The sequence below is a fragment of the Zonotrichia leucophrys genome, unplaced genomic scaffold, assembly GCF_028769735.1.
Source record: "Zonotrichia leucophrys gambelii isolate GWCS_2022_RI unplaced genomic scaffold, RI_Zleu_2.0 Scaffold_221_82808, whole genome shotgun sequence".
Classification (NCBI taxonomy): Eukaryota; Metazoa; Chordata; class Aves; order Passeriformes; family Passerellidae; genus Zonotrichia; species Zonotrichia leucophrys.
In genome coordinates this window covers 18,000-82,808 of record NW_026992426.1, presented here as the reverse complement: position 1 = coordinate 82,808, position 64,809 = coordinate 18,000, and the positions used below count along the sequence as shown (strand labels likewise).

Sequence of the window (64,809 nt, the reverse complement as noted above, 5' to 3'; positions counted from 1 at the left end):
TGGAGTGTCACACAGGTTTATGGCATTTGTCCTTGCTGCCCCTCACATCCCAGTGCCCTACAAACAGCCCTGCGCCAGCCCTGAGGGACAGGCCCTGCTGTCCCAGGCTGGGCTCAGGCCTTGGCCTTTCTGCTTCCCCCAGCCAGCCCAGGCCTTGCTCAGCATTGCAGTTCCCTGCTCAGAGCCTTTGGCACTCTGCAATCCTTGCCTCAAGGATTTGCTCTCAGCAGTGTCTGGGGAGCCTTTGACACTCCCTGCCCTCAGTGGGGCCCAGTGATGCTCCAAGGGACTTGGAGCTTTGCTTCTGATTTCTTGGGAAGCTTCTTCAGCCTTCTCTCAGTGCCTGATGGTCCTCGACTCAGCCCTAAATCTACTATGTGGCTCAATAAAATACAGAAAGCCCTTGGGGTCTCTTTCTTCCTTCAGGACGCCAGGGCTTGTGCAGCTGATTGGAGTCAGTTTGGAGTTGCATTAATAATGAAGATTTCAAAGTGCACCTCATGACTTGCTTTCTTTAATCAAGTGAGTATTTTTAATTTTCAGTTTAAAGAAGAGCTGATAGAAGCATTCCTCAGGTGATCCTAATGCTGAATGTCTCCTTAGGAAGTCTGGCCACAGAGAAGAATGAGCCCCTTGAGGCTGACCCTGTTTGGACAAGCTGCTCCTCACCTCCAGCCTCACCATGTCTGACATGGCCCACCTGGCACTGACATCCCTGTGCCCTGCAGCAGAACCTTGTCCCTTAGCTCTGCAGCTCCATGTCCCAGCCCATTGCACCACATCCCACCTGCTCTCCTCAGGGCTGTACCTGCACACAGGCTCAGGAGAAGTTTTCCTGTTGGGAAGGAAAGAATGGAAAAGCCTGAGCAGGTTTCCTGAACAACTAACCCCACTCAGGAACCACCTGCTCAGTCCAGGCTGCCTGGAATGGTGTCACCTTTCTAAAAGGGACAGTGTGAGCAGAAATGATCTCTGTAAGCAGAATTCTCTGAGTCTTGCAGCTGAATTCTCTGTCCCTGTCCTTTCCCTGGATCTCTGTTGCAGATGGAAGCTGCTGGTGCCATCCTCACCTTTAACCTCTCTCTTGAATGCAAACAGATGTTCCCAGGTGTATTAAGCAGATTTGCTCAATGTTTCTATAAAAATTTTGTGTTCCTCATGGAGTAAAGGGGCCATTTTGGCACTGAGAGGGTGACGTAGAAGCAAGGAGTCAATTGTGGCCCTGGGGTGCCATGGAACCAAGGGGCCATGGTGACCCAGCAGGGCCACGTGGATCCAGTGGTCCATTGTGACACTGTGGATCCAAGGAGACCATGGAGATGCCCCCAGGACCTCATGGAACCAAGGAGTCCATGGTGGCCCAGTGGGGCTGCATGGAGCCAATGGTCCATGGTGACACTGCCCATTCAAGGAGGCCATTCTGACACTGTGGAACCTCATGGAGCGAGGGAGGCCATTGTGACACTGAAGAACTTCATGGCACCAAATATCCATGGTGACACAGCAGGGCATCATGGGAACCAAGGAACCCCTGTTGGCAGTATGGAAACTCATGGAACCAGGGGCCCTTGTGGCACTGCAGAACCAACAGAGCTGCTGGACCTTGTCCCCTGGCCCTGCACAGCTCCTTGGGAGGCACGGCAGGAGCAGTGCCCTGGGAGCCTCGGGAATGCCCCTCTGGGATCCACAGCACACACTCCCAGGGGCTGGAATTGCAGTTCCCAACCAGGAAAATATGTTCCTGCCTCTGAAGGCAAAGCTCTTAAGAAGGAGCCAAAAGCCAGGTGGAGCAAGATCTTACAGTGACATTTCACAGCCAGCCTTCATAACTTCACCCATGGTTGTTGTAGCTAATGGATTGGGAATTAAATCAGGGCAGGGTCTTTTGTGGGAGCTGCCCTGGATCAAGGGAGACACTCAGAGACAAACAGAGCAGGGAAAGAAAGGCAGAATAGAAAGGAGGGCACAAACACAATCAGCTGAGAAGGTGGCACTCTGAAAAACAAAACTGAACTGATAGAAAATAAATCGGACAGAAATCAATAATTCTTAAAAGGTTTATTTAATATTAAAACACATCCCACACACCCAGCCCCACACAATCCCAATCCCACTTCTCCAAATTTGGATGCCACTTCTCCCAATCTCTTTCCAACCCCATCTCACCCTGGAGGCTGTGAAATTGAAATATCTTGACGTGGGACTGAGTTTTTTTGAGGTTGGAACAAGCCATTTTGATGTGGGATTGAGGCTTTTTGGGGTAATATTGAGGTGTTTTCAGTGGGACTGAGTCATTCTGAGGTGACAGATCAATCCATTATGACTTCTGGACTGTAAAGGTACGGAGAACACTGTCTGAAATCCCCCAAGAACCCACCAATTCCCCAGAATATAGCTTTAAACTATAAATTCCACCTGAAATAGCTGTGAAATGGTGAGACCTTAGGCATCTTTAATCAATTACTTTCTTTTTAGTCCTATTTCAGGTGTTTTTATACGATAAATCCAGAGAAATTTAGAGCCAAACAAAAAGGATAACCAGCCCAATGTCTTCCCAACACAGATCACTGGGAATGTGGGTCACCAGGGCTCTGACCAACATGAGTTTTCCCATGGGGGCTGAAGCAGGAGCAGGGCACAAAGCTCTTCCTGCACTGGGGCACTCGCAGGGCTTCCCTTACCGGTGTCTCCGTTGGTGACTGGTCAAGGCAGAGCTCTAGGTAAAGCTCTTCCCACACTGGGGACACTCGTAGGGCCTCTCCCCAGTGTGGATCATCTGGTGCTGGATCAGGGTGCTGCTCAGCCTGAAGCTCTTCCCACATTTCAAGCACTTGTAGGGCTTCCACCGATCATGAAGCTGCCCATGGTCCACCAGCTCCAAGCTCTGGCTGAAGCTCTGTCCACTTTCCTGGCTCAGGGTGGGTCTTTCCTCCTCAGAGCACCCTGGGCTGGCTTTGCAGCTCCTCGTCCTGTGGGATCTCTGGGGATTTTCCTCCCCAGTGGAATTCTTCACTGTGGAGTCACTCAAAATGGCTTTTTCCATGAGGTTCTGCTGTGGGGATTTTTCCTCCATGGTCTCCATCCTCAGCTCCTTCTCTGGGGGAGGAAGGACAAGGAGAGGATGGGATTTGCCTCTGTGCCAGAGGGAAAGGGAAGGAGATCCCCCCAGTGCATCCCCGGAAGGATGGTGTTGGCAGCAGGGTTGTCCTGCAGCAAGGGGATTTTCTGGGCTGGGAGATGGAGCAGGAGAGAGGGGGAAAGGGACACTGGCTTCCTCCTCACCTGCCTGGGTATCCCAGGGCTCCTTCCTGTTCATCACAGCCTTCTCCTCCATCCAATCAATATTTGGGAATGGGAAATCCTGTTCTGAGAAGAAAACAAAGGGTGCTCACATTGTCTTTTGTTCCGGGGGCCATGCTGGGCTGGGAGATGGAGCAGGAGAGATGGGGAAAGGAGCACTGACTTCCTCCTCACCTGCCTAGGTATCCCAGGGTTCCTTCCTGTTCTTCGCAGCCTCCTCCTTTGTCCAATCAAGGTTTGGGAATAGGAAATACTGGTTTGGGAAGAAGACAAGCGGTGAGTACATTGTCTTTTGAACTGGTATGAAGGCAAACCTAGGGGAGAGTCTAAGCGAGAATTACAATTTAGTAAGAAAATGAAGATCAAGGCAATGATAGAGAAAAACTGCCTTAAACTGACAGAGTCAGGATATAGCCTGACACTCTGTTGGTCAGGGTGGTGGCAGCAGTCCCATTAAATGGTGGCTTCAGTCCTGTTGGAGTGATGAAGGTGATTCTGTCAAAGCAGTGATCCTGTAGAAGGGTCTGGTCTTCCTCTGAAGGTCCAGTGATGGTTATGGAGCTCTTGTCCTCTGGGAATCCAGTAGGCAAGCTGCTGCTGGTGTTGCAAGGCTCAGTTTATATCCAGGTAGAAATGCTTGGTTCTTCCCCCTGGGCAGAGCATCCCACAATGGGTGGTACACTGGAAAGGGACCAGTAGGAAATGGAATTTTATCATTCCTGCAGTGACACTCAATGGCCCATTCACAGAAGATATCTTCCCTGGAGGGCGTTATCAGGGGTGAGTCATGGAAGAGATAAAGAACACTGCCCCACATATTTATAGCAGTTTTTGAAGATGGTGATTGAAAACATGCATTTGGTTATATTTTACATTGCAACATGAAAGAGTGGGGTAATCCCTGCTCAGGGGATGATCACCACCCCCCTTACCCAAACTGGTTCAGGTGTAAAACCCCCACCCTGGGAAGGCCACACACACAGGGGACAATGTCACACTTGTCCTGCCCCGGGGGAGGTCTCTGTCCCTTGTCAGGAAATGCCTGGGGGATCCCCCTCCCTCTCACCCCTGTGCCAGGGGGTGCTCGGGGCAGTCTCTGTCCCTCTCAGCCCAGGGGATGCTCGGGGGTCTCTGTCCCCTCACCCTGGGGGATGCTCAGGGGGTCTCCATCCCTCTGGCCTCAGGCAATGCCTGTGCAGGGCTGGGGACCAGGGGCTCTGTGTCCCTCTCACCGCTGAGGCTGCTCGGGGCTGGGGGGGCTCTCCAACCTTCTCACACCTGGGGAGGCCGGGGGGGTCTCTGTCCCTCTCAGTCCTGCTGTGACCCCACCCAAACATCATCGGGGTCAGAGGGACAGAGACACTCCCTAACCCCCAGAAGGGCTGAACCTGAGATTTGGTTTGGGGCTGAGGGTTTAGGAAGTGGCAGGAATTGGGGCTGGGCTTGGAGTTTGGAATGAGATTTGGATTAGAGCTGGGATGGGGGTTATGGCTAGACATGGGATTGGCTTTAGGGCTGGGGTTGAGATTGGGTCTGGGGCTAGTCGAGTCTGGGACTGGGATGTGATTAAATACAGAGCTGGAGTGTGTCTATATGTGGAGTGAGACTGAGACCAGGATTAGGGTGAGGTTTGGGACTAAGCTTACCCAGAGCAGTACAGGGGGGATGTCACTGCGGGATGGTTTGGGGAAAATCCTGGTTTGGAGAAAAACAAGGTGTGAATGCCTTGTGCTGAGGATTCCTCTCACCCAAGTTCATCTCTACAATTCACCTAATGCCCATAAAAACCTCCAAAAATCAAGAGTGAATCAAAAAAGCCACCAGGAGTTCCCTCTTTCAAGTCTCATTCCTCTGTTGTTCTGGTGGTCCCCCATCTCAGGGCTGCTGGGGATCTCATGGGTCCTGGGCATCCCCCTTCTCCAGAGTCCTGCTTACAGATTCTGGGGGGTTTTGGGTTCCCCCTCTCCAGCCTCCCCCCAATCCAGCCACTTGGGGCTCCCCCCTCTCCCCACCATCCTACACTGGTTTAGGGCAAGTTTGGGAGAAAACCTCCAAAAGAGGTTTCCTCTAGAAAGCAGATTCAAGCAGCTCCTCCCCCAGCTGGTTCAGGAAAATATTTCCTTGGAGAAAAGTGGAAAAAACCTCTTTATTTAACAGGCAAAGCATTCACCAACACAACAAATGAACAATATTAAACAATAAAACATAAAGAGGTTACAAACTCACAAAGTCCCCCTGTGGGAAGTAGCTCAGCTCACTCAGTCTCTTATCAGTCTCTTATCAGTCGCCCCAGTGCTGGAAATTCCGTGGCCCAGGCCTAACCCAGTGGGCCACAGGTGCGAGCTGCTGGTGATGTTCTGGGTGTTCAGTCCAGAGCAGGTTTAAACAGCTCCAAAGAAAAAGAAAAAGAAAAAAAAAGAAAAAGAAAAAGAGCAGTCCAGGGAACTTCTCTTCTTCAGTGAGCTAAAAACTAACTAATAGCAAAAGAGAGCTCTGTCCCGCTGTCTGTCTGTCCATCCTGTCCATCCAGGAGCCGTAATGTGGAGGAGTGCAGTTTCTGAAAAAGGGCTGCCGCTTCTTCTTCCTACACTTCACGCTCAGAACCAGCATTAAAGGTGCAGAACTCATTTCTGGGCTAAACAGAACAATGGGGGTACGAGCATCATGAAGTCACCCCAGGACACACCCCTGTCAGGGTCAGAGGGTCCCGTCCCCGCCTCATCTCCGGGCTGCCAGGGGTCCCCCAGCTCCGGTATTGCCCCTTCCCCTCTCCCTGCCCCGGGGGTCCCCGTTCCACAGCCCCAGCTCTCACGGGGATCCCCAAAACCAATGTCCTGCCCCGTTGGTACCGGGCCATCCCCACGTGGACCACCTGGGACACTCCCGAGGGGCGATCGCAGCTCCTCTGCCCCCAAAAAAGCTCCTCTTAGGGAGCCTGGAGATATCCGGGGCTTCAGTCCAGGATTTGCCTGCTCTGAACACTCTCCAAAAAAATCTTTCTGGAGGCCCCAGGTTGGAGTTATTTGGGAATTTAGCTACTTGAGCTCGGCTTCCTGTAGGACTTTCAACAGACTTGTGTTCCTCACCTTGGAGTAAATGAACTTTATCAGTCTATCTGATATCATTTTTTTCCCTCTCCTCCAGTGATTTTAACCAACTTTTCAAGGAAGGACAACAAATTTTTTTTTTTTTCAGTGGCCACCCACAACAGCCATTTTCCTCATCATTTCTCCCATAAGTTCCAAAGGAGGAAGGAGGGACTGTTTAAAAGTTTCCAAGAGTTCCTTCAGAAAGAACCACAACCTCCTCACAGAAGGGAACCATGCTGTTGTCAAAGGCACTTGAGGTCAGACAACAGTGCCTAAACTCACTGTGCCAAAATAATGTCACAATCTGGTTAAGAAAATTGTTAGAGAGATGCCTCTGCCCCAATTAAGATGCTAATGAGACCAAATCCAAAATGAATTTTATTAAACAGTAAATGTGAGGTAGAGAGAGAGATGGAAGGAAAGAGAAAAGGGGGGAGAGAGCAATGGAGTGACAGGGACAGAGCCCTCCCCTGGAGGGGGCCAAGTGTGACACTGTCCCCTGTGTGTGTGGCCTTCCCAGGGTGGGGGTTTTACACCTGGGCCAGTTTGGGTAAGAGGGGAGGTGTTCACCCCCTGAGCAGGGATTACCCCACTGCTTCAGGCTGCAATGCAAGATGTAATAAAATGCATGTTTTCCATCACCATCTTGATAAACTGCTATGAACAAGTGGGGCAGTGTTCTTTATCTCTTCCATGACTCACCCCTGATAACGCCCTCCAGGGGAGATACCTTGTGCTAATGGGCGATTGAATGTCACCATAGGACTGATAAAATTCCATCATCCCATTGTGGGATGCTCCACCCAGGGGGAGGATCCAAGCATTCCTACCTTGATATAAGGTGAGTCTTGCTATACCAGGAGCACCTTGCCTGCTGGATTCCAATAGGACAAGAGCTCCATAACCACCACTGGACCTTCAGAGAAAGACCAAATCCTTCTACAGGATCACTGCTTTGACAGAATCACGTTCTTCACTCCAACAGGACTGCAGCCACCATTTAATGGGACGGCTTCCACGACCCTGACCAGCAGGTTATATCCTGACCCTGTCAGTTTAAGGCACTGTTTCTGTATCATTGCCTTGATCTTAATTTTCTTATTAAATTGTAATACTGGCTTAGATCCTCCCCAGAATTGCCTTCAAACCAGTATAAAAAACAATGTGCTCATCTGTTGTTTTCCTCCCAAAACAGGATTTCCCATCCCCAAACCTTGCCAGATGGAGGAGGTGGCTGCAAGGAAAAAGAACATGCCCCAGGAAGCCCAGGCAGGTGAGAAGGAAGCCAGTGCCCATTTTCCCCTCTCTCCTCCTCCATCTCCCAGGCCAGCATAGCCCCTGGCTGTAGGACAACCCCATCCTTATGGGGATGCACTGGGGGGAATCTCCTTCCCCTTCCCTCTGGCGTTGGGGCAAATCCCATCTTCTCCTTGTCCTTCCTCCCCCAGACAAGAAGCTGAGGATGGAGACCCGGGAGGGCAAATCCCCACAGCAGAACCTCGTTGAAGAGGCCATTTTGAATGACTCCCAGTGCAGAATTCCACTGGGGAGGAAAATCCCCAGAGATCTCACAGGAGGAGGGGGTCCAAAGCCAGCCCAGGGTGCTCTGAGGAGGAAAGACCCACCCTGAGCCAGGAAGGTGGACAGAGCTTCAGCCAGAGCTCAGAGCTGGTGGCTCATGGGCAGCTTCATGATGGGGAGAAACCCTACAAGTGCTTGGAGTGTGGGAAGAGCTTCAGGCTGAGCAGCACCCTGATCCAGCACCAGATGATCCACACTGGGGAATGGCCCTACAAGTGTGGGGAGTGTAGGAAGGGCTTCAGCTACAGGTCAGAACTCATCAGGCACCAACACGTTCACACTGGGGAGAGGCCCTATGAGTGTCCCCAGTGTGGGAAGAGCTTTACCCAGAGCTCGAAGTTAACAAAACACCAACAGAGTCACCAGTAAGGGAAGTCCTGCGAATGCCCCAACTGCAGAAGGAGCTTTGTGCACTGCTCCAGCTTCATCCCCCATGGAGGTCTAATGTTGGAAAGTACCTGGTGATCCATGTTCCCTGTGATCCATGCTGGGAAGACACCTGCCCCTATTCCTTCTCCTGTCAATGACATGGTGTGGAACTGAAACAGCCACCATGGATCCTCAAACTTGTGCAGGGCCCTTAGACTTCTAAAATTCCTTCTAAGAGAGGAGAATGGGAACAGCTGTATCCAATCCAAGCCCCAGACTTTGTCAAAGGTGTAAAAGATTGGACATTGGAATTGAACTTAAACGCTATTTGTCCCACAGGATTAATCATAGAATACCCGATAAATTTCTATAAATACAGCTCTGATTTTTTCTGATCATGATTAGACAGAATGGTTCATTTACACCACAGAGTAAATGAAAAAAATGAGTTATTGCTACAGTCTTAGGTGGTCTGGATACAATCTTCCCCGAGAGAGTCTTGTGCCAATGGGTAGGAACCATGAGAGCAACAGCACACAGACATACAGACACACAGATACATACAGACACACAAACACACACACACACACAGAGAGAGAGAGAAACGCTGAAAGTGTCCAGAGGCCAAAGAGAAAGGACTGTCCAGGTTATAAATGGAGGGAAAGAGGGTGCAATGGAGAGCACCAGAGATCCAATGCTCTGAGGGCTCAGGGGTGGTACACAGGGAAGGGACCAGTAGGGAATGCCAGGGTAGATGGAGAGAGTTACACACCAATGGGAAGGGAGAACTCACCAGAACATGAACATATTCGTGTAAAAGGGGTAGAGAAGGCCAATAGAGAGGACAGAACTGGGACAAATTAACACAGTGCTGCAGAGCACCACGGGGAAGTCTCTTTTCTCACCCTGAGCTGTGAGGAGTGCCCAGAGCCTGTGGTGTGTCTTTCCAGGGCATTGCTACTGCCTTTTCCCTGGTAGGCTCACAGATTTGCGCAGTTGTGCAGTGTCACAATGATCTCCTTGGTTCTGCAAACCTTTCTGTGGCTGCTGCGTAACAATGGACCTGTGGTACCGTGAGGCTCCATAGCGTCACCATGGTCCCTTTGGTTCCACAAAGACCTGCTGGGACATGATGGACCCTTGGTTCCATGAGGTGTCTGGCTTCCAACAGCCCCTCACAGACCCCTATGGCCTCTCAGAGTTCCCCATGGCCCATCATGGCCTCTCAAGGCCCTTCATGGCACCTCATGACTGATGGCCCCTCACATCCCCTCATGGCCCCTCACAGCCCCTCTCAGCCTCAGGCCCGGGGCTCCACCCAAGGCAGGAGAACAGGTTGGGCCCTACTTGTTCTGCTTTCATTTCAGTCCCTTCACAGCCACGAGTGCAGAAAGGCTGAAATGGAGCCTTTCCCCAGCGTTTCCCTCGGGGTTAACTGCGGGCTGAAGCTCTGTGCTGGCCCCGGCCCCAGTGCCACCATCCCTGCAGCCGCCAGGCCTTTGCTGTCCCCCCGTGTCCGTTCCCTGTCCCCGAGTCCCGCCCGGCTCTGGCAGCAGCAGCAGCCGCAGCGCAGGGGGCGCCGGCCCGGCCCAGCCGGGGCTCCCGGCCAGGAGCAGCAGCAGCGCCGGCCCCTTCCCGCCTGCTCCTGCCTCGGCTCCCAAGGGCTTTTTCCAGCTCAATTCTGGAGCACAGCAACCAGCACCCACACACAGCCCTGACTGCTCAGGGCCTGCCTGTGCTGCCCTGAGCCAGCCCTCAGAGGAAGAAAGGATCGGGTTCCAGCGCTGTTTTCAGTGCTCTTTTACTCACCCTGAGCTGAGAGCAGGAGGCTGCTGGTGCCTTTGCCTTGGGAATTGCAGATCATGGCTGCTCCTGGCCCTCTTCTGCTTGCAACCTGAATTTTATCCATAAAAATGCAAGTGCCTCTTTCAGTTGGTGCTACCCATGGTGCTTTCATGACGGTGAAGTCCGTATTTTTGTCACAGGCATAAAGATCAGCAGATACTGGAATGCTCACCAGCGCCTGAACACTAAGAAGAGGGGAATTAAAGCTTCACAGGCCACATTTGCAGGGCTCAAACAGAGCCCTGTTGCTGGCGTTGTTGAAATAGAATAAGCTGACAGAGGCTGTCACAGAATTTGCCTCTGCAATGTGGAATTAAATCAAAAAATCCAGCCGGAGAAACAGAAACCAGAACTTCTCAACTCGCTTCATTGCTCCTTCCCAGTAGCAGGAAACGCAGATGCCCAGAGGTGTTTTGCACTGCTGCTGCCCCCAGTTTGAGCCCAGGCTCTGCCCAGTCCCAGCGGGAACCTGAGCCCAGCCCAGGGAGCTCAGCGCACGCGGGGCCAGGCCCAGAGCCCTGGGCACGGCCGCCCATTGCGGGGCAGTGGTGCAGACGGAATGTCCTGCAGCCCAAACCTCCTGCTCCTGCCACACAGCGCCAGCCTTCTCCCCCTCCTCCTCCTCTCCCAGCACGGCACAATTTCCAGCTCAGAGGAGGCTTCCCCAGACAGGGCTCCAGCTTCTGTTTCAGCCTGAGTGTCCCTGCAGAGGAGCAGGGCATCTTTCAGCCACTTCCACAAGCACAGGCTTCTCACTTCATAGGGAATCTGGGATGCAAATGGCCTTGCTAAGAAAGCCAAAAGAAGAGGGAATGGATTAGTAATTATTAGAAAAATTCACCCTTCTATCAGGCAAGGTTCACCCTGTCATTCCCTGCAATTCTCCTTTTCAGATTGTTTCAGTCAGCTGCTCTGAGAGGTCCATGTTGTTCTGGTGCTTATAATGAACTGATTGTGCTCTTGATTTATGCACCAAGACACCAGATGTGGAATCATCCACACTGAATTTAAACTCCCTCTGTCAGAGCATTTTCACATTCCAGATAATTTTCAAGATGTCCAGTGACAGGTTGGAATGATCATCACACAACTTTCCACTTGTGACTGCAGGCTCTGGAGATTCTTTCTCTGCATTCAGCCAGGCTTGTATTCCCTAACAATTCTTTGTACCACCTCCTGTTTTCTTAGCCTGGGAACAGTAACAATGAAAACCTCACCAATGGCACAACTCCCCAGTCCACCAGGAAAAGAAAGGACAAGCTGTCAAGTCCCCAAAACCTCTGTCCTGCTTTGCTGCAAGAGTCCTGCCGCACGCACAGTGTGGAAAGCCAAGAGAAGCTGCAGGTGGTGGCACATCTTGCAACAGGAGTTACACTTCATTCTCCAGGAAAGGTTCTTGAAAAGAGCAGACGGGATTACAGAGAAGATTCCTGGAAAACTGAAACAGCTTGAAATGAAAATTGAAAGAAACAATGCAAAATATTTTCCTCAATTTATTTCTATGCTCCCTTTTCCATCTTGCACTACTTTCCCTTCCAGTTATTCCAAATGTATCTCACCTCCGAGATCGGTGACTTAGTGAGTTTTAGACACTCTAAAATACCATGACCTGCACAGTTTGCCTTCCCCTGTTTTTGTTGGAAAGCAACACTGGAGCCATCAGTGCAGTGCTTGGGTCGGGCACGAATCCTGCAGGCAGGGAATGTGCCCCGGCAGTGTGTGACCCTCAGCAGGGACAATGCTCAGCAATCCTGCAGGCAGGGAATGTGCCCCGGCAGTGTGTGACCCTCAGCAGGGACAATGCTCAGCAACTCTGCAGGCAGGGAATGTGCCCCGTCAGTGTGTGACCCTCAGCAGGGACAATGCTCAGCAGCGTTGCTGTGCTCGGTCTCCATGGAACCATCACAGCCCCCGCCCTGCTCCAGAGCCCCTTGGCAGGGTGGGCTCCTGCCCTGGCTCTGTGTGCCAGGAGCCGGCAGCGCTGGGTGCAGGGAGCCCGGGGAGGGCACAGAAACACTGGGTGAGAAATGCTGGGGCACAGCGAGATGGGCGAGTGCAGCCAGCCAGGGCAGAGGAGCAGCACGCACAGGGGGCACAACCTGCAGGACAGATGGCCAGGGGGAGAAAACAACAAACTTCTCAGGAGGGTGGAGAACAAACTTTTAGTTGCAAACTTCAGAGAATGACATACTTGGGATATGTGAAAAAACATGGAATTACAGTAAATCATAAATCTCTGACTTAGCAAACTCTAACCTGTCCAATTGCAAGTTAACCAGATTTTTAGAAGAGGAAGTCAGGAGAAGAGAGAGAGGGAGAGAGAGATCCACAGTCAGCCTTGGATCTCAGCTGCTGTGAGATCCGGGGCCATGGGACGTGTCAGTGTCACACCCGTGTCACAGCCAGACCTGCTCTGGTCCCTGTCTCAGGTGGGGTTTTTGGGGTGCCAGGGGCTTGGCAGCCACTTTGGGGCTGCATCAGAGGCTGCAGTGGCTGGGGTGGGGCAGTGACCACCCCACCTATGCAGAACTCTCCCTGCCCCCAAACACACACTGGAGATGTCTGGGGCCGTTCATCATTTCTCTGCTCTCCAGCACCGAGGCAACAGACTCTGGCTACAGCTCTGAGCTCGTGCCCAAGGCAACCACCCCTGGCAATGGGGGTCCATGGAGCTGCTCTCAGGAAACCCCCAAGAGCTGGGGAATGCCCCAAAACTGCCTCAGAAACATGAGATACCTCAAAATCTCTTCAGGAATGTGGATTATTAAAAAACTCACTCAGTGACAGGCTCTCCCTCCCTTCATCATCCCCAAACTTTGGCTGTCTCACTCCAGACCCCAGCCCACCTCCCCTGTCCCAACCCCAACTGTTCCCACCACTCCTGGACATCACGACCCCCTTCCCAAGACATATTTCCCCCATTTCCCACCTCCCAAACCCCATTCCACCTATCCTGCCCCACCCAGCCCCATCTCACCCCTCCTGATTTGCATCCCACTTCACCCAATCCTCTTCCAACCCTATTCTGCCCTGAGAGGCTCAGTAATTGAGTAATTTTGCGGTGGGATTGAGTAGTTTTCTGTGGCATTGAGCAGTTTTGAGCTGACAAATCTATCCCTCTCGTCTTTTAGATTGCCAAGAAATAAAGACAAACCAAATACCCCCCCCCATATCCTCTCAGATATCTCCCAGAATCCAAGATTCCCCCAAAACACAAGTAAAATGTGAGGCTTTAGATGCCTTTGATGAAATTGCTGATTTTGACCCCAAAATTTTCAGTATTTTGAATGGAGGGAGATTAATAAAAAGATAATGAGAGGCAAAGAAAAAGGAACACCAGCCACTTCCCACTGTGTATCAAAGGGAATGTGGGTCACCAGGGCTCTGAATAATGTGGGTCATCTGATGGGGTGGAGTTGGAGACGTGCATGAAGCTCTTCCTGCAGTTGGGGCTCTCACAGGGCTTCCCTTCCCTTCCCTTCATGGAGACATTCATAGGACCTCCCCCCAGTGTGGATGCACCAGCAGGTGACGAGGGTGGAGTTGTGCCTGAAGCCCATCCTGCACCCAGGGCAGCAGAAGAACCTCTCCTCTGTGTGAATCTGCTACTGTACAAGGAGGTAGGTGCTGGTCTAAAATCTCCTCTGACACTAGGGACACTCATAGGGCCTCTCCCCAATGTGGAATCTCTGGTGGACAACCAGATCAGACTTGTGGCTGAAGCTCATCCCACATTCCAAGCACTCGTACGGCCGATCCCCAGTGCGGATCTTCTGGTGGCAGATCAGTTTGAATCTCTTCTGGAAGCTCTTCCCAGTCTCCAGGCACTCATACGGCCTCTTGCTGTCATGAAGCTGCTCATGGACCACCAGCTCTGAGCTCTGGCTGGATCTCTGGCCGCCTTCCTGGCTCAGGGTGGGTCTTTCCTCCTCTGAGCATCTTGGTCTGGGTTTTCAGCCCCTCCTCCTGTGGGATCTCTGGGGCTTTTCCTCCCCGTTGGATTCCTGTGCTTTGAAGCCACCCAAGATGGCCTCTTCCACAAGATTCTGCCACAGGGATTTGTCCTCCCTGGTCTCCATCCTCAGTTCCTTCTCTGGGAGAAAAAGGACAAGGAGAGGATGGGATTTGCCTCCGTGCAGGAGTGAAGGGGATCCCCCCAGAGCACCCCTGGCAGGACGGTGTCAGCAGTGGGGTTGTCCTGCAGCCGGGGGCCATGCTGGGCTGGGAGATGGAGCAGGAGAGAGAGGGAAAGGGTCCCCGCCTCATCTCCGGGCTGCCGGGGATCCCCCAGCTCCGGTATCGCCCCTTCCCCTCTCTCCGCCCCAGCGGTCCCCAGTTCCACAACCCTGGCTCTCACGGGGATCCCCAAAACCAATGTCCCGCCCCATCGGTACCGGGCCATCCCCACGTGGACCCCCCAGGACTCTCCTGAGGGGCGATCGCTGCTCCTCTGACCCCGAAAAAGCTCTTCTTAGGGAGCCCGGAGATATCCGGGGCTCGAGTCCGGGATCTGCTGGCTCGGAACACTCTCCAAAAAATCCTCCCGGAGACCCCTCACTGGAGTTATTTGGGAATGTAGCTACTTGAGCTGTGCTTCTTGTGGGACTTTCAACAGCCTTGTGTTCCTTATCTTGGAGTGAATGAACCTTGTCAGTCTCGCTGATATCATTTGCTCCCTTTCCTCCAGTGATTTTAACAAACTTTTCAAGGAAGGACAACGAGATATTTTCTTTTTCACTGGCCACCCAACACAAGAATTTTCCTCATCATTAATCCCATAAGTTCCCCAGGAGGAAGGAGGGACTGTGTCCAAGTTTCCAAGAGTTCTTCCAGAAAAAACCACAACCTCCTGAGTGGAGGGAACCATGCTGTTGTCAAAGGCACTTGGGGTGAGAGAACAGTGCCTAAACCCACTGTGCAAAAATAACGTCACAGTCTGGTTACGCGAATTGTTTTAGGGATGCCTCTGCCCCAGTTAAGGTGCTAATGACACCACATTCAACGTGGATTTTATTGAACAGTAAATGTGAGGTAGAGAGAGAGATGGAAAGGAAGAGAAAAGAGGGGAGAGGAAGGGACAAGGGACAGAGACCTCCCCTGGAGCAGAGCAAGTGTGACATTATCCCCTGTGTGTGTGGCGTTCCCAGACAGGGGGTTTTACACCTGAGCCAGTTTGGGTAAGGGGGGTGGTGTTCACCCCTTGAGCAGGGATTACCCCACTGTTTCAGGTTGCAATGTAAGATGTAACCAAATGCATGTTTTCAATCCCCATCTTCATCAACTGCTATAAATATGTGGGGCAGTGTTCTTTATCTCTTCCCTGACTCAGCCCTGATAACGCCCTCCAGGGGAGATATCTTCTGTGAATGGGCCATTGAGTGTCACTGCAGGACTGATAAAATTCCATCATCCCATTGTGGGATGCTCTCCCCAGGGGGAGGATCCAAGCATTCCTGCTGGGATATAAGCTGAGGCTTGCTACACCAGGAGCAGCTTGCCTACTGGATTGACAGAGGACAAGAGCTCCATAACCACCACTGGACCTCCAGAGGAAGACCAGACCCTTCTACAGGATCACTGCTTTGACAGAATCACGTTCATCACTCCAACAGGACTGCAGCCACCATTTAATGGGACTGCAGCCACCACCCTGACCAACAGGGTGTCAGGTTATATCCTGACTCTGTAGTTTAAGGCAGTGTTTCTCTATCATTGCCTTGATCCTTATTTTGTTATTGAATTGGAATTCTGACTTAGACTCTTCCCCAGGTTTGTCTTCAATCTGGTACAAAGCTCATTGTGCTCACCCCTTGTTTTCCTCCTGAAACAGAATATCTCATTCCTAAAACTTGGCCAGATGGAGGGAGACACCTCAAGGAAGAGGAAGATGCCCCGGGACACCCACAGGCAGGTGAGGAGGAAGTCAGTGCCCCTTTCCCCCTCTCTCCTGCTCCATCTCCCAGCCCAGAAAATCCCCTCGCTGCAGGACAATCCTGCTGCCAACACCATCCTTCCGGGGATGCACTGGGGGGATCTCCTTCCCTTTCCCTCTGGCACAGAGGGAAATCCCATCCTGTCCTTGTCCTTCCTCCTCCAGAGGAGGCGCTGAGGATCGAGATCAGGGATGACAAATCCCCACGGCAGAACCTCATGGAAGAGGCTGTTTTGAGCAGCTCCATGCGACAGGAATCCAGTGGGGAGGAAAAGCCCTGGAGATCTCCCATGAGGAGGAGGGGCTCCAAACCCAGTCCAGGATGCTCTGAGGAGGAAAGACCCACCCTGGGGCAGGAAGGTGAACAGAGCTTCAGCCAGAGCTCAGAGCTGGTGGTCCATGAGCAGCTTCATGATGGGGAGAAGCCCCACAAGTGCTTGGAGTGTGGGAAGAGCTTCAGACAGAGCAGCACCCTGATCAGCCACCAGATGATCCACACTGGGGAATGGCCCTATGAGCGTGGGGAATGTGGGAAGGGCTTCAGCTACAGATCCAACCTTGTAATCCATCAATGCATCCACACTGGGGAGAGGCCCTACGTGTGTCCCCAGTGTCAGAAGAGGTTTCAGAGCAGCTGCAGTCTCCTCTCGCATAAGCGGATTCACACCAATGAGAGGCCCTTCTGCTGCCCCAACTGTGGAAAGGGCTTCAAGCACAACTTCACCCTCATCACCCACCGGCGCATCCACACTGGGGAGAGGCCCTACGACTGTCCCCAGTGTGGGAAGAGCTTCACCCAGATCTCTATCTAAACCAGACACCAATGGAGGCACCTGTAAGGGAAGCTCTGCCAATGCCCCAATGCAGGAGGACTTTTGTGCACTGCCACAGCTTCATCCATAATTGGAGGATCCATGGTGGGAAGAGCCCTGGTGATCCAGTTTTCATGCTGGTCCATGCTAGGAAGACACCTGTCCCTTTTCCTGCCCCTGCCAATGACATGATGTGGGATAGAAGATGATGAGGGTCTGGCAAAGGCTCTGTCATTACATTCACTCCCACCTCAGGTCATTGCCAGGGACAGGAAAGGGACTCTCTCTCTCTCTCCCACCCTAAGGAGAACATGTCCTTTCCAGGCAGGAGGAAATACGTGGCCAGGCAGACCCCGTGAGTTGTGTTTTAGTTTTCCCTGTACACAGTTTTATTTATACACTCTGTTACCAATATTGTTTCTGTTCCATTTGTTCTTATCTCCATGCTGTTCCAAATAAATTGCTCTTTTCCCAACCCTAGTTCTTTGCCTTTTGTGCTTTCCATGGGAGGCGGGAGGGCAGCGATGGCAGCACAGTTTTAGCAGGTGCAGGATTTTGTGGAGTCCCATTCCTGAACCCTGGCCCATGGAAACCGAGCATCCCAGCTGGTCCCAGCCCTGGTGGCCATGGCAAAAGCCTTGGGAGCAGGTCCCTGGCTGGGGCTGTGGGAACCTCTTCCCTCTGGTGCCCAGGGACAGGAGTGGAGGGAATGGCTGCAGCTGAGTCGGGGCAGGCTCAGGTTGGATGTCAGGAAAAGGTTTTTGCCCAGAGGCTGCTGGGGCCCTGCCCAGGCTCCCCAGGGAAGGGTCCCAGCTCCAGGGCTCTCTGAACCTCAGCAGCGTTTGGACAACACTGCCAGGCCCAGGCTGGCATTTTTGGGGTGTCTTGTGCAGGGCCAGCAGTTGGACTGGAGGATCCTGATGGGTCCCTCCCAGCTCAGCCAATTCTGTGGTTCTGGGATCCCATGAGCCTGGGGATGGGGCTGCCAATTGTTGCCATGGCAACGTGCTCTGGCTGCAGGCCTGAGCTGGTGTCCATGGCAACCACCCCTGGCATGGGGTCTCCATGGAGCAGCCAAGGGACTGACCATAGCAACAGGGGGCTGGTGATGGTTTCCATGGAAACTGACCATAGAAACAGGAGGCTGTTGACATTTGCCATGGAAACTGACTACAGCAACAGGGGGCTGGTGATGGTTGCCATGGAAACTGACCACAGCAACAGGGGCTGGTGATGGTTGCCTGCTAAGGATCAGATTTGTCATAGGCCCTCAGAGGGGTTCCATGGGGACTTTCCAAGAGTCTCCAGGCTTTTCAAGACCTGTCACCAGCACAGACAGGCGCTTCATGGACACCTCCCAGGGCTTTCTGGGGATGGTAAAGAGCCCTGTGGTCAGAGGCAGTCACAGCAATCACATGGTGACATCCCAGGGGACCTTGGACTGCAAAGGCACCGATCTGTCACCGGCACTCACAGGGGCTCCATGGTGACATCCCAGGAGTCCCCAGGCTGCCAAAGAGCAGGGATGTCCCAGACACTCACAGGGGTTCCTGTCATGGGCACAGAGGGAGCTTCAGGCAAAAGCTTTATTTCTTTATTGGAGAAACTCTTGCTGAGACGTGAGGTGGAGAAATGATACCCAGCAGCAACCATGGATCCTCAAACCCCTGCAGGGCCCCTCGACTTCTAAAATTCCTTCTTAAAGAAGAGACTGAGAACAGCTGGATCCAATCCCTGCCCCAGACTTTTTCAAAGGTGTAAAGGATTGGACAGGTGGAATTGAACTTTTACACAATTTGTCCCACAGGATTAAAGACTGAATACCAGATAAAATTATATAAATATAGTTCTGATTGATTCTGGTCATGATTAGATAGAATGGTTCACTTACACCACAGAGTAAATGAAGAAAAGAAGTCATTGTGGTCTGTGGTGGTGGTGTACACAACCTTGTGCCAACGGGCAAGAGCCATGAGAGCACCAGCATTGACACACACAGACACACACACAGACACAGACACACAGAGACACACATACACACAGACACAGACACACACACAGACACAGACAAACACACAGAAATACAGACACACACACACACACACCACACACACACACAGACACACACAGAAATACAGACACACATACACACACACACACACACACACACACACACACACACACACACAGCAGCAGCTCGGCAGTTGAGATACGGGAACATCCAGGCATGGAGTTCCATCGAGGGGTTTTTTTTTCAGTCAAATGGTCCTGGGGTGCAGGGGTTAAAGATAAAGGAGGGTTTAGGGTATAAATACAGGAAAAGAGGGAGTGGAGGAGATCATCAGGAATCTAAGGGTTTAGGGGTGGTATACAGAAAAGGGACTGAGGGTTTAGGGGTGGTATACAGGGAAAAGGACTTATAGAAAATGCCAGGGTGGATAGGTGGGGACATCAAGTAATGGGAAGACAGGGAAGGGAGAACTCTCTAGAACATGAACATATGAGGGTAATAGGGGTAGGGAAGGCCAAGGGGCCAATGGGGAGGAAAAAACTGGGACAAATTACCATAGTGCTGTAGAGCACCACGGGGGAAGTTTCTTTCCTCACCCTGAGCTGTGAGGAATGCCCAGAGCCTAAGGTGCATCTCTCCAGGGGATTGCTGTTGCCCTCCCCCCAGCAGGCTCACAGGCTCCCACAACTCCCCTTTTTTGTTTAATTAGAAGGCTTCCCCTATGGATTTCTGCCAGCACCTTACAAAATAAGGGAAGATAACTAACATAACAATAGCTATAAATCATAATAGTGCTAAATTAATAACTCAAAAAGGAAATAGTACATAAGATTAGGATACAACTGAAATAATTGGATGGGTAGGAACTAATTAAACAACGGCTTTTTTGTGGAATGCAAGTCTGATAGGAAGTTGTATTGTTCAGGGAGTGTAGAGCTGTTTTCTTTTTCAGGTTATTGGTTGCATCGATACACCGCATCTTTTGTTTTCTTTTCCATGCTGCTTGGGCTTGTCGTCACAGCTTTTGGCAAGGCTCATTACTCTTGTAGGACAGGGACCCCTCTCACAGTCCCTGCATGCCTTGCAATGCTTCCTCTCAGGAATGGACTCCTGCTTTGGGTTCCTCCCTCTTTTGGATTGGACACGGGCCGCCAGATTCTGCAATCTCCCTGCCATCTCCCAGTCACCTTCCCTAGCAGCTTGTTTCCACATCCCTGCCCAGTGATCCTCAGGCTCAGTGTTAGAGTCTGGGGAACCACTGTCTTCTGCTGAGGAGGAGGGCCTGCTGGTAGAGGAGCAGTGTTCCTGGATAACTGGTGCGGCCCTGGGTCGTGGGCTGCTGGCAGCCTAGGTGGCTGCCTTCCAGTCACCATCATGTCCACTTCCAGCTCCAGTGATGTGGGAGCCAGAAGTGTCATGGCTGCTAGGGGTGGAGCCCAGGGTGAAGAAGGTGGAGACCACGAGGGGAGAGGCAGGGCCAGCATCCGGAAGGGTGGCACTGATGGAAAGGGGTGATCCTGATACAGGAGCGAACATTGATGCCATGGGTGGAGGGGAGCATGTCAAAGGGGAGGAGCGTGATGATGGAGGAGCAGGAAAGGGCAGAGGAGAGGCGGGAAAGTGGCCATTTTGGGGTGCAGGGGTGGGAAAACTTGGATCAGGAGGGGACAAAATGGCAGGGCTGCCACATTGCCGGCGCCATTTTGTGGGGTAATGGCCACTGGGGTAGATGAAATAGGGTATGTGGGCATAGGAAGAATGTTGAAGGGAAGGTCCAGAGCAGCATGGCCTGTGCCGTCCTGGTTAGGGGAGAGAGGAGATCAGGAGGCGTCAAGGAGGCAGCAGAAACCCTGTGCTGAATAGCAACATCCACCTGCTGATTGCTCCTGAGGCAGGGAAGAGGGTTTAGGGGCTTGGGGAGAGGATGAAGGGAAGGGGTTTTGAAGTGGGGACCCAACACGTTTCCCACATTTCCCCCTGATTTTTAAACTGAACCATAAATAGAACAAGAAAGAAGATAAAACTTTTTTGCCATAAATGGAATGAAAAAGACAATAAAACTTCTCTACTTTAAAATTTCCCTCCATTTATAAAACAAATAACTTGATTCCAACCGTGCCCCAAATCTGAAGTGATTAAACTGATTCTTTTGTAACATAAAATATTTGAAAAGATGAACAAAAGCTTTCAAATTCCCCTTTGAAAAATTAATTTCCCGAGCAACTAGGGCTAATGTAACTTGGATATAAATTTCCTGTTGTGGAACGAGTTTTGTGCCCATTCTGCAGTTTTTCCACCCACAAGTTAAAATGAGAAAACAAAAGGAAAGGGTGACTCTGACTGAAACATACTCACCCAGCAGTGGGTCAACAAAGGATCTCGTTGGGGTGTGTCAAGGAAAGAGATCCTCCAGCCGACGACTCTGGGAGGGTTCCAGGTCTTTCCCCTCAGCGTGCCCAGATAAAACTCAGAGGTTGTCTTAGGCTAGTGGCTGACCCAAATGCAACTTAGATTGCAGCCATGCTGGAGACGCTCTCCAGGGGTACCAGATGAAGGTCCCTGTTTGGGCGCCACTGTTGTGGTCTGCAGTGGTGGTAGATGCATCTTCCCTGAGAGCATCTTGCACCAATGGGCAGGAGACATGAGAGCCCCAGCACACACACACACACACACACACACACACACGCACACACACACTCATGGAGCAGGTCAGCAGTGAAGACATGGGAGGTTCCAGGCATGGAGTTCCAATGTGCTTTATTTCAGGCAATGCTGAAGAGGTCCAGGGTCAAAGAAAAAGCCAAAGGAGGGTCTAGTTTATAAATGAGGAAAAGAGAGGGTGGAGACGAGTATCAGGGATCCAATGGCCTGAGGGCTCACAGGTGGTACACAGGGAAGGGACCAATAGGAAATGCTAGAGTGGATAGCAAGAGATATAAACGAATGGGATTACAAGGAAGTGAGAACTCACCAGAACATGAACATATAAGCGTAAAAGGGGTGGGAAAGGCCAATGGGCCAACAGGGAGGAAAGAATTGGGACAAATTAATATAGTGCTGCAAGGCACTATGGGGGAAGCTTCCTTCCTTACCCTGAGCTCTGAGGAACGCCCGGAGCCTAAGGTGCATCTCTCCAGGGGATTGCTGTTGACCTCTCCCAAATAAACTCACAGGTCTCTAAACACACACTGGAGTTGTCTGGGGCCATTCATCATTTCTCTACTCTTAGGAACCAAGGCTACAGACTCTGGCTACATCCCTGAGCTCGTGCCCAAGGCAACCACCCCTAGCAATGGGGCTCCATGGAGTTGCTCTCAGGAAAGCCCCCAAGAGCTGGGGAGTGCCCCAAAACTGCCTCAGAAACATGAGATACCTCAAAATCTCTTCAGGAATGTGGATTATTAAAAAACTCACTCAGTGACAGGCTCTCCCTCCCTTCATCATCCCCAAACTTTGGCTGTCTCATTCCAGACCCCAGCCCACCTCCCCTGTACCAACCCCAACTGTTCCCACCACTCCTGGACATCAAGACCCCCTTCCCAAGCTGTATTTCCCCCATTTCACACCTCCCAAACCACATCCCACCCATCTTGTCCCACCCAATGCCCATCTCACCCCTCCTGATTTGAATCCCACTTCACCCAATCTACTTCCAACCCCATTTCACCTCAAGGGGCTGTGGAATGGAGGAATTCTGGGGTGGGATTGAGTAGTTTTCAGTAGCATTAAGCAGATCAATCCCTCTCATCTTTAGGAGGGCCAAGAAATAAAGAAAACCAAACTAAATACCCCCAAAACTCCCCCATGTCTTCCCAGATATCTCCAAGAATCCAAGTTTCCCTCAAAACACAAGTCAAATGTGAAGCTTTAGATGCCTTTGATGAATTGGGTCAATTTTCACCCTGATTATTTGTGTTTTGAAGGGAGGGAGATAAATCAAAAGATAATAAAAGGCAAAGAAAAAGGAACACAAATCACTTCCCACTGTATCACAAGGAATGTGGGTCACCAGGGTTCTGACCATTGTGGGTCCTCCCATGGGGGATGAAGCTGGAGCAGTGCATGAAGCTCCACCTGCAGTCAGGGCTCTCGTAAGGCCTCCCTTACCGTTGCCTCTGTTGGTGTCGGTTAAAGAATGAGCAGTCAGAGAAGCTCTTCCCACACTGGGGACACTCATAGGGCCTCTCCCCAGTGTGGATGCACCGGTGGGTGATGAGGTGAGAGTTGTGCTTGAAGCCCTTCCCACAGTCAGGGCAGCGGAAGGGCCCCTCCTCTATGTTATTCTGTTGGTGGTGGAGCAGATGGGACCTGGTCTGAAACCTCTTCTGACACTCAGGGCACTCGTAGGACCTTTCCCCAGTGTGGATCCTCTGGTGGTGGATCAAGTGGGACTTCTGCCTGAAGCTCTTCCCACAGTCCCCTCACTCATAGGGCCGTTCCCCAGTGTGGTGAGAATGGCCATCTGGTGCTGGATGGGGGGGTGATGATCCCATGGGTGGGGGCTGTGAATTCAGGGAGTGCTCGACCTCATGCTTCCTTCTCCTTTCCCTGATCCTCCTTTGTCTCTCCTCTTCCTATCACTCCTCCTCTTCCCTCCCTCCTCCTCCTCCCCCAGCAGCAGCCACATCCTCGGTGCCCCGTTCCCGCAGCCCTTGCAGCCCACGGCAGGAGCGGGGATGGAGCCAGGACAGGTCGGGATTGGCAGCGCGGGGCTCTCAGCTGCTTCCAGCCGCTGCGGGTGGGGGGAAGCCAGCCCAGGCCAAAGGAGATGCAAACTGGGCAAACTGGGGGCTGCACATCCAAACTGGGCCTTGCTGGGGACCCTGCCTGGGCACTGCCAGCTTTTGGGGCCCCTCTCGGCACATCCAGGGGGCAATGCACACAGGGGTGGGGGATCCCAGCAGTGGCATCACTGGGAGGGTCTGGTTTGTATTGGGATCATACTGGGATCATTCTGGATGGAGTAGTGGCCTGCGGGGGCAATTGAGACCATGTTGCGGGCAAATGGGATATACTGGAAGCCACTGGGATCATTCTGAGAGTGACCAGGAGCAGCTGTGAGCAACTGGAATCATGCTGGGAGCAACTGGGATGAACTGGGAGTCACTGAGTGCATGCTGGGATTGATTGGAAGCAACTGGGCTTGTACTGGGATGAGCTGTGATCATGCTGGAAGTGACTAGCATCATACTGGCAGTGAGTATGACTACACTGAGGCTGACTGGGAGTGGTTGTGAGCAAATGGGATCAGGAGGGAAGGACCTGGGAGTGACTGGCAGCTGAGCCCATGCTGGAGTCTGTTCCAGATTGAGAGGCAAGATGTATTCTTACCATCTGTATGGCAGTTGTTTTTTGCCAATGGGCAGTTTTCCTTATCTCTCTCTGAGTGTTCACAATCACTCCTCCCTCGGGAAGGGACATCTGCTGAAAACAGGCTATTGAATGTCACTGCATGACTGATAAAAACTACAACATCCCATTGTGAGATGCTCTGCCCTGAGGGAGTAGCCAAGCATTGCTACCCAGATATAATCTGGAGATTCTGGAATACCAGAACAGCTTTCTCCACTGGATTCCCCAGTGGAACAGCAGCTGTCTCTTCTTCCACTGGATCTTCAGAGGAAGAATACATCCTTTTCTACAGGACCCCCTTGCTCCAACAAAACCACACCTGACACTCCAGTAGGACTGTAGCCACATTTCCAATTGGACTGTTACCAACACCCTGACCCACAGGGTGTCAGGTTGAGTTGTGACTGGCAATGTTGCTCTAGTGTACTGCATTTTTTATTTGCTTAATTTTCTTGCCTAATAAAGAACTGTTATCTCCTGCTCCCATATCTGTGCCTGAGAGCCCCCTTAATTTCAAAATGATAACAATTTGGAGGGAGGAGGGTTTACATTTTCCATTTCAGTGGTGGCTCCTGACTTTATTAGCTGACACCTGTCTTTTCAGATATTAACAAGGGGAAAGTTTCAAAGCCTCAGTTATAAAGCAAAGTTTGGAGGAACAAATAATATAGGAACTGGGGATGTTCTATTAGTTCCAGAAGCAGGGTGAAATTTATTAGGACAGGATTTACAGGTGAATTTTGACATTCTTTTGAGTGCTCCCAGAGAAAGGGAAAATGGTGATTAGGCTTCTCCAATTAAGGGAAGAAAATGAGGAGAAAAATCAAGAGATTATTTGGGCAAAACCAAAAAACTGAGGTAAATTGAACATGAAAGCTATAGTAATAAAAATAGTTAATGAAAACCATCCAGTTTGGGTACGATACATCCACTCTCCCTGGAGGGGAGATGAGGACTAAGGCCGGTGATCCAGGACCTACTTAAGGACAGGACCTTAGAACCCTGTATGTCCCCCCATAATACACCCATATTACCAGTGAAGAAGTCAGATGGGACTTACAGGCTCGTCCCAGATTTCAGAGAAGCGAGCAAAAGAGCTGTGAATTGAAACCCAGTAGCGCCTAATCCCTATACACTACTAAGTAACATCCCAGTGGTTTAGCATGATAGACCTAAAAGATGCTTTTTGGGCATACCCACTGGCAGAGGAAAGTGGGTTATACTTGCTTTTGAATGAGAGGACCCCGATTCTGGGAGGAAGCAACAGCTTCAGTGGACTAGGTTACCCCAAGGGTTTTCCGAATTCCCAAACCTCTTTGGTGAAGCACCAGGAGAAGTACTACAACTCTTCTCCATTAAACCTGAGATAAAGCTCATCCGATATGTTAATTATTTGCTTTTCTCAGGACAGGAAGAAAAAGAAGTTTGGGAATCCACTATAGTATTGATAAATTTTCTGGGGGACCAAGGACTTTGCATATCAAAAGGGAAACTCCAATTTATACAGTGGGAAGTAAAATTCCTAGGACATGTGATTTGTCAAGGGAGCTGGTGGCTGAACCCTGAGAGAATTACAGGGATAGTCTCACTGCCATGGCCAAAAACTAAGAGGGAAGTCAGAAGGTTTTTAGGCCTGTTGGGATATTGTAGGCTATGGATTGAAGGATACATGCAGGCCATCAAGTTCTTGTATGAAAAGTTAAATGAAGAAATGAAGAAGAGATTAGGTGGGAAAAAGATGATGAACAAAAGTTTGAAGTTTTAAAGTAAAAATTAGTCAGTGTATCAGCAATGAGTCTTCCTGCCATAGACAAACCTTTTTATCTGTTTATAGATGTAGAAGGAGGGGTAGCATATGGAGTATTAGCCCAGGACTGGGGAGGATCCAGGAAACCAGTGGCCTATTTATGAAAATTACTAGACCTTGTCAGCTGGGGATGGCCGATCTGCATTCAGGTTGTGGCAGTGACTGCGCTACTCATAGCAGAAAGCAAAAAATTAACTGTTGGTAGAAAACTGAAAGAATACTCCGCTCACTCAGTTAGAAGTATCCCGACCCAAAAGGCTGAGAAATGGCTCACTGATTCCTGAGTGCTAAATTATGAAGCCATCTTCGTAAATAGTCATTTAGAGCTGATCGTGGGTAACCAACTGAAGCCTGCGCAGTTTTTGTATGGAGAACCACATGAGGAACGAATACATAATTGCCTAGAGGTTATAAACCATCAAACTAAAGCAAGAGAGGACATAACAGATCAACCATTACAAGGAGGGAAATGATTGTACATCGATGGATCTGCACGGGTAATAAAGGGGCACAGGATATCGGGGTACACTATAGTGTATGAAGGGTTGGCAGCCAGAGAAAAGAGAAAGTTACCTTCCAGCTGGTCAGCCCTAGGTGTGAGTTGTATGCCCTAAAGTGAGCTCTGGAAATATTAGCACAGAAATGGGGAACAATAGACACAGACTGAAAATATGCTTTTGGAGTAGTGCATATCTTTGAAAACATTTGGGAAGAGAGGGGGCTATTAAATTCAAAGGAGAAGGAACTGATTCACGAAAAACTTATTTTAGAAGAGTTAGAAACCTTAAAATTACCAAAGGAAGTAGGGGTGATATATGTTGAAGGACATCAAAAAGGGCAGAAGATAAAAATGCAACTGAATCAAAGACAGAAAAACTAATAATAGTATTAACACCCATGAGAGAAATGCAAAAAGTCCCCATATTCAGTGGGACAGAAGAGAAAGAACTCCTTAAAATAGGAGCCAAGAAAGATAACAAAGGGAAGTGGAGATTAGCAGATGGGAGGCAAATGTTGAATAAACCCCTTGCCAGGAAAATGCTAGAAGGCATACATGGAACAACACAGTGGAGTATACAGGTGCTAAGCGATCAACTTCTAAGGGATTGGGGATGCATAGGAATGTTCAGAATAGCTAAGCAAGTAACTGAACAGCGTGTGATATGCCAACAAGTGAATAAGAAAATCACGAGGAAAACACCAAGAGGAGGGTGAGAACTAGCCTTACAGTCTTTCAAAACATCCAAGTAGACTTTACTGAGCTTCCCCAGGTACAATGGTGGAAGTTTTTGCCAGTGATAGTAGATCACATGACTCATTTGGTAAAGGTGGCACTCAGTGTGAAAGCCAATGCCAATGCTGTGAGTAAAACACTTCTGGAATCAATCATTTCGATATGGGTTGGTAACAGGATTGATGTTAATTGAGTTCCCTGGTGTGAATCAAAGATACGAAAATCAAGACCCTTCAGTTATATTTTGATAAGGTCTTAATAAACCATTTAAATTTTTTAAAGTGAAAATGATTTGTCACATGGGGTTATGGAATGTGAGTCAAGGTTGTCCACACTGGGTCAGCTCCAAGGAAAAACTTCACTGACCTGGCCAGACCTCCTTAGGAGTGGCCCTACATCAATATCAATCACAGAATGCTGCAATCAGCTCTTCTCTAAAGAGAAAAGTAATAAAATACACTCTTTAAAATAGGATTACATATTTCTTAGAAGCTCATTGAAATATTTCTCCATAACTGTATAAGGAAAACTTCCTGATGAAGAGGACAAGACCAGAGGGAAATCAAGAGAGAGCCATGGTTTTTCAAGACTTGCTTGATACTCATAACCCCTATTGTGTATTTGGAGCTGAGCCCTGGAACCTCAGGGCCTGAAAGGAGATTGCACAAACCTTTCCAGCAGTCAAAGTCAGATGAAAACCCCAACGTGTCTCAAGGCATGAATGGGTCCCACTGAAGTCTATCCCAGCCCAGGATCCTCATGGACTCCATGGAAGACAAAATTGGAGGCCAGGACTGCAGAAAAAAACTTCTCAGAGATTCAGTGTAGAAAGGAAAATTCAAAGTACCTTGAAAACCTCGAGTAACTCAAAGCATTAATGAGCCCCAGTGAGTGTCAGTACAAAGCTCTCAAGAGACTCGTTAAAGCAGATAACTGGGGCCATGACTGGACAAACATTTCACAGACTGTATCAAAAGGGAAGCACCAAGTACCTTAAAATGACTGAAGTACGTTGAAGCATTAATGAGCCCACAGAGTGTTGTTACTGACAAAGCCTCTCCAAAGACTAATTACAGCAGATAATTGGAGGCCATGATTGCACAAACCTCTCAGAGATTCTAAGGCAAAAAAAAACGTCCAAAGACCTTTAAGACCTTTGTAAAACCTGCAGTCCCTGGTAGCATTCAGGAGCTCCCAAGGTCATTCCTGAGCAAGGCTCTGCAGGGACTCCTTCCAGCAGATCCTTGAGGCCACTGGGATGTGGGCTAGGAGGGGATGCTGAGCGCAGGACAAGGGGCTGACAGTGCCCAGCCTGGCTGGGGCTGTGCCAGGAGGCCCCAGGGCCTCAGGACAAGGTGTCTCCTCACAGCCCTTGGTAGAACAGACCCAGCTGTGCCCCAGGACACCAAGACTTGGCTTCTCTTTGTCCCCACCTATCATCACTGCCTCCAGTTCTCTGCTCTGCCTGGGGCCTGGGGACACTTTCTCAGTCGTGTCCCTCAGTGGGACCCATTAAAAGTGCAAGAAAGTTTGAAGCTGGATTCTGACTTGGAGTTCTGGAGAGGTTTCTTCAGCTCCCTCTCAGGGACTGATGGTCAGGGCCTGAGCACTAAGCCCCAGAGGCTCATTAAAGTCCTGGTGCTGTGTCTGTGCTGCTGAGTTGGGCTGGGTTCCTGGCACAGAGGCAGCTCCTGGTAACCAAGAAGAGCTTCAAAAGCACATTTCTCTTGATGCACAGCTCTTCTGCCAGCCCAGCAGGGCTGGGGCACTGCCTGCAGCCACCCCGGGCACAGCACAGAGGCACAGAGAGCTTCAATCCATCAGGGCTGGGAAGGTGCTGAGAAGTGCCTGGGACAGAATCACTGCCAGCCCTTGGCACAGGAACCTCTGGCTGCAGGACAATGCAGCTGCAGCTCCTGGAGTGATCTCCTAAAGCTGGAACATCCCAATGCCTACAGACTCTGTGAGTACAACTCTGAGTATTTCTGGTGCAGGGGAGGTAAAATGCTCTTGAAGCTCTGACATGCTGAGGTGTTCTCATCAGTCATAGAATATTTCCAAGACAAGGATTTTGATAAAAAAGAGGAAATTTACAAAGACTAGGTATTCAGTTTCCAAATATTGGAGCATGGCAGGGAGGGAGGGATAAATATTATTGTTGATTAATATTATGATTTTTTTGCAAGTGCCTCAGAGATCTAAACTGTTCCTTTTAGTGATCAATAGGTTCACAGGAGATCCCTAATGTGCTTGCAGCCACTCTGCCCATGGACAGCACCAGCATCACCTTTGCTGGAGCCATCAGGCTCAGTCTGAGCTGTCCTTTCTCCAAGCTGCAAACAGAACCCACCCCCAGCCAGTGCCCTGCAAACAGGCAGGGTTCTGTCAGGCCAAGGAGAGTGCACAGAGATTTGGGTTCTGTGAGGGCTGGCAGGGAGAGATCAGGCACAGGGAAACACCTGCAGGAGGAAAATCTGCAGGAAGCAGAGAGAAGATCAGGCAATGAGAGAAAACAAAATCCAGCAATGCTGTGGCAGGGAGAGTTTAGAGATGCCCACAGGATCCACTCCAGTGCAGCCCCTCCCTTGAACAAGACCCCTCCCTCCTGTCCCCCCAGCCCAGCCTCTGCCCTCAGGGCCGGGGCTCCAAGGTGTGCAGCCCCTCCTGTGCAGGCAGAGCTGCAGCAGAGCCGTGGGGCAGCTCTGCAGCCCCGGGCCCTGTTCCCTCTGCAGAGCACAGGGCTGGGAGCAGCTGCCCAGCCCTGGGGGTTCTGGCAGGGGGCACAGCTGGCTCAGGGTGACGCTGTCCCCAAGGCCCAGCTCTGGGCTATGCTGTCAGTGCAGCCAGGGAAGGAGCTGAACCTCCCTTCATCCAGTGTCATCATAAGGACACTTGGAAGTCTCTCTGATACTTCAGTTCAAGCTGGGAGCTTCAATTCAGGGTGCAAACCTGTCCTCTGAGTTATAAGATTGATGGGGAGAGGCAGAGTTTCTGTGACACTGAAAATGCTGATGGGTTGGTGGAATGAGCAATGTGAGTCCTTGGCTACAAATGTGGAGCTGGGCTGTGGTGGATCCATCTGCTCTCAGCAGTACCTGGTGACATTTTAGGGGAATCATTGGAAGGTGACCCCCCTCCACCTGAGAAAAATTAAAGCCCAGAGAAACTCTAAACAGGTCAGAATGGGAGACCATCTACCCTCACTCTCCAGTCATCACTTTGCCTCACAGAACGCACTCCGTTTCCCTGGGGGCAACAGACATTTTGAGGCTTTCTGATATCCAAGAACAGCAGCAGAGATAGGGGGAAGCTTTTTAAAAGAACCCCAGAACTCCTATAAATAAAAGAGAGAGAGAGATTGTGTGTGTGTTTGTGTGTGTGTGTGTGTGTGTGTGTGTGTGTGTGTGTGTGTGTGTGTTCCAGGGGAGGGTATATGGGAAATAGATTTGATTTTGGTGACAGGTATCTCCTCTAAATCTTTGCTGTCCTTTCTTCATGAACAGGTGCCCATGTGCAGCCAGAGCAAATGCCCAACAGCAGCTCCATCAGGCACTTCCTCCTGCAGACACGCGGCAGCTGCAGCTCCTGCACTTCTGCCTCTTGCTGGGCATCTCCCTGGCTGCCCTCCTGGGCAACGGCCTCATCATCAGCGCTGTAGCCTGCGGCCACCACCTGCACACGCCCATGTTCTTCTTCCTGCTCAACCTGGCCCTCAGCGACCTGGGCTCCATCTGTACCACTGTCCCCAAAGCCATGCACAATCCCCTCTGGGACACCAGGGACATCTCCTACTCAGGATGTGCTGCCCAAGTCTTTCTGATTTTCTTTTTTCTTGGAACAGAGTTTTGCCTCCTGACCATCATGTGCTACGACCACTATGTGTCCATCTGCAAACCCCTGCACTACGGGACCCTCCTGGGCAGCAGAGCTTGTGCCCACGTGGCAGCAGCTGCCTGGGCCGGTGGCTTTCTCAATGCTCTCATGCACACAGCCAGTACATTTTCCCTGCCCCTGTGCCATGGCAATGCCCTGGGCCAGTTCTTCTGTGAAATCCCACAGATCCTCAAGCTCTCCTGCTCACACTCCATCTTCCTCAGGGAACTTGGGCTCATTGCTGTCAGTGCCTGTTTAGGTTTTGGTTGTTTTGTGTTCATTGTTTTCTCCTATGTGCAGATCTTCAGGGCTGTGCTGAGGATCCCCTCTGAGCAGGGACGGCACAAAGCCTTTTCCACCTGCCTCCCTCACCTGGCTGTGGTTTCTCTGTCTGTCAGTACTGGCATATTTACCTACCTGAAGCCCCCGTCCATCTCCTCCCCATCCCTGGATCTGGCCCTATCAATTCTGTACTCGGTGGTGCCTCCAGCCCTGAACCCCCTCATCTATAGCCTGAGGAACCCAGAGCTCAAGGCTGCAGTGTGGGCACTGATGACTGGATGGTATCAGAAACATTAAACTGTTGGAAAATTTCTGCAAATGACTTTTAATAAAACTCATCCTTGATACTTCTTTGTGGGAATCCATAAAGTTAGAGGGTTTTTAGGAAATGGTTAAAAAAGAGTATTTAGGCCTCAGGATGTGGCCCGAAGTTCTGTTACAGCAGAAAAGTTTCCCAAGCAAGCAGAAAAGTTTCCCAAGCAGTAGACGTGACAAATAACAATAGGACTCTGTAGATTTGGCTTTAGGATGGCAACAAGTTTATTTAATGTATATCTTTAGAAGGTTACTGTGAATAGAGCTCTGTTCTTTGTCTTTTATGAACCAGTCTTTGTTTTAACTACTCTTACGTATGTTTTATAAGATTGGATGGAAAGCTTGTCAATATGTCTTGTTTTGGTGTGATTGGTTGAAATCTAAACTGAGATGGTTTTATGTCATTCCGTTTTACCCCACCTTCGGGGACATTTTCCTTTAGGCCAGCATGCTGTTAACATCTAACAATGTTCTGAGGCTGATGTACTAATAAATAAAAAGCTGGTCTGAATTTGTCCAGTGTGGTCCATATGTGGACTTTTTGCCGCGGCAAGTGGGTTCCTCTCTTAAGACGTGGGTTCCTGACACCATTGGATCTATAGCTACCCTGGTGCCCATCACTTCTTGTTGGTTTGGTTGTGGAGTATTTTATCCCTTATTTTGGTTTTTCATATTATCTACAAAGAAATGTCATTGTTTGTACAATTTCTCATTTTGTTTCTCTCCACATTCCCTGTGGCCAAAAAGTGTGTCAACAAGGGGCTGTGCTCTCAGTGACTTTAAGGAAATGAAGGATCTCCCAGCAGAGTTTTCTGCAGAGATGCCTTTTTGTTGCCTTCTCAAGAGCTAGAGCAGCAATGTCTGTGTGCAGAGCTGGGGGCAGATCAGTGCTGGCCCAGCACCTGTGCCCAGCAGCAGCAGCATTTGGTGTTGCCAGTGCTGCTGCCGTGGCCCTGCCCCGCTGCCCTGGTGGCCCTGGTGTTGCTGCAGGGCCTGAGTGCTCTCGGGGCCGGGCACAGCCCTGGGGGTGGCAGTGCTGGGGCTGCAGCAGGGACAGGCCATGGGCACTGCTGGGGCAGTGCTGACGCCTCAGCCCAGGCCCTGGGGGCTCCAGGCTCCTTGCCCAGGCTCTCTCAAGAACACACCCAGGCCAATGCTCAGCACAGAAAAGCCCCGTGAGCAGGCCCAGGCTGGCCATGGGCAGGCGGGGGGCAAACAGCATGGCTGGAGTCTGCAAGGGCCCTGGGGCAGACGGGAAGGAGCAGCAGAGCAGGGGCTGATCCATCCCAAATGCGCTGGACAGCCCAGGACAGCGTTCCAGAGTGTCCTCATGGAGCTGCCAACAACATCCCCCCTCTCCAGCCCTGGCCTCTCCCCAGCTCACACAGGTGCCCCATCCTTGCAGGCACAGACACGGTAGCACTGCCTCAGCAGCCCCTGTTTGCATTGCATATAGCAGGGGGAGCACCCCCATGCTGTTGCTGTGGGGACATGCACCTGAGGGAGCATAAATGCCATCAGCCCCTGGGGCCAGCAAGGGCAGGGGCACACCAGGGAAAGCACTCAGCTTTGTCCTGGCCTCTGCAGTCAGCCAGAAAGTTTGTTCCCATCAGCTGGGAGGTTCCTGTCCCACTGCAGATGCTGTTGCTCAGAGTCAGGGTTCCCTGGCAGCCACCCCCAAACTGCCCTCAGCATTTCCTTTGTGCCACCTTTGCTTTCTTTACTCTTTCCCTGATATAAATTTCTTGCTCTCGCGCACCCCTGTTCGTTCCCCTGCAAACAGCCCATCCCTGTTTGCCCTTTCCTCTCTGGCCCCACTCCCCATTGCAGATCTTATTTGGCACCATGGGAACGTCCTAAGGGGAGCCAGATCATCCTACAAGTGCTGCAGAAATTGTCTGCAGGCTCCTGCAGCGCCTCACGCTGCTCCCTTGCCAGAGGCACCCCAGGCCTGGGGGGCACATCTGGGCTGCTGTGTCTGCCTCTGTGTCTCTCTGTTCTGGGCAGTGAGGAGGAGCTGCAGAGGCTCTGCAGGACTGACAGGATGGGCTTTGGGGCTGGCAGGAGAAGCTGAGGGACCTGGGCTGCTGGAGCTTCTGAACAGGAGGCCCAGGGCTCCTTCTGCAACTGCTCCAAGGGTGCTTTCAGAGAATCCCAGAATCAGCAAGGTTGGAAAAACCTTGGAGATCATCAAGTCCAACCTGTGCCCTGACACTGCCTTGTCTCCCTTGAGCCTCCTCTTCTCCAGGATAAACAACCCCAGCTCCCTCAGCCGCTCCTCACAGGACTTGTGTTCCAGACCCCTCACCAGCCTTGTTGCCCATCTCTGGACACGCTCCAGCCCTTCCATGTCCCTCCTTAATTGGGGGCCAAGAACTGGACACAGCACTCAAGGTGCTGAGCACAGGGGAAGAATCACTGCCCTGCTCCTGCTGGCCACACCATTCCTGATCCATAGGAGTGCCAGGGGTTGGATGAGGGAAATGGTGGGGAGGGGGTGGGTACAGAGTGTGATTGATTGTCAGCCATGAAGTGTCTTGATCTTCATGCCTACTCAGGCTGTAGTAGAAGGTTCTCTGGGTCAATATCAATTGGACATTGCTGATATCAATCTTTATACAAAAATAGAAAGCAGGAAAAAACAGTTCACTTTGCATTGTTTCCAATACAATATATTAACTTTGAATTAACTTCTAAAGTCTGTCTAATTGACCACAGAAGATTTGAAAACTTAATTTTTTCTCAAAGGCTTGTCTTGTTCAGGTGTTTTGAACAAATGTTTTGTGATTTTCTCACTAAATTCCTGAAATAAAGAGCTCAAGACAGAAGAGGCCTCTGGAAGAGTAAAATTCATCAGCAACCTCCAAGTGGCTGAGGATCCATTTCCATCAGAGCAGCAATGAAGAGAAATGGGCACAGCTTTGTGGCTGCCCCAGCTTTGGCATGGGCCCTGGGCCTGGAGCAGGAGCAGCTCTTGAGGGCCCCAAGGCCGGGGCTCTTGTGCTGCCCAGGGCAGATGGGATGGCAGCAGGGGCTGCAGAGCTCTCAGCACCTCAGCCCGAGGGGAGCAGGGCAGCCAGAGAGCCTCCTTTGGCCTTGGCCAAGCACCTTCCCCCATGGCTGGGGCTGAGTCCTGTGGCAGCTGCAGCTGCTGCTGTGCCCTTGCCAGGGGCTCAGGCCGTGGGGCAGTGCCCAGAGCAGCCTGGCCTGAGCAGAGCTGTGGGGCCAGAGCCGGCTGGGCTGGGCTGGGGAGAGGCCCTTGGTGCTGCCCAGAGCTCAGGGCAGCTGGCAGAGCTTGCAGGGAGCTGGGCTGGGCTCAGAGAGCCTGGCCCAGAAACCATCAGTGTCCATCTCAGCCTGGCTGAGCATGCAGGGCCAGGACTCAGGCCAGGCCTTGTGGGGCAGGGCCAGTGCCTGTGCAAGGCATTGCAAACAGGCAAGTGGCCCAGAGAGGAGGTTGCTCTGGGCCCACCCAACTGATTGGTTTCATGCTGTGAGCTGCAGGCAGTTGCCCAATCATTCTGAAGTTAAAATAAATATATAATTAATCATAATTTTAATTGTGTTTATATCTATGACAGAATTATCTTATCGTATGTCTTTGTCTAAAACTGTTCCTGTACAGAAATCCCTGGGGGATGGTGGACATGTCAGATGCTGCTGGGACATCACAGTGAGCTGAGGGAAGAGCTGTGATCATTATTAAACTGTTCAAATGTTCAACTTGTGGTTGTTGGCAAGAAACCTTTCTGTGCCTCTGAGTGTCACCAGTCCCTGACCCCAAAGGACACAAACCTGATGAGTTGTGGCTCCCACTGCAGGGGCTGCACTTGGACCTTGGCTCTGCACAGGAGAGCTCTTCATCCCCTTTCTCTCTTTTCCTCCCACTGGGCATGGAGGGAGCTCCTGACTTCAGCCTGTGACTTGTGTGTGAAAAGAGTAAATCTGGGCAGAATCAGGGTAGGGAGTGTTTGAGGGGACGTTGGGATCTTTGCTGGGCACAGAAGGTATTTTCCATTGCTCTGAGACTGTCTGCTGTGGAAAGTGGATTTAATATCCAGCAGAGGAATGACTTTTGCATTAAATGGAGCTGTGCCTTCCCTTGGCTTTGTTGGCTGACTATTGGAATAAGTATCCCAATATAACCAGTTAGATGGTGCCTAGGCCAGTTCTGACCTTCGCTGCTTGGCCAGAGGCAGCACTGTGGTGTTTAACCCCAGAGGTACCTTGGCTGGCGGCAAAGTGCAGCGGGGCACAAGACAGGACTCCGTTCTCCTCAGGAGAGAGCTTCTGGCGATGGTGGAGAGAAAGGGAATGGATTCTGCTAGAAGGTAGCCAGATGTTTATTCCATGAGTACAGATACGTCTGCACTGGGCCACTGCTGGTAACAGAATAATGCCGCATGGTCTCATTCACATTTTAAGCTCAGGACAGGGGAAGGGGAGGGGACAGGTGAGTCACCAACCAGGTGAAGGGGCAGGGTCTCAAGGTACTAGGGCCACCTATCACACGACGCCTTGCTGGTATGTTAGCCTGATTGACAGGGCACACTCAGCGAGGGGCGAGGGGGAAGGGAGAAGGTAAAACAGGATATTGCAACACACCACAACATCTCCCCCTAGTTTTGTTTAAAAAGAAGAGGGCTGTGTTTATGGTGCAGAATGATTCTACTGAGGCTTCCAGGTCATCCACTGGAGCACTGAGGGCTTCCAAATGGTAGACTTCAGGAGGGGGAGATGAGTTTGAGATTCACTTGAGAACCATGCGTCTGATTACTCCAAAAACAATGCTAAAAACTACAATAACTACAACTAAAATAAACAGCACAAAAATTACAGTTTTCAGAATAGATCCCAACCAGCCCGAGAGTCCCCAGCCATTGAAAAGTCCATTCAGCTCGTTGTCAGTTTCTCTGTTGATGTCTGAGAGCCTTTGTCAAGGTAGTCCATATGTGGTTTGGGCTGCGGTACTATGTAGGAGATTGCAGGTGGGATGATCACGAGTAGGACGAGAAGCAGGCTCGGTCTCATGACGTCTCGAGGCTACACACGAACAGTGGGATCTAAACTGGTACAAAAACTTGAGACAAACATATATTACAAACTATTCCAGATAGGAGGCTTAAATGGAATTTCCTCCAGAGAACGTGCGCGGCGTTTTCTTCTCCAGGCAGCGTGAGCAACCTGGGGTGCTTCTGCAGATTTCTCTGAGACTTTGGGAACATAGGGCTTTACCCATTTGGAAGGAACCCACCTTAAACCAGAGGGGGTGGACACACAGGCGTATCCACGTCCCCAAGTAACCAATTTGTAAGGTCCCACATTTTCCAAGTCTCAGGGTCCTTTACTAAAACTGGAGGTTTTTCTTTCATCAACCTGTGACTGTTCCCCCCAAAGTGGCGTAGGATGGGAGGGTTCAGGCTGTCAAAAGAACAATTCAGAAAATTTATTGTGAATAGCGCCCTGGATAACCGGATGTGGGGAGGTTCTACCTTCAGAACCTGTTGTTGCTGGTCCAGGACCCTTTTAATATCACGGTGAGTTCTTTCTACAATGGCTTGACCTGTAGGGGAGTAGGGGATGCCAGTTTTGTGCTCTACTCCCCATTGCTGCAGGAAGCTCCCGAATTCCTTGGATCTATAAGCAGGCCCATTATCAGTTTTCAGCTCCTTGGGGATGCCCATGAAAGAAAAAGCCTGTAAGAGGTGCTTAATAGCATCAATAGATGATTCTCCTGTGTGGGCAGAAGCATAGACCGCTCCAGAAAAGGTATCTACACTAACATGAACATATTTCTGCCGTCCAAAAGCCTGTATGTGTGTTACATCTGTTTGCCACAGTTCACAACTGTTCAGTCCCCTTGGGTTTGCTCCCGTACTCACTGTAGGGAGTGCATGTTGTTGGCAATTTGGGCACGTGGCCACAATCGCTTTGGCCTGTTCTCGAGTGATGTTAAACTGGCGAACCAGGCCAGGTGCATTTTGGTGGAAAAGCTGGTGGCTGATTTTTGCCTGTTCAAAAACATTTGGGAGAGTGGCCATCACTGCAGGCGCAGCAAGAGCATCTGCCCTTCTGTTGCCTTCAGCAATAAACCCTGGCAAGTCAGTGTGTGACCTGACATGCATCACATAAAAGGGTTGCTCTCGGTGAGTGACTAACTTTACCAGTTTGGAAAGCAATTCAAAAAGTGCAATGTTAGATACATCTTGCAGTATTGCTTGATCTGCTCTGGATACTACTCCTGCCACGTATGCAGAGTCTGTAATCAGATTAAATGGTTCTGAGAACCTTTCAAAAGCCCTAACAACTGCAGCCAATTCAGCAACCTGAGGTGAACCTTCCACCTCAGCAATGTCCGTCTCCCACTGCTGGGTTTGAGGATCTTTCCAAGTCATAACAGACTTGTGGGACCTCCCGGACGCATCTGTAAAGACAGTCAGAGCCCTTTTTAAAGGTCTCCTACTTAGAGCAGTTCTTAATTTTAAAGTAAATTGAACATCTTGTTCAAACAATTTGCAAGCGGGCCGTGCTACCGAAAATTGTCCTGAGTAGGAATCCAGAGCAAACTGCAACACTTCATTTTCTTGAAACAATTGTTCCAGTATTTTCATAGTATTTTGACCTGATTTTAACTCAACTGGAATGTGAATGCACTTAAAATCACATCCTGCTAACTCCCTGATCCAGGTCCTTGCTTTCCGGATCAGTTCTGCTATCAGCTCCTGAGGCTTTGTCAGCCTCTTGGACCTTTTGTGACTGAGGAAAACCCATTCTATGATCAAGAGAGAGTCCCTCTGGTCCCGGTCCTTTTTTGGTGTGTCCTTTGCCTTAGGTGTTTGTTTTTCCTCCCACTGGAAAATAATTCCATGGAGGTGTGGCAACTTACCTAGGATGATAAATTTGAATGGCAGGTCAGGCCGGCATCGGTGGGCCTGTCTTGTGGACATTGCAATCTGAACCTTTTCTAGAGCTTTCCGTGCCTCTGGGGTAATAGACCTAGGAGCCCCTGGGTCCTCTCCCCCTTTCAATAAATTGAAAAGAGGAGCAAGGTCTTCATTAGTCAGACCAAGCCATGGTCTTACCCAGTTCAAAGACCCACACAACTTGTGGACATCCGCAAGGGTCTTGATCTTTGGATTGATTTCTAGTTTTTGAGGAACAATGGTCCTATTTCCAATTTCTAAGCCCAAATACTTCCAAGGTGGCATCTTTTGAATTTTCTGTTCCTGGAGCTCGAACCCTGCAACAATCAATGCATCGATCGTTAGGTCAAGCGCATGTGTTAGTAAATCATCATTGGGGGCACACACAAGGATATCATCCATATAATGGTAGATGATGGCCTTCTCTGCGGCTGCACGAACTGGGGAAAGCAGGGAAGAGACATACCACTGGCAGAAAGCTGGAGATACCTTTAGGCCCTGAGGAAGAACGGTCCAATGGTACCTTTTCATAGGAGCTTCTGAATTGATAGAAGGGACAGAGAATGCCAAACGCGGTGCATCGTCAGGGTGCAATGGGATTTGGAAAAAACAATCTTTAATATCAATAACAGCTAATTTCCAATCTTGAGGAAGCATTGTTGGGGATGGCATACCAGGCTGGGGAGAACCCATATCTTCAATTACATTATTAATTTGTCGGAGGTCACAGAGAAGTCGCCACCTCTTTTTGTCAGCTTTTTGGATGACAAACACTGGAGAGTTCCATGGGGACATGGTCTCCACAATGTGGCCCTTTCTTAGTTGCTCTTGTACTAGTTCCTCAAGCACTTTTATTTTTTGTTTACTGAGTGGCCACTGTTTCACATCAACTGGTTCGTCTGTTTTCCACTTAAGTTTTTGGGTGGGGCGCTGTTGTTTAATGACTGCTGCACAAAAATGCTGTGGAGAGTCTGGAATATTAATTGTGACACCCCACTGGGCCATTAAATCTCTCCCTAACAAAGGTTCTGAATAATCTAACACAAATGGACGGATATTTGCCAATTGTCCGTTTGGACCCTCGAATTGAATAATGCTTTTGGATTGCCTTGCCAATTGCAGACCTCCTACACCTCGAAGGTGACCAGCAACATTTTGTAAAGGCCAGTGTGCTGGCCAGTCTTGTACTGGAATCACTGTGCAGTCTGCACCTGTGTCTACAAGCATCTCAATGCGTTTAGACTCCCCACCCCCACTGACATTGCACCACAATTTGGGTTTATCTGTCCCAATAACTTGGACCCGGGCGACTGTGGGCCCTTGTTTATCGACATTTTCAGGTAAAGATGGCACAGGGATAGCTTGAGCAACAATTTGTCCCTTAGGAAGAAACAGGGGTGGGTGGAAACAGTGCAGGCTGAGAACAAATTGCTTCGGATCTGATGTTGTTATTCCCGGAGCAATTTCGATCTCTTGTGGTGTGTTTTTGTCCCCAGTGATGATGTACTTACAACGAATCTGGTTCCAAGTACCTTTCTGTTCAGGATTTACAGAGACAATATGCCAGTCAGTGTCCTTCAGGTGGAGTGACTCTGTCAGCTGCAACCTGTAAGGCTCATTGACAGAAGATGCGGTTAATACAGAATCACTTAAATCATAACAAAGGTTATTTTGTTTCACATTTAACAGTGGACTAGCGGACTTGGTCTTTGAAGCACCTGCTTCACTTACACAAATGTTAATATTATCGCGCGCTTGATTTATTTTGCTACCCTTATTCTCTTGGCCTGCTCCTTTTATGTCTGCACGCCTGGCAGGCTGGCGCTTTATTCTTCGTTTTTTTGTTGTTGACTCCCAGGGAGGGCTTGTAGTTCTCCTCCCCTGCCATTTCTAAATTCATCAAATTCCTTTTTCAGGGGGCACTGGTAGCTCCAGTGCCCTAGCTTATTACAAAGCAGGCATGGTTTAGTGGGCTCAACCATTGCTGGTCTCTGCTGCTGCCCAGGGTACTGCTGTGCTGAAAGAGAAGGTGCAGGGCTGGCAACAGCAACACGCTGAGGTGGTCTTGGCAGCAGCCTTAGTCTGGTGTCTTCAGCTACAGTCATCAGAGGCACTTTCCTGTTACAGACTAGAAGCATATCTTTTAATGTAGGGGAAGGTTCCATAGGAAGGCTCAGGATTGCTGCTCGACACTGTTCATTTGCATTTGTAAATGCTATTTCTTCTAAAATTGCTTCCCTTGCATTTTCTTTTTTAACCTGTATTTCAATGGCTCTAGTTAGCCTTTCTGCAAATTTCACAAAAGGTTCTGATGGTAGTTGTTTGATTTTACTATAGGGCTCAAAAGGCCCCTCAGGTTGGAGGGAAAAGAATGCCTTTTCAGCTGCTTCCTTTACTTTCTCAAGTGTTTCTGCAGGAATTGCAGCAGCTTGGACTGAGGGAGAAGACCATTGACCCTCACCACAGAGGTGGTCAATAGTAATAAGGTTACCATTGTTGTCTTTTGCTGTGTTTGGATCAGCCTGTAAGCTTGGGAGAGCATCTTTTAGCAGTTGTTTCAATGCTGATTCCCATAATTTGAATTCCGTGGATGTCATGAGACATGAAAACAATTGTTTTAAATCATGTGGAACCACAATAGTCCTACTTAATTCAGAATTTAAAAGGCCACGGAAATATGGACTGTGTTGACCATATTCTTTATGAGATTTACAGATCTCTTTAATCAATTGTCGTCCAAAAGAACTCCAATTGGCAGTTGGGGCTGCTCCAGCTTGAGCTGCAGGCTGAAACGTAACAGGGGCCAGTGACAACATGGCACCATGCATTGGGTCTGCTGTCTCCTGCTCTGTATCCCTTAAATCAGAAGCATTGGGATCACAGCTACAGGTTTGGGGACAGGCAGTGGGTGTGTCCCCACCGTGGGAACCCGGGGAGGGGGCGGGGACAGGGAGCCGGCAAGGGGCGGGGAAACCGTGGGAACAAGGGGCGGGGTCAAGGGGCTGGTAGGGGCGGGGATACCGTGGGAACAGAGGGCGGGGTCAAGGGGCTGGCAGGGGGCGGGGATACCGTGGGAACAGGGGGCGGGGACGCCTGGTGACATCACGTCAGCAGCCGCCCCCTGGCAGGAGTAGAGGGGCGGAGCTGAGGGTACTGCAGGAAAGGCGGGGGGAGGGGGGAAGGTGTCACGAGGAACAGGAGGAGAGGGGGATGGGGCAGGAATTTTGGGATGCTTAAGAGGATTTTGGGAAGAAGAAGACCAGGTTTGGGAAGATGCCACGTGGCACCCACCATCTTGTGCACCCCCTAGGGACTGGGGGCCATTTTGGACATCACTGCTCTCCGAAAAGCTAACACGTGCTCGGGATTTTTTTGGGGAAAGAGGTTTAGGGGTTTTAGAGGGAGAGGGAGGAACAGGGAGAGCAGAGGCACATGGCTTTACATTTGGCTTTTTCTCCATTTCCTTTTGTTTGAGCAATGCTGTTCGAATTTGCAAACTCCAGAACACAAATTTAGCTGAGGGTAATTTGCCAGATTGTCCTAAGGTTATCAATTCATTCCCAACTTTATCCCAGAATTGAATATTGTGGACTTCTTCAGAGGAAATGTTTGGGAACTGCAGAAAAAGCCATCTTATAAACTGTTTCAATTTTCCTTTAGAGAATTTCACATTACTCTTGATTAAAATGCTAACAATATGATAATACACTCCCCTTTGTACAATGCTAAGTTTGGAACCCATGTTAAAAAGCAAAGTACTTAATCCCGCCTGACCAAAAACAAAGCTAGAATCAGCTACCAATTTCTAAAAAAAACCACAGATAGAAAGCGATAACGAGCAGACAAAAGCTTCACAATGCAGCTGTATATACTGCTTTTAAAATTCCCGGGCAGCAGCAGCAGGGCACGCTCTGCCGAACCGAGGCAGAAACAAAGCCTCCCCCGCGGTGGAATGCAGCACCCCCGCGGAGCAGAAACAGCAGCCACTCCACATGGCGGCCGAAACCGGGACGCCCCCCCCCCGCCGCCGCGTGTGCAGAGCACTCCCGACCCCCGCAGGTCCCCCGGCCACGTGGAAAGAGAGCCCCCCCCCTCCTCCGCAAAGAGAAAGAGAAAGAAAATCTCCTAACACGTGTCTGGACACGCTGCTGAGCTGGGGAAGGGCAGAGAGCGATCCCGCTCCGGCGCGAATTCTAAAAAACAGTGAAACACGCAGCAGGAAAGCTAAACTAGAACGCTATGAATTCTTGTCTGTGGGGCTGCGCAGCCAAAATGCAAAGGCAAAAAGGAACAGAACTCGCGGCAGAGTCTGTTTTTGAGCTTCTGCTCTACCGAAAGCAGAGATACTCACGTGAAATGGAAGCTGTAGGCTGGGTACAGGCAGGCAGGTCTCCACCGGAAAAGGACCTCTCTCTGGGTGCAAGAGAGGCTGCCCTTTTCTCCCTCTGGAAAATCTGTTCACCACAATGAAGCAGGGCTTTCCAAAGGCGCCGAACAGTCCACGAAACTTTTTCTGGGAATATTCCCAAAGTCTCTAGCTGGGAGTCTTGAAGCCAGGCTCCTTTCAGCTGGATGCACGGCTGGCAGAAGCTTCTCTGAGGAACTGCGAGTCCTTTTTCGGGCTGCAGAGTCGAGCCACCCACAGGGACGCCAATATATTGGAATAAGTATCCCAATATAACCAGTTAGATGGTGCCTAGGCCAGTTCTGACCTTCGCTGCTTGGCCAGAGGCAGCACTGTGGTGTTTAACCCCAGAGGTACCTTGGCTGGCGGCAAAGTGCAGCGGGGCACAAGACAGGACTCCGTTCTCCTCAGGAGAGAGCTTCTGGCGATGGTGGAGAGAAAGGGAATGGATTCTGCTAGAAGGTAGCCAGATGTTTATTCCATGAGTACAGATACGTCTGCACTGGGCCACTGCTGGTAACAGAATGAAGCCGCATGGTCTCATTCACATTTTAAGCTCAGGACAGGGGAAGGGGAGGGGACAGGTGAGTCACCAACCAGGTGAAGGGGCAGGGTCTCAAGGTACTAGGGCCACCTATCACACGACGCCTTGCTGGTATGTTAGCCTGATTGACAGGGCACACTCAGCGAGGGGCGAGGGGGAAGGGAGAAGGTAAAACAGGATATTGCAACACACCACAACAGCTGACAAGAAATGAACATCCCTCTATGTCTCGGGCAGCTCCTTCTCCAAGGAAAGCAGGTGGGAGTTGGAGCCAAGGAGCTGAAAGCTGCAGGTGCAGCCTGGGCTGGAGGGAGCTCAGATTTGCACAAGGCTGCTCTGAGTGCCAGGGCTTGGATGGGGGAAATGGTGGGGTGGGGGTAGGGACAGAATCTGATTGATTGTCAGCCATGAAGGGTCTTGATTTTCATATCTATTCAGACTGCATGAGGAGGTACTTGGATTCAGTGTCAATTGGAGACTACACATTTTGATTTATGAAGAGGAAAAAAACCTAAACAGGGCCTAAAAAATATTTGCTCACTGTCTTTTTAAATATAATGCATTCAGTTTGAACACACTACTGAAATCTGTCAAATTAACTGCAAAAGATTTGAACACTTTAATCAAATTATTCTCAGAGGCTTGACTTGTTAAGGTGTTCTGAATGGTAATGAGCCCTGGGACACTGAATTCCTGCACTGAAGAGCTGATGGCTGAACCTGTGATTTGGAAAATTAAATGAAATTATTCCCTGAGGCTTCTGTTGTTAAGGTGTTCTCAGTGTTAATGAGCCCTGGGACACTGAATTCCAGCACTGAAGAGCTGAAGGCTGAACGAGCCCCTGGAGCAGAAAAATTCAGCAGCAGCCTCCAAGGTGCTGAGGATGTCAGCAGCCCCCACTGAGGCCATCCCTGCCCAGAGACCGTGGGGGAATGGGCAGACAAGGAGAGCGTCCCTGGGGCTGGGGCAGCACAACTCAGAGGCACCAGCGGCTCCAGCTGGGAAATGGAGTGTGGAATGTGGCTGGGAAAGCCCTGCCTGGGCTGTGCCAAGCAGGACACACAAGCCCTGATTTCCATCCAGTGGAAAACTCTGTCAAGGAGATATTTAAAAGGAATTACAATTGTTTGTGTCCTCTGAGTTGGACTCCCTGGAGAAACATCAACAAGAGATCCTCAGGAGCTCAAAACAACCAAACAGTCTTTACTGGTAACTTTAGAAAATCAGAGAAACTTTTGGCAAAAGATTTAATATGACATTCAATCAACACAGAACACTTCTTAAAGCACTGACTTGGCCCATTCAACTTCACAAACTCTAAGCTATTTGAATTTTACATTACTCAAATTTGCAAAAGGACCGAAATAGAAGAAAAGGACAAAAAGAGAGAGAGGCAAAAAGGATACAGAGGAGCATACACAGAGGTACCAACTCCTGGATTCCAGCAGTGTTTAGATGGAAATTCCAAGAGCAGGTAGGGCCAACATGTGTGCTTGCCTTGTGGTCAGCCTTCTATACCCCTTGGTCTCGCTGGGCCCTTCCCCCAGGTGGGACTGTGGGTCATTTGGTCCCTCAGGAGCTGGGCTGGGGCTGCAGAGGTGGCTGTGGAGCATTGCCTGTGCTGTGCCAGGGACTGGCAGCCACTGCTGGGCTGGGATAGAGGCTCTGGGGGGATTGGGGTTCCAGGGCAGGGCAGGGCTGGGGTTCCAGGGCAGGGGAGGGCTGGACCTGCCCCTTCCTCCCCTATTGGAATAAGATCCCAATATTACCAGGTAGGTTGTGCCTGGGCTCGTCTGACCCCTGTTCCTGGGCCAGAGGCGGCAACTGTGGTGTTTCACCTCAGAGACACTTTTGGCTGGCTGGATGGTGCAGCTGAGCGCCGAAAGAAGTCCAGGCTTGTAGAAACTCAGTTTGCCTCAGGTGGGAAGGCTTCAGGCTAAGGTGAGGAGGAAAAGGAGACAGATTCTGCCAGAGGGTTAATATCAAGAGTTTATTCCATGGTCACAGACATCTGAATCTTAGGTAACAGCTCTAACAGAATCCCGACCGCATGGCCTGAGTGACTTTTTAAGCTCCGGGGGGAGGGGGAGGGAAGGGACAGGTGAGCCACCAACCAGGTGGGAAGGGCAGGGTCTCAGGGAACGATGACACCCTGAGAGACCAATGACCTCTGGGCACAGGGGCATCTTTTGAACCTGACCAACCACACGATGGCCTTGCTGGAATGTTAAGACTGATTGACAGCCCAGCAGGGGGCAAGGGGGAAGGGGAAGTGGAAGAGAGATATTGCCACACCTGGGAAGGGGCTGGGAAGTTTAAAACAGGAAATTGCAACACACTGCAACACTCCCCACATATGAAATGTCTTGAGCCAAGAAACTCCTCCACTCTGTCACAATAGGGAATACTGGAGGTGAAATCCCAATTCTGGCCATGGCCACCTAGATAAAAAGGACAGTTCCTTAGGAATGAAAGCCCCGGTTCTCAGTAAATTTCTGGTTTGATTGTTTGGATTCTGTTTGGTTTTGTTGTGTCTTTGTTTCCTTGCTGTGCCTGAAGTGTCCAGTCAGGAGCAGAGTGACTCTTGCCAAGGAACTTTGCGCTGCTGTCCCTTAATATTCAATCTGGTTTTTGCTGATCCCTTGCTGGGGATTTTTTCAGCGCTCTCAAGCCCTCGTTGGTAGCAGGGTGAAGGAGCCCTGGCCCTGGGAGGAACGAGGACGCTGCTGAGGGGTCCCTGTCCCCCTGTGCCACCCCCAGGGCCCCGGCCCCCCATCCCCGTGTCAGGCTCTGGGGTCGATCTTGTGGAACATCCTCTGGGGGAGGCTGCGGGGCCGGGGGCGGGGGGACCCGGGGGGACAGGGGACCCCGCTGTGCACGAGCAGGGTTGGACTGCTCTGGGGGGAGCTGTGAGGGGGACTGAGGCAGAGTGACCTCCCCAGGGACCTCACACAGCCCTGTGATGTCGCACTGCCCCTGTTATGTCACAAATCCCCTGTGATGTCACATTGTTCCTGTGATGTCACAAAGATCCCTATGATGTCACATAGCTCCTGTGATGTCACACAGCCCCTGTGGTGTCACACAACCCCTTTGATGTCCGACTCCCTCTGTGATGTCCCAGAGCCAACTCTGAGACGCCACGCTATGATGCGATACAGCTGCTCTGTGATGTCACAGAAGTCTCTGTGATGTCGAAAGTCACTCTATGATTGCACAATCTCTACTGTGATGTCACAGCCTGCTCTATGATGTTACACAGCCACCCGGTGTTGTCACAGCCCACTCCCTGATGTGACAGAGCCACCTTCTATGATGGCAGGATCTGCTCTATGGCCTCACACCCTACTCTATGATGTCACAGCCAGCTCTGTGATGTAACAGCCCCCCTCAGTGATGTCACAAAACCCTCCCTGTGATGTCATACTGACACTCTGTAAGGTCACAACACATACTTTGACCTCACTGCACGCTCTATGATGTCATGCAGCCATGCCATGATCTCATAGCCTGTTCTGTGATGTCACACAGTCCCCTCTATGACACTGTAGCTGCTCCGTGACCTCACACAACAAACTCTGTGATGTCACAGCCCACTCTGTGACCTCACACAGCCCACTCTGTGCTGTCACACAGCCCCTTGCTGACATCACAGCTGCTCTGTGCCTCTATGACACAGCCACAGAGGTGCTGCTGTGACACAGCCCCTCAAGGCCATCCCATAGCCCCTGCCTGTGCTGAGCCCCTGTGAGCTCTGTCTGTGCCCTGCTGGTGTCCCTGAGGGGCCCTGGCAGTGCCCCAGCCCTGCTGGGCTGTGCACAGGAGCTGCTCCTGGCCAGAGCTGTCTCTCTGCAGCGCTGTCCTTGGCAGGAGCTGCCTCTGGGCCAGGAGCCCGGCCCAGCTCAGCAGCACAGACACAGCACAGGGACTTTATTGAGCCTCTGGGGATTTGGTGCTCTTTGCATCAGACTCATCAGTGCCTCAGAGTGGGCTCAAAAACTTCTCAAGACTTCAAAGTGAGATTGCAACACTGAAGTTTCTTGTACTTTCAGTAGATCCAGGTGAGGCATAAGACTGATAAAGTGTCCCCACGTTCCAGGTAGAGGAGAGAACTGGTGGCAGTGATGACAAGTTGGGGCAAGCAGGGGAAAGGTGTCTCTGATCCTGAGCAAACCTGCGCCTCTATCCCTGCAGGCTGTCATCATCCCCCGGCTGCCCCACCTGGCTGGCCCCTTCCTTTGCTGACAGCTCTGCCTCCTGCCTGCCTCTGCCTGCCCACACAAAGCCTTGGGCTTCTCCAGGCTCCTCTTGGGGGACATGCTGCACCACAGCCCTGTCCTGGCAGGGAAATTCCTTTCTCTTTGCTTCCAGTCTGGGCCTCCCCAGCTGCCTATGGAATTTATTTATTCTTTCTCTGGCTGTTCTCTACTATGTCAAAAGGATCCACCATCTCTGAAACCTCCCTTCAGTCCCTCTCAGGGCTCCTCTGCTGTCCTCAGTCTCCACCCCACTGAGCACAGAGCTCCTGTGTCCCTATACAGTGCTCATGTGCTAGAGGCCATGGGCACCTGGACAAGAGGCACAGTTCTTTTCCATAGCAAGGAAACCACAGAGCCCCAGGGTTTGAAAGCAGATGAGAGGCAGTCACCAGACGCCAAGGCAAGCCAGAACTGCCTGTCCTTGCAGCTTTTGTCTGAAAGCAGCCTTTGGATATATAGAGAGTTTTGAGGGTGGAATTCCATTTCAGCCATGGGTTCCTGGACTGGAATGACAGTTCTCCGTAGGAAGGAAAGGGTGGAGTCCCAGTGTTTCTAAAGCTTATTAGAGGTGGCCCCAAGGAGGCCAAGGCCAGCCAGACCTGTGGTCAGGGAGGAATCCTTGGATAGAAAGAATTTGGGAGCCAAAGCCAACTTTTGTCTACGGGCATCAGGACAAGAAGGACAGTTCTTTTCCATAGGAGTGAAAGTACAGAGCCTCAGTGTTTCAAAGGCAGATGAGAGCTGGCCCTCAGGAAATCAAGAGAGCCTGGACAGACCTGGCAGCTTTTGTCTGGGATCTATCCTTGGATATAAGGAATTTTGGAGGCTGATTCTCAATTTTGGCCATAGATGCCTGGACTTCAGAGATACTTTTTGCCATGAGAAGAAAAGCACAGGCCCCCAGTGTTTTGAAAACAGATGAGAGGTGGCCCCCAAGAGGCCAAGGCCAGCACAGAATGGGTTGTGTGAGGTCACAGGTAGGGCTATGACATCACAGAGTTTGTTGTGTGAAGTCACTGAGCAGCTACAGCATCATAGAGGGGATTCTGTGGCATCACAAAGCAGGCTGTGACATCATGGCATGGCTGGATGACATCATAGAGCTGGCTGTGAGGTCAAACTGTGTGTGCTGAGACATTAAAGAGTGTCAGTATGACATCACAGAGGGGGTTTTGTGACATCACTGAGGGGTTGTGACATCACACAGCTGTCTGTGAGATCACAGCGGAGGATGAGGGGCCACAGAGCAGACCCTGCCATCATAGAGAGCGGCTCTGTGACATCAGAGAGTAGGTTGTGGCATCACTGGGGGATGTGTAACATTGTGGTGGTTTGACCAGGAAGAAGTGGAATTCTGGGAGGCTGTGGTCAAACCAATGGATGTTCGGAGTTTGATATTGGCACCTGGTGTGACCAGTGTGGTTTGGACACACCTCCGAGAATACACAGGGGTTAAAAGCAGAGCTTCGGCCCTGAGAGGCCTCTTGGGACTTCGATGGACAGAGGTCGGATCTCCCTCCCCTGTCCAGCCGCTGCTGCTGGGCGGGGGAGGGGCAGCCATGCGGTAGCCCCGGGCCTGGACAGAGATGGGAGTGAGGAGGCCCTCGAGGATGGAAGGGTGGAGGAGCAGCCCCAAGAGACATCGAGCAGCCATCCCCCCCCCCAGGAGGGAGAGAGGGGGAGAGTCGGCGTCTGAATGTGATAGCAGCCGGCCCAGGAGGAGAAAGGGGGGAGAAGGGTGCAGCCTGGCCGGCCACAGCAGCAGCGTGTGTGGGAGTACCGGCGTCCTGGGACAGACAGAGACTGGAAGTTTTAACCCCTTTCTTACATGATTGGGGCCTTGCAAAAATGCTGATCATCCTCGGAGCTGAATAAGAAGGGAGATAGGAGATGAGATGAGACAAGGACCTGGCCCAAAGAATGTGGAGATGACTGAGTGGGGAGAGATGATTGGAGTGGCCTTTTGGCTGGACTTTTCTTGTGGCCATGGACTCAGTTTGTTCCTGTGACACAGAGACTGCACTTAGGGGGGGCAGTGCCTCAGAACCAGGAGGGTTCATCGTGGGGACCCCTCGGCCCCAGGGGGTTGGAAAAATATGGGGGGGACAGATGTCCCAAAGCAGAGACTGTGCCTTTTTGGAGTGAGACAAGGCATCCTTAAAAGACAACCCTAAAAGCAGCTCTGGTCCATGCCCACTGGTGAGAGCACTGAGCATAGAAAGAAGATGTCACAAGTGGCAAAAAGACTTTTTCCGGGCGGTGCCGAGTGACATGGAAGCAGACAAGGTTTCAGCGTGTTTCCAGGGGAAGCCTATGGAGAAGAAAGACTCCTCTCCTCTTCATAGACTGAAGTTTGAGTATACTAAAAGGTGGTGCCAAGCTGAGCAGTTGGCGATTTGAGAGAATGTATCAGATTGAGAAATTCTGGTAGTGGGGAAGAAGAAAGTGTTTTTTGTAAGGTTTTCAATTTTTTTTTTCTTTTCCTTATAGTTTTTTTCCTATTTTCCTGTAGTTTAAGTAATAAAGTGTTCTTTATGTTTAAGCTGGAGCCTGTTTTGCTTATTCCTAGTCACATCTCACAGCAGACCCCAGAGAGAGTGTTTTCATGGGAGCACTGGCTCTGTGCCAAGCCCAAACCATGACACTTGGGTTCCCTGCAGTCGGGGATGACCCCAAGAATCCTTTTTTCCCAGCCTGATGTTTCCAAGAAGGAGTCTGAATTCTTTGGCTCTGGTTTCCAAGGTTGTTTACTTTTTCTTATCTATAACATTTTTTCTCTGGCCTGCCGAGATCTTTTCAGCAGGTCAGACAGAGGCACACTCTCCATCCCGGGGCTGGTGTCTACGTTTTATCCTATGAACTATGTGTACTTTATTTATCATTATTTTCCAATACCTAAAGACACACAGCAGGGGACTTTCAATCAAAACAAATGCACCTTTTATTGCATGCCCATAGCAAATGTAACAGAAGGATTAGAAAGGCGATAAAGGACAGAGAGAGAGAGAAAGGAGGGTTGGGTTGGGGGAATTGCTACCAACAGGGAGATGAAATCCTCGTGGTCTGGCCAATAGATCCATCTGGTCACATCGGGGAGAATCTCAAAGTCTTTGGTTAACTCAGGGCTCTTTTATAATCTACCGCCGGGAGGGAGCAGGACGGCACATGGAGGAAACAGTGGAGAATAAATCCATTGGGAACAGGCACAGACAGTCCAGGTCTGAACAGCACAAACCGGTGCCAGCAGTGAGCAGGGCCCGTTGTTTCAGGACTGGTTCCTATGGGAAACATCCCGCTTCCCATGGCAGACATCCCGCTCCAGTCAGGCCAGCACCCCTGGGTTAGAATTTGAAGGGTCTCAGTCTCAGTCCTTGGGGAGCGCTTCAATCTCTGTCCTTGACTGTGGTCGTGAGGCAGATGAGGGATCTTTGGACTGTGTCCTACAGAATGACATCCCAAAGCATAAAAAATTTATGCATTTTTCCAATAAATTAAATGTAATGAATTAATAAATGATAACTATGTTTTCTTGTTTATAATAGTATTATTCTATATTTGTATTACCAAATTTTAATTTTTATATTAAAAAAACCATATTTTTTTGCAAGCAAAAAATTTATTGGTCATTGGTTCTAAGTAACACGATTCCCTTCATCAATTCATTAACCAGTGTGCTATTGATTTTTCTATCTTTATGGTAATTAGTCCTATTTTCAATCCTTTTGTCATCTTTTTTTCATTTTCACAGAAAGGGTAAAAGGGGCCACTTCGGGGTCCATGGAGAACTTTCTGGGGCACGTTTGTGGCAGTTTTGGGTCTGGGGAGGGAATTCAGAGAGAACTTAGGGTCTGGAGGACACTTGGGGGAGCCGGGTGGGCACTTGGAGGGGCACTCAGGGATTCTGAGGGACAGTTCGGGGTCCGGGGCAGCACTTGGGGGTCCAGGGGGACCCTTGGAGGTCAGGGAGGGGAATTTGGGGCCCTTCGGAGTCCGGGCGGGCCCTTGGAGGGCTCTGATGGGGCTTTCAGCGGCGTGGAGATTGATGGGAGTTGTAGGCGCAAGTCTAATACAGTTTAACCGAGCCGCGGAGCATCATGGGAGTTTGAGGCGCAGCTGCAATGGCTCCCAGTGGAGGCGCAGGGCATGACGGGAGATGAAGTCCCGGCTGGAACAGCACTGGACATGCGCCGCGGAGCATGATGGGAGCCGTAGTCGCGGAAGTGGCTCCAGCCCTTGTTTGGGGTCCGGGAAGGGTCCTGGCTGACACTTCCTGCGTCCGAGCCGTGACTTGAGATCCTCGGGAACATAAGCTGTTCGGGAGCACTTGCGGGGAGCTCCGGGAGCTCTAACCGGCTCTTTAGGGCGGGGGCTCGGCAGGAATTTTAGGCGCAGGACTGTTCTGAGGGCTCTGGGGCAGCGGGGAATGAGAGGAGATGAATTCCCAGAAGTGGCTGTACCGGGCATCTGTGGGGTCGGGAGCACTCAGGGTCCGGGACGCTTTTGGGGGCTCCCGAATGGGCGCTGAGGGGGCATGAGGGATCCTGGAGGGTCTGGGGACACTAAGTGGACAAAGGGGGCGGATCCCGGGTTCTGTGGAGCGCGGGGCATGACGGGCGTTGTAGTCCCGGCTCCAAAGAGGCTCAATGGGCCGCGGGGCATGACGGGAGTTGCAGGCAAAAAAAAAAGGGGCCAATTCGCACCGCTTCCGAGATCCTAACAGGCGCTGATTGGCTTTGGCGGTGATGGGCGGGAGCTCGGCAAATGGGATTGCGTGAAGACGGGAACTTCAACTATCCAGTCGCTCCCAGTAGAGCCCAGTTCTTCCCAGTACAGACCAACACAACCCCAGTACAGCCATTTCATCCAAGTAGAACCTAGTTCAACCCCAGTGCCCTCCTGTCCCTCCCATACCCAGTTCACAAGCCCTCCCAGTTCCCCCCCAATATCATCCACAGGATACCCCAGTGTCCCCAGTCTTCCCCGCAATGGCCCCATTGTCTCCAGTATGTCCCCGTCGTCCCCAGTGTCACTCCCAGTCTGTCCCACTGTCTCCCACAGCGTTCCCAGTGTTCCCCAGTATGTCCCAGTCCTCCCCAGTGTTTCCAAGGACAGTTTAATTTCTCTCGGTGGCCGTGGCAGCCAAACCCAGCAGTGGGGTCAGTGCAGTGCCCATGGCCACAGCCCCTTGCAGTGCCCAGTGCAGCTTGGGCTGATGATCCACCCTCACAGCTGGCCCAGGGCAGCTCTGCAGTGCCTTTGGTGGCACCTGGGGCTGGCACACACCTGAGCAGTGTGTCTGTTTGAGTGGGGAAACTCAGGAGTTTGAGATTGCGGCAAAAAGTACAAACTGGGAAAACCCCTCTTAGGCTGGGTGCAGCCAGCTCTGCAAGCACAGCAGGGCCCAGGGCAGTGAGGACAGACAGGATGGGGCTGGGCAATGTGGAGCAAGGTTGTCCACACTGGGTCAGAGCTCCAGGCACAGCTTCTGTGAGCAGGCCAGAGCTGCTGAGGAGAGACCCTGGGTCAATATCAATCACAGAATGCTGCAATCACCTCTGCTCTAAAGAGAAATTTAATCAAAGACACCCTTTAAAAAAGGAATGTATATTTTATTAATGCTCTTTGAAATCTTTCTCCATAACTGGACTAGGAAAACTTTAATGACACTCTCAGGGCTTTGCTGTTGTTTACATCAGACTCAGTCTTTGAGAGTCAATAACACAAAGTTAAATTTAAACTCCAAATTTTCTTGAAGTTTTAATGGCTCCCACTGAGGGACACCACTGGGAAAGTGTCCCCAGGTTCCAGTTAGAGCAGAACACTGGAGGCAGTGATGACAGCTGGGGACAAGCAAGGCAAAGGTGTCTCTGGTGCTGAGCAAAGCTGGATGTGTTTGAGGAATGCAAAGAGCCAAGGCCTGAGCCCCAGCCCCTGGCCAGGCAGATCCTGTCCCTCCCTCCTTGCTCAGGGCTCTTCCCGGGATGGGCACTGGCATGTGGGGATGTGCAATGCCAAGGGCAGGAGCATGGGGCGGCCCCTGCCAGGCTGCTGAGCAGGGACAAGGAGGCAATGAGGCCCCAGGCCTGCAAGGGTCACTTGTCCCCTCGTGGCCTCAGGCCCAGGCCCAGCAGCCATGGCCAAAGTGCTGCCCAAGGTGGCTCTGGCAGGGCTGTCTTGCAGCTGCTGCCCATCCCTGTGCCCTGTGCAGCCCAGGCTGTCCCACGGTGTCCCTGCCCTGCGCCTCTGTCCCTGCAGGCTGTCGGCATCCCCCGGCTGCCCCACCTGGCTGGGCCCTTCCTTTGCTGACAGCTCTGCCTCCTGCCTGCCTCTGCCTGCCCACACAGAGCCTTGGGCTGATACCAAAAGGGTTCATTCAGTTTTTACTGTGCCTGTGAACTTTCAGCACAGGAACAAGGCACGCAGGGGCTGCTTTCCCAGCAAGGATGGTTGGAGGGAAGATGAAGACATCTGGCTGAAGGGTGCAGGGATAGAGAAAACATGAACTGAATCTGGGAACTTGGGGTGTGTTTTATGGAAATGGGTAAATTGTAATTCACATTTAGTGACTGTATTTAAACAACACACTGGTAGGATTACATGTCCATGTGATGTTGGGAGTTATCCCTCACTAGAGCTCAGGCCTGAGTAAATTATACCCTCTGAAATAGCAGATGAGAGCAGCTCTGTGCTGAGTGGAGTGGAAACTGAGGACAGCAGAGGAGACCTGGGAGGGATTGAAGGGAGGTTTCAGAGATGGTGGATCATTTTAGCATAATAGAGAACAGCCAGAGAAAGAAAGAATTAATGCAGAGGGCAGATAGGGAGAGCCAGACAGGACCCAAACAGAAAGGAATTTCCCTGCCAGGGCAGGGCTGTGTTGCAACATGGCCCCCAGAAGGAGCCTTTGTGTGGCGAGGCAGAGGAAGGCAGTCGTGTCTCTCAGTGGGAGCCATTAAAACTTCAAGAAAATTTGGAGACTAAATTTAACATTGAGTTCTGGAGAAGTTTTTTGAAGACACTCTCAAGGACTGAGTCTGATGTAAACAACAGCAAAGCCCTGAGAGGGTCATTAAAGTTTTCCTAGTCCAGTTATGGAGAAAGACTTCAAAGAGCAGTAATAAAATATACATTCCTATTTTAAAGAGTGTCTTTGATTAAATTTCTGTTTAGAGCAGAGGTGATTGCAGCATTCTGTGATTGATATTGACCCAGGGTCTCTCCTCAGCAGCTCTGGCCTGCTCACAGAAGCTGTGCCTGGAGCTCTGACCCAGTGTGGACAACCTTGCTCACATTGCCCAGCCCCATCCTGTCTGTCCTCACTGCCCTGGGCCCTGCTGTGCTTGCAGAGCTGGCTGCACTCAGCCTGAGAGGGGTTTTCCCATTTTGTACTTTTTGCAGCAATCTCAAACTGCTGAGTTTCCCCAGTGCAAACAGACACACTGCTCAGGTGTGTGCCAGCCCCAGGTGCCACCAAAGGCACTGCAGAGCTGCCCTGGGCCAGCTGTGAGGGTGGATCATCAGCCCAAGCTGCACTGGGCACTGCAAGGGGCTGTGGCCATGGGCACTGCACTGACCCCACTGCTGGGTTTGGCTGCCACAGCCACCGTGAGAAATGAAACTGTCCTTGGAAACATTGGGGAGGACTGGGACATACTGGGGAACACTGGGAACGCTGTGGGAGACACTGGGACATATTGGGAGTGACCCTCGGGGATACTGTGACATGCTGGGGACAGTGGGGCCATTGCTGAGAAGACTGGGGACACTGGGGCATCCTGTGGATGTCATTGGGATGAACTGGGAGGGACTGGGAATAAACTCAGGTGTATAGGGAGGGACTGGGCTGCACTAGGAGGGATTGGAGGGGCACTGGGCTCGTACTGGGTTCTACTTGTGATAAACAGGGCTGTACTGGGGTTGTACGGGGATGAACTGGGCTGTACTGGGAGGGAGTGGATAAGTTGAATGGGCTGTTCCCGCCTCCACCGTATCCCATTTACCGAGACTCCCGCCCATCACCGCGAGCAGCCAATCAGCGCCAGAGATCGCAAACTCGGGGACGGTGCCCACGGTAGCCACAACTCCCTTCATGCCCCGCAGCCCCATTGAGCCCCTTTGGAGCCGGGACTACAACGCCCGTCATGCCCTGCGCTCCACAGAACCCCCGGGATCCGCTACCCCTTTGTCCATTAAGTGTCCCCCAGACCCTCCAGGATCCCTCAGTGCCCCCTCAGCACCCATTCGGGACCCCCCAAAAGCGTCCCCGGATACCCTGAGTGCTCCAGACCCCACAGATTCCCGGTGCAGCCACTTCTGGGAATTCATCTCCTCTCCTCCCCCGCGGCCCCAGAGCCCCTCAGAACACAGTCCCGCGCCTAAAACTCCTGCCGTGCCCCCGCCCTAAAGAGCCCGGTTAGAGCTCCCGGAGCTCCCCCAAGCCCTCCCGAACCGTTTACGTTCCCCCGAGGATCTCAAGTCGCGGCTCGGATGCAGAAGTGTCCGCCAAGTGCCTTCCCGGACCCCCAAACAATGGGCTGGAGCCACTTCCGGGACTTCGTCTCCCATCATGCTCCGCGGCGCATGTCCAGTGCTGTTCCAGCCGGGACTTCATCTCCCGTCACGTCACGCGCCCCTCTAAGAGCCATTGCAGCTGCGCCTCGAACTCCCGTGATGCTCCACGGCCATGTTAAACTGTATTACACACCCCCTCCCGCGCCTACAACTCCCATCACCCCCCGCGCTCCAGCGAGCCCCGTCAGAGCCCCCCAAGGGCCCGCCCGGACCCCAAAGGGCCCCAAATTCCCCTCCCTGACCTCCAAGCGCCCCCCTGGACTCCCAAGTGCTGCCCCGGACCCCGAACTGTCCCTCAGAATCCCTGAGTGCCCCTCCAAGTGCCCACTCGGCTCACCCAAGTGTCATCCAGACCCTCAGGTTCTCTCTGAATTCCCTCTCCAGACCCAAAACTGCCCCAAATGTGCCCCAGAAATGCCTCCACGGACCCCAAAGTGGCCCCTTTTATCCTGTCTTTGAAAATGATAAAAAAGATAACAAAAGGATTTAAAATAGGACTGATTAGCATAAAGAAGGAAAAATCAATAGCCACACTTCTCAATGAATTAATGTTGGGAATTGTGTTACTTAGAACTAATGACCAATAAATTTTTTGCTTGCTGAAAAGCTGTGGATTTTTAGATATAAATATTAAAATTTCTTATTACAAATATAGAATAATAGTATTATAAATAAGAAAAATAGTTATAATTTTCCTATTTCCAAAACTTATATTTTTAAGGGGAAATGCATAATTACTACTATGTTTTGGGATGTCCGTCTGTTAGAGATGGTCCAAGATCCCTCATCTGCCTCACAGCCACAGTCAAGGACAGAGATTGAAGGCCCCTGTCATGGTTTGACTAGGAAGGAGTGGGAATTCTGAGAAGCTGTAGTCAAACCAATGAAGGTTTTGGGTTTCATACTGACACCTGGTGTAGCCAGTGAGGTTTAGACACACCTCCGAGAATACACAGGGGTTAAAAGCAAGGCACTGCCCTAGCACTTCCTCTTTGGGACATCGTCGGGCGAAGAAGTCAGATCTCTTCCCCCGCCCGGCCCGCTGCTGCTAGGCGGGGGAGGGGCCAGCCATGCGGTAGGCCTGGGGCCTGGACAGAAGTAAGGGTTGAGGGGGCTTTCAAAGATAGAAGAGTGAGGGAGCCCCAAGAGACATCGAGACATCAAGCAGCCAGCCCCCCCCCCTCCCCCCAGGAGAGCAGCCAGCCAGGAGGAGAAGGAGAGAGACTGCCCGGCCGGAGCGGCAGCATGTGAGCAGCGTGCGTAAGAGTCGCTCCGAGACCGACAGCAGAGACTGAAAACTTTTAACCCTTTCTTGCATGATTGGGGCCTTACAAAAATGCTAATCCTCCTCGAAGCTGAATAAGAAGGGAGATGAGAGATGAGATGAGATAAGAACTTTTGGCCCGGAGATTGTGGAGATGATTAGATGGAGAGAGATGATTTGAAGTGGCTTTTTGGCTAGACTTTTTCTTGTAGCCATAGACTCAGTTGTTCCTGTGACACAGACTGCATTTAGGGGGAGGCAGTGCCTCAAAACCAGGAGAGTTCATTTGTAAAGACCCCCCGGCCCCAGGGGGTTAGAAAAATATGGGGGGGACAGTTGTCCCAAAAGCAGAGACTGTGCCTTTTTGGAGTGAGACAAAGCATCCTTGAAAGACCACCCTAAAAACAGCTCTGGCCATGTCTCGGTGGTGAGAGCACTGGGCATAGAAAGAACATGTCACAAGCGGCAAAAAGACTATTTTTCTCCGGGCAGTGCCGAAGTAACAGAGAAGCACACGAAGTTCTCAGTGTGTCTCCACGAGAAGCCTATAGAACGAGAAGGACTCCTTTCCTCTTCATGAACTGCAGTTTGAGTATACTAAAGTGTCGTGCCGGGCTGAGCAGTTAGTGTTTTTTGAGAGAATGTATTAGATTGGGAAAGTCAGAGAGTGGAGAAGAGGAAAAGTAGTTTTTGTAAGGTTTTCAATTTTTTTCCTTTTCCTTATAGTCTTTCCCTATTTTTTCCTGTAGTTTTAGGTAATAAAGTGTTCTTTATGTTTAAGTTGGAGCCTGTTTTGCTTATTCCTAATCACATCTCACAGCAGACACCAGAGTGAAGCATTTTCATAGAAAGCACTGGCTCTGTGCCAAGCTCAAACCATGACAGCCCCCAAGGACTGAGACTGAGACCCTTCAAATTCTAACCCAGGGGTGCTGGCCTGACTGGAGCGGGATGTCTGCCATGGGAAGCGGGATGTTTCCTATAGGAACCAGTCCTGAAACAACGGGCCCCACTCACTGCTGGCACCTGGTTGTGCTTTTCAGACCTGGACTGTCTGTACCTGTTCCCAATGGATTTATTCTCCACTGTTCCCTCCATGTGCTGTCCTGCTCCCTCCCAGCGGTAGATTATAAAAGAGTTAACCAAAGGCTTTGAGACTCTCCCTGACGTGACCAGACGGATCTATTGGCCGGACCACGAGGATTTCATCTCTCTGTTGGCAGCTATTCCCCCCCTGCTTTTCTCTGTCTCTCTATCCTTTATCTCCTTTCTAATCCTTGTGTTGGATCTGCTGTGGGCACTCAATAAAAGGTGCATTTGTTTTGGTTAATACTGAAATTCCCCTGCTGTGTGTCTTTGCACCCTGAGATCAGTGAAACGAACCATCGTGACCCCCCTTGTACCAGGGGATGGTGACACGGCCTGATGGGGTTGCTGCCCACTGCATGTGAACGTGATCTCCTTGGTGGCGACTGCACTGCTTCATCTGCTCTTGCCTTCTGGTGTCCCTATTCCAGAATTGCCTGTGCCACCTTCCTTTCTTATATTGTGGTTCTCTGCAGTTCCTTCAATAGTCAGCCCTTCCTAAGTTCACTCTTGGAATAGGGGATTATCACCTCCCCATCATAGCGAGTGCATTCGAATGCACTTGAATGCATTTTGCCTGCATTCAAAATATGGTCCCTGTTTTTGATTCACTGTGGAATTTCTGTTTGTATTTTCTACCTCTGTCCAGGCTGGGATTGAAGGTACTTGAGATGATATTTGGCGTTCAGATTCAGGTGGTTTTTGTTTCTCATCAGTGACGCAGCCTCACAACCATAATTTCTGCAGCCTTTTATCTAAGGCACAAAATGGCTCACTGTCTCTTGTTACAAGGCCTGGATGGTACCAAGGAGACCATGGTGATACTGAGGATCCAAGGAGACCGTGGTGACACCATGGACACTCATGGAACCATGGGCATTGTGACACAGCAAAGCTTCATGGAACCAAGGAGTCAATTGTGACTCTACCAAACCTCATGGAACCAAGGGCCCATTGTGGCACTGAGGAACTTCAGGGAACCAAGAGTCTCTTGTGACACAGGGGGTACTCATGAAACCATGGAGACCATTTTGAAACTTCAAGGCCTGATGGAACCAAAGGGTCATTCTGGCACTTCTGAGCCTTGGAACCAAGGAGACCACAGTGACACAGTGGGGCTCTGTGGAACCAAGGGGCCATGCTGACATTGTGGAGTGTCATTGAACCAACTGTCCACGGTGACACTGCAGGGCCTGATGGAATCATGGACACCATTGTGACACTACAGGGCGTCATGGAAGCAAGGGCCCATTGTCACACTGTGGGGCCTCTTGGGATCCAAGGGCAGTTGTGATACCATGGAAATTATGGCAAGTGTGGCACCATGAAACCAAGGAGACCATTGTGACCCTACAGGACCCCATGGAACTAAGGATTCATGGAACGGTGCAGGACACATGGAACCGAGGGGCCATGGTGAAGCTGTAGAACCAAAAGAGCCCATTGTGACACTGGGCCCCCAGGGATCCAAAGGTCCATTTTGACATTGCAGGGCCTCATGGAATCCTGGAGACCACTGTGAAACTTTGGGGCCTGGTTGAATGAAGTGGCCCTGCAGGGCCTGATGGAACCAATGAGACCCCATAGAGCCAAGGGTCCATTGTGACCCTGTGGTACCAAGGTGTCGTGGGTTGACCCAGGCCAAATGCCAGGCATCCATGTGGGCTGCTCACTCACTCCCCTCTGCAGCTGGACAAAGAGAATTTAATAAAGGGTTCATGGGTTGAGATAAGGACTGGATGAGATCACTCATCAAATACTGTCCTGGGAAAAACAGGCTTAGCTTAGAGATGTGAAATTCATTTATTACTAACAAAGTCAGAGCATGAAAAGGGGAAATAAAATAAGCCCCTCAGCTCCCTCCTTCCAACTCTACCTCCTACCCCAGCAGTGCAGGGAGACAGGGAATGGGGTTATGGCCAGTTCATCACCCATGGCTTCTGCCCCTGCGCAGGGAGAGCAGTGGTTCCCCTGCTGCACCGTGGGTCCCTCCCAAGGGAGACAGTTCTGCAGGAGCTTCTCCCATGTGAGTCCATTTCAGGGGCAGCAGCCCTCTGCAAACTGCTGCAGTGTGAGTCCATGCCAAGGACAACAGTCCTTCCCAAACTTCTGCAGCATGGGTCACTCTTCCAGGGGGTGCATTCCTCCAGGGACAGGCTGCTCCAGCCTGGGAGCAGAGCCCCTCTCTCCATGGCTCTGCTGCAGGGTGCCTGGGTCTCCAGTGCCTGGAGCACCTCCTGCCCCTCCTTCTGCACTGACCTGGATGTGTGCAGAGTTGTTCTTCTCACATGTTCTCCCTCTGCTCTTCTCTGACTGGAGTTAAAACTGCACCACAATCTCTATTTTGATTTCTTTTTCAATCTCTTATCACAGAGGCATTGCCCATTTGTAACTGGCCCAGCCTTTGCCAGCAGCAGGTCCATCTTTGAAGCCAGCAGGAATTGGCTGTGCCAGACACAGTGGAAGCTTCCAGCAGCTTCTCACAGGAGCCATCCCTGTGCCCCCTGTGAAGTACAAAGCTGTGTTTCGTGTCAGGTACATACAGGCATCGTGGTATTTGTGATTGTAATATGGGTGGAAACCGACCATGGGACAGTTATATAGACAATTCTAATAATTACTGAGGAAAGTAAAGCACGGAATAAGGCCTTTGAGCCTATCCTTTGTTCGTAATTAACCTTTATAAGTCTTAAGTTGATTTAGGAGCATTTGAATTAAAGCTTTAAGGATGTTGCTTTTTGACAGGAACTTTCTGCTTGTAGTTAAGCCTGAAAGCGTTTTGCAATAATAACCTTTTGAAGTATAATTTAGAATATTGCTTGTAGTAAGGATCTTTGAAACTATAGCTTTAGAATATATAAAAGGAAACATGCTTATCTCACACCTTAAAAAAACAGTGAAAAGCAGCTTGTGAAAGGAGGATGAACATCAACTCAAGGATTAATAGTTTCAACCAAGCGGGGCTGGACATCACTGTTATGAGGTTTATAGTCCTTGCATTGAAAAGGTGGACCCACATCTGGAGAGCTGGACCACACCGTCAGGGAGACTTCTTCCTTCTTTCAGAAATCGAACCACTAGCATCTGGGGATACTCCTTTCTGGGATACATCCTGAGAAAAACTAAATCACAATAGGTATAGAATTGTGTTGTAAAAATTGAGAATAGAAACTGCTGATGAGTAAAAATTTGGAATAGAAACTGCTGAGAAAGCTGATGAGTGCCCCTATAAATACCTATAAGCCTCAACAATCGGTGTGCTGTCCTAGGGAAAACTTCCCCCACTGTACCCAGTGCTTTATTGCTCCTACTTTACCATATTAATTAATAATTTGATTGCTGCTTGAATATTGGCCTAGTCTCATTTATAACAGAATCCACATCAACTCAGGCTGGGTTGGGCAGTGGCCGCTCAGTTCCATGGACTGGACACGGCTCTGGATGCTTCCCTTGGAGCAACTGCAGAGGGGGAACGTTGGGGCTGTACCTGTTTGGGTGTGACACACAGGGCAGTGCTGGGGCTGTCACCGCTGGGGTGTCACACACAGACAGGGGAACACTGGGGCTGTCACTGTTTGGGTGTCACACAGGGGACATTGGGGCTGTCACCGCTGGGGTGTCACACACAGACAGGGGAACACTGGGGCTGTCACTGCTGGGGTGTCACACACACAAGGGACACTGGGGCTGTCATCGCTGGGGTGTCACACACAGGGGAATGCTGGGGCTGTCACACACAGGGGAACGCTGGGGCTGCCCCGCTCCTGCTCTGTCCCCATCAGCCCTGCCAGTGCCTCAAGGGGTCACAAAGGCTGAGCCAAAGGGTGAGAATTGCAGGAGGGGCTGAGCTGGGAGGGACCCATTACAATCATTGAGTCACAGAATCGCAGAATTACTGGGTTGGAAGAGACCTTCAAGATCATCGAGTCCAACCCAGCCCCAACACCAGCTCAACTAGACCATGGCACCCAGTGCCACATCCAATCTTTTTTTCAACACATCCAGGAATGGTGACTCTACCATCTCCCCAGGCAAACCAATCTAATACTTTATCACCCTATGTGTCGAAAACTTTTTCCTAATATCCAACCTAAATTTCCTTTGGCACAACTTAAAACTCTGTCCTCTGGTTCTGTCAGTTGTTATCTGGAGAAAGAGACTGACCGCCACATGGCTACAACCACCTTTCAGGGAGTTGTAGAGGGATAAGGTCACCTCTGAGTCTCCTTTTCTCCAGGCTAATAAACCCCAGCTCCCTCAGCCACTCCTCACGGGACTTGTGCTCCAGACCCCTCACCAGCTTTGTTGCCCTTCTCTGGACATGCTCCAGCCCCTCAGTGTCCCTCCCAAATTGGGAGCCCAGAACTGGACACAGCACTCAAGATACAGTACAGGGGAAGAATGCCAGGTACACCAGTTCCAAGTGCAAGGGAAGAATGGCCTCCCTGTTCCTGCTGGCCACACCATTCCTGATCCAGGCCAGGAGCCCTTGGCCTTCTTGGCCACAAGGGCACGCTGCTGGCTCATGTTCAGCCGCTGTTGACCAGTACCCCCAGGGCCATTTCTGCGTGGGCACTGTCCAGCCACACAGGCCCCAGCCTATAGCTCTGCAGGGGGTTATTGTGGCCAAAATGCAGGACTGGACACTTGGACTGATTAAACTTCATCTTATTGACTCTGCCTATCCCTCCAATTGTTCCAGGTCTCTCTGCAGAGCCCTCCTACCTTCCAACAGATGGACACACACTCCAAGCTTGGTGTCATCTGCAGATTTACTAATGAAAGGCTCAATCCCCTAATCCATGTCATCAATAAAAATATTGAACAGAGCTGGCTCCAGCACAGAGCCCTGAGGGACACCCCTGGTGCCTGGCTGCCAGCTGGGTACAGCACCGTTCACCACCACTCTCTGGGCCCATCCAGCCAGTTCTGAGCCCAGTACAGAGTGCTCCTGTCCCAGCCCTGGGCTGCAGCTTTTCCAGGAGTGTGCTGTGGTAGACAGTGCCAAAGGCCTTCCTGGAATCCAAACAGACACATCCACAGCCTTTCCTGCATCCACCAGGAGGGTCACCTGGTCATAAAAAGAGACCAGGTTGGTCAAACACGACCTTCCCCTCCTAAACCCCTGCTGGCTGGATCTGATACCCTCGGCCATCCTGTAAGTGCTGGGTGATGACACTCACTATAAACTGTTCCATTGCCTTACCGGGTACTGAGGTCAGACTGACTGGCCTATAATTACCAGGATCCTCCTTACCACCCCTGTTGTGAATGGGTGTCACATTGGGCAGCTTCCAGTCATCTGGAACCTCACCAGTGAGCCAGGACTGCTGCTAAATGATGGGAGAGCAGCTTGGCAAGCTCATCTGCCAGCTCCCTCATCACTCTGGGGTGGATCCCATCTGGTCCCATGGATTTATGAATATCCAAGCAGCTCAGCAGTTCTCTGACTGCTTTCTCCTGGATAACGGAGACCATTCTGCTCCCTGACCCAATCTACCAGCCCAGGAGCACAGCTGTCCTGAGCCATCTTCCCCCTAAAGACTGAGACAAACAAGGCGTTAAGCACCGCTGCCTTCTCCTCATCTGCAGTTACTAAATTCCCTCCCTCATCCAACAGAGAACAAAGGCTGGCCTTACTCTTCCTTTTACCAGTAGTATATTTATAAAAACATTTTTTATTATCCCTTATAAAAGTCACCATTCTAAGCTCAAACTGAGCTTTAGCCACCCTATTTTTTTCCTACATACTCTAGCAGCCCTCTTAAATACTTCCTGAGAGATCTGACCCTCCTTCCAAAGATGATACATCCTTTTTTTATTCCCGAGTTCCTCCAAAACCTCCTTGCCCATCCAGGCTGGATGTTTGTCTTGTTGATTCACCTTTTGGCACACAGGGACGTCAGTTCCTGTGCACTCAAGATCTCTGTTTTGTAGCATGTCCACTTTTCCTGA

General features: G+C 50.9%; 2 protein-coding genes across 2 annotated transcripts; both read left to right on the top strand.

Annotated features, from left to right (window-relative positions):
- Nucleotides 1-7,610: 7,610 nt before the first annotated feature.
- LOC135461212 (zinc finger protein 239-like) lies at nucleotides 7,611-16,928 on the top strand. Its single transcript, XM_064738208.1, has 4 exons — nucleotides 7,611-7,662; nucleotides 7,838-7,919; nucleotides 8,009-8,280; nucleotides 16,477-16,928. Exons 1-4 carry the CDS (start codon nucleotides 7,611-7,613, stop codon nucleotides 16,926-16,928), a joined length of 858 nt encoding a protein of 285 aa, XP_064594278.1.
- Nucleotides 16,929-31,016: 14,088 nt separating this feature from the next.
- LOC135461211 (olfactory receptor 14C36-like) lies at nucleotides 31,017-31,784 on the top strand. Its single transcript, XM_064738207.1, has one exon. It carries the CDS (start codon nucleotides 31,017-31,019, stop codon nucleotides 31,782-31,784), a length of 768 nt encoding a protein of 255 aa, XP_064594277.1.
- Nucleotides 31,785-64,809: the final 33,025 nt, after the last annotated feature.

Coding starts and splice junctions, on each gene's coding strand:
- LOC135461211 (XM_064738207.1), top strand. CDS start 31,017: ATGTTCTTCTTCCTGCTCAACCTGGCCCTCAGCGACCTGGGCTCCATC.
- LOC135461212 (XM_064738208.1), top strand. CDS start 7,611: ATGGAGGAGGTGGCTGCAAGGAAAAAGAACATGCCCCAGGAAGCCCAG. Junction 7,920..8,008: donor GCCATTTTGAATGACTCCCA/GTGCAGAATTCC, acceptor TGAGGAGGAAAG/ACCCACCCTGAGCCAGGAAG. Junction 8,281..16,476: donor GCCCTATGAGTGTCCCCAGT/GTGGGAAGAGCT, acceptor TGGGGCAGGAAG/GTGAACAGAGCTTCAGCCAG.